This window comes from Zophobas morio, unplaced genomic scaffold, assembly GCF_036711695.1.
Source record: "Zophobas morio isolate AGI-343-1 ecotype UQ-CSIRO unplaced genomic scaffold, CSIRO_AGI_Zmor_V1 ptg000600l, whole genome shotgun sequence".
NCBI lineage: Eukaryota > Metazoa > Arthropoda > Insecta > Coleoptera > Tenebrionidae > Zophobas > Zophobas morio.
In genome coordinates, this window is record NW_026972703.1 from 150,690 (window position 1) to 213,978 (window position 63,289).

Here is a 63,289-nt window from a genome sequence, read left to right on the forward strand (position 1 = left end):
ACACTGTGGTGATGCTACCTAGGACTCCGCCTTCAGTGAACCCCGGTGTATATCACCCAATTAGCGTTGGGCAAAACCGTGGAGGCGGTTCTACTACCCAGGCTGGGAGAGCTTGTAGAAACACCCAAAGGGCTTTTAGAATTCCACTTTGGACTCCGAAGAGGCCACTCGACACACAACAAATTTTGCGCTTTACTGGGTGGTCAACTCGGCATTTCTATTTTTTAAGAAACCCAAGGGCCTCGTATCTTCCACGTTGAAAACGCCTTTGACCGCGTATGACAAGGGGCCCTCCGACGCAGGCTCCTCACATTAGGTTCTCCATTAGCCTTCTACAGCGTATTTGCGTCGTTTTAATGCAGGTCTTTCGAGTGAGAGTTGGGCGGTGCTGTCGCCATATCATCGACTGACAGCTGGTATTCCGCAAGACTCTTTGCTCTCACCCCCGCTGTACATGCAAATACTTCCACTCCCTGCGAACCCTCACAGTCGCGTTGCACTCTATGCCGGTGACACTGCAGTTTACGCGTTCTCAAAGAGCCCCTTATTCTTACGGCCACCTACCGCGTTATTTGGAAACGTTTTCCAAATGGTGTTGACCATGGGGCGTAACCATAAATGGAATGAAGAGCAAAGCAATTCCCATCTTATTAAGACCCAAAATGCTACCCTCGCCTTTAACCCTGGAAGGTGTAAGATCCCATTAGGCTCTTAGGTCAATTACTTGGGGTCGTCATCGATAAGCCACTAACTTGAAGGCAACATGTGGACCTAGGGTCAAAAAAAAAAGCAGCAGATTCACGCACTCTACCGCTGCTGTGTGCTAAAAGCGAAATGTCCCTGCATAACAAAATGCTCCTATATAAAGTATGCATGCGCCCTATTATGGTCTACGCATCTGTTGGTGGACATAAGATAAACCGTCGAGGATTGCACCTATCCAGACGTCGCAGCACAGCAGGCTTCTGCGACTCATGACTAGCGCACCTTATTCCTTGCGGAACGATAGGTTACATGACTACCAGATTTGGAACGACTTAAACTTTTTCCGAAATGCAACTTCAGTTTCTTTTTTAGGCATCCAAACCACTAGTGGAATCAAGAACGTACATACGAACTCTAAAAGGCTCATGCTTCAAAGGCTCCCGCGGTGCGCTTTAAGAGCACATTAACAGTTTTGTTATACCTTTACACACATAAAAAGTTTATTGTGAGATGAGCTGCCGAAATTGAATATGGTCTAAACCTAATATTTTATATTATTTGCGCGATCAAGCAATCCGCTCTCTATATTACCGAGTGTCTGCGCAACTTAAAAAAAAAAAGAGGCCATTTGCTTCTTTTTTATTTAATTTTTTTTTGCTTTGAGAAGCCTAGCTTTAGTTTTTAGTGGTTGATGGAGATATCTCCAGTTTTGGCAAGCTAAATTTCTGGCCTTAACTTCCTAGATGAACTGTGACTGGGTTTACCTGCACAAGGCTGTTTCACCCTGTATGACAATTATCTTAGGAGCTGAAGGCGTATAATCTTATAACCTTGACATGGAGGTCTATTTTCATGTGCCTCGTAAGCACTACGTCTTCTCTTTCTGAAGCATGGGAGTTGTTACTTTGTGAATATGAAAAAGGTCAACTCAAAACCTTTTTTTGCTTGAATAATGGTAACATTACTCGCAACTTCTGAATTCATGTGATTTCAAGATTATATTAGTGTTTAACAGTAATCTAAACTGTAAAATAGTTCTGGCCTTAACATGTTGATTGCCTTCTTGAAAGGACTTGCAGGAGTATATAGCAAAGTTATTGATTAGGTCTCATAACAACACTGCTTTTCAACCCTTTGCGTTCATATCAGAAAAAAAAGGTTAAACTAAAGATGTCTATGAAAGATACAGCTTTGTGGCAAACTTTTGGTCTCATTAGATAAGGACAGGATTCTATTGAACTGCAAGAAATACTTTTTCGATTGCGCCTTTCCTACATCTAAATTGTTTAGAAGGGGTCACATCAATTGTGAAGTGCTTTGTCCTTGTTTTATAAACCTTTTTCATTTCTGCATTTGTAATAATTTTACTAACCCATACTTTATTTTCAACTTGTTAGTCGCACTGCTATTGATATAGAACTATTCTATTGTCGTTGATTTCATGTCTTTTGTTTATTTACATTTTAAACGCGACTGTAGTACCCTTCATAGCAGCGACAGAAAAGATCGTGCTGCAACCTATAAAAGGTATTAAAAATGGAACAAGGTTACAAGCTTTATTTTGCAATGACATTAAGCCAATCTTTTATTCGTTAGTAAACTAATAGAGGATGGGCGGTGTTGGTTACAGCGATAAAACTGATTTCTTAGTTCTACTACGTTTGTTTTCACTCTCCACAGGATAAGCATATCTATAGATTACAATGCCTTGAATAGGGAATGCAATCCCACGGGATCCAGGAGTCAACAAAAATTATTCTTTTTACCAATTTTTTTTGTTACAGCCTGTAACTGACAGGATTAAAAAATTAACTTCTATTTTGGTAAGTTGAAGGTTCTCTTTATATTAGGCGTACCTACAAGAGGAAAATTTAAAAAGGAAACTTTTAGCTGAAAAAATCCTATCCTACTTAGACGCTTCTATTACTTACAAGCCATTTTAAAAATTATTAATAAAAGGATAAAATAAAAAAGAATCGGAAAGTTTAAATTTTTTTTCAATGCTCTAACTAATGATTTCGGATATGGGAATTAATAAAAACTAATGTCTAAGGTGTCCTCATTCATACGACAATAAACGTTTACATTTAAGTAGCGTCGGTTTCTTTTAAAGGTCCAATCGTCTAAAGTTAATGAGATCTACCATAAAAAAATGTTATAAATACAATTTAACTAAAAAAGAGAAAAAATCACTGTGACTTTGGAGATGCAATGCAAAAATTCCTTAATCATTCCATGTTTAACGGATTTGCCATATTTCTTACGATATATCTAACTTAATGGGCTGAAACAGGTAAACTATGCCCGATTTAATGTATAACTTTTTTTAATTCATCCGAAGTGATAAAAGATTAAATGGAAAGCCATCTAATGCAACAATTCGAGATATTATCATATCAGTGCTTTCGTTTTGAAAACAATCCTCCTATTTCCTTTTTTGGTTGAACGCGTGATGTCGGCTCATTAAAGTCGTCATACGAATTTCCAGGTTCGGTCCCTTTTCAATACTACTGGACGGTGGTAATTCCTTTATAATTTCTAACAACCTTACGGGCGGTTTTTTTCAAATGGGTATGTATTCCTTTGGTCTATCTAGCACTCAATTTTACAACTCCGGAACATTCTTTGAACTTTACAGATTTTTTATCCGTACTTTTTAAAAAAAAGTATAGGGGGATGCCGGGCCCGAAACCACTTGTTCAAAGTAACTACTTTCTTTCTTTCACCCATCGTAACAAAAAAAAGAATGAAAAAAGATCCGAATATGGGTTACATGTTTAATTTTAATTCGAGTTTACTTCTCTATTGTTAAAAACACGTGATAGATGATACTGAACAGAACATGTTAGTGTTAAGTGTCATAAGCACGTAATAAGGAAAAAAACATCCCGGATGAAAAAATCTTAAAATTTTTTTAATGATATCTGCAAATATTCATTAATAAGATAATCAAAGATTACAACTTTATTTTTCAATCCCACAAAGCGCGGGGTCCCGTTTGCATACCTAGCCGTGAGCCATCATTAGCACCACGGCTTTAAAATTTGAACTTTTTCCGCTTCCTCCGCCATTACAAGGGGAATCATGGTTATTTGCTTTTCCTACTCTTATTGATATGCCCAAGTGCAGTGGGTAGCCTTACCTAATTTGAAATCATAATAACGTCCTTGTGCTCATAGGAGAAGGGCTTTAAACACTTTCTTTTTTGAATATTAAGTCTCCTTCTTTCTTATTATAACATTTGAGCTTTTTTCCCTTTTATTTTAAGGACTTTAATTGGAAGGAATCTTCACTTTTCCATGTTAGGTTGTGTCTCCTTTCTTTCCCCAATATTTTTTTCGGGTCCCACTCCCTTCGCCTGAATCGTCTTTATTGAATTCCCATTAGCTCTTTTCTTTCAGGCTTTATAAATAACAGGACATCTGGCCAAAAGGCTAAGCTTTCTTTTTTCTTTTTTTATTATTCACGCAATCTACTACTTATAAAGCGAAAATGAAATGCGTTTTCTTTGGTTTTAAGGACAAGTATTCCCCTTTTTTTCTTCTCCTCACGATTGCTTTATTATGGGATTAAAAAAAAACCAGAAAATTCTTCCCGTTCCAACCTTTCTTTAAAAATATACAAGGCCAAGGAGAACCGTGTGCTCCACCTTATTTAAATAAAAACCTTTCTTTTACTTTTTTTTTCCTAAATAGAAAAATATAAATAAGATAAAAAATCTTTCTTCCTATGATTAAGAATAGTTAAGTTTTTTTATATAATTCATAATCAAATCTAGTAAGATAATTGGTGAAGTACAAAATTACAAAAAAGTCAAACATAAGTCCACTAGTGTTTTGGACAAGATGGCATTAGGGGTTAAACGTAGGACATGAAATTATGTGAACAGTGGTTATAAAACCTGGTACTTAATAAAGTATATAAGTAAAGCTCCCGTATTACGAAAACTTTATTGACCCTATTATAAAGCTAGTGAGATGTGACAACGCTGAGATATTTTGGACCATTTTCCCTTATAATAAATATATAAGTAGGTAAGTCACAGTAACTTACACGCTGTTTATAGACTCTACAAAGTTAAGGGGTTTCTGAAAAAAACAATAAGGGGCCCTCCAGTATTTGAATTATTGCCCGAGCAGAGGTTCTGACTTTGGATGTTTCGCGTTCTTGGGAGCAAAGCGTTTTATAGTAATCCTCTTAAATCTGGGCTGGATGAACGATCAAAAAATAGGTTACTCTGTTGGAGTCAACTCGAATCACTTAAAGTCGTATAAGCAGTGAGCAGTGATGGTCTTTTTGTTGTAAGTGTGATTTGTAAAAAACGAATTGATCTTGGAAAGGGCAATAAGGACTCAATATACGTGCCTAACCGAAGTCATACCACAGCTAATATTGGGATAAAATTTACTTGGTGCAACTGCGACAGAACTAAAAACTTGAAAACTGCGATTATACGTGAAATAATTGATGGTATACGCGCCAGGCTAGTGAACATTGAGCTATAGAAACTAAACTTTGTATTTTAAGAATATTGGTACCACATAATTAACTTAAAATTCAACACCTAAAGCGCGCGATATTGCAACGCCAAAACTTTTAAGGAAGCACTAGCAAATACATGTTGGAGCGGTTGCAAGAAATTAACCGGAAATTCTATCAATCCAAAAATTGCACTTGGATCTCCGCCATGTCGCCAAAAGACAGAAAAAAAGTCTTTGAAAGTGGGTCTTTCTAGCTAAAAATGACTTTGACGGCAGTGTTAATAATTTTAAAGCTCAAATTTGTGTTAAAGGTTTTACTCAAGTATATGAAAAGATTGACTGGAAACCGTTAGTTTTGGTGCGCAGTTGAAGAATTTTTTCTGTTTGGCTGCCTCTACGAGAAGGGAGGCGCTGCATTTTAACTTAGACGTTGCACTTAGATTCCTCTTATCGAAAAAAAGGGATATATAAGGATGTCCCACAAAGATCAGAGGTTGGCAAACAGTTTGACTAAGGTAGATTGCTAAATCGATCCCTGAGCTATTTTGAATTAAATTGTAACCACGCAAGATGACTTGGTCCAGTTTTGGCTTTCGACGAATTCACAGCGATTCCTTCTTATCTTCATCGTAACAAAAGGAAACTTATGTTGCTTATATTATATGTTAATAACTGTTTAATTGCCTGCGAGAGCAAAACTTATAGCAAAGATAATATTTTGCGTGAGTTCCAAACACGACATCAACCTCTGGGGAAAAACTCGAGTTTAGGGATGAGCGATGAACAAAATTAAATTAGAGTTAAAATAATTTAAAATATATAACTGTCATAACAAGATTTAAATGAAGGACGCAAAATTATCAAAAATTTTAATCTTAATAGAAATTACCTGTCAAGTGAAGTACCAGTATACGTACTGTACAGGGAGCTCTTTACTCTACTTAGCCATTGTAACTAGGTCTAATTTACCGTTTGCTATTAAAAAAAAATTAGCTTAAAAGGCCAACAGGCCTTTTAAGTTCTAAACTGAAAGGGTAGAGCGCAGTAATATGGTAAATGAAAAGAACAAGGCGCAGAAGCACGAGCTACCTTTTTTTAGCTGATCGACGCGCCGGTTGTTTGTAGTGGAAAGAGCTCATGGCCACCTGTGAAACAACCAAAGAGGTCATATGGCCCAGTACAAGTTTGCGCGTTAAGTATAGCGAGAGCAAATTGTCCCCGCAAGCCAACACGTCTGCAAATGTTACCTGTAAAGTGCTGTAACATTTAGTGAACACTTCTCTCTCTACTGTTCCCCGAAGTCCTCTAACGCTTTCCACGCGGAAACAAGGGTCATATCAAGCCTTTCCAGAAACTTTAGTGTTTATTAAACGACCTTACGCGCGGCTTGTTTAGACAAAGGCTGTCATCAACCAGTCACCGACACTACGTTAACTGGTAGCAAATATCACGAGAGACTTACCTACCATGTTTAAGATAAACAAGGGCCTAGGCTCCATACTTACTGAATTCCAGACCGCAGTAGGAATTACGGCAGCAGCTTAAACATAACTGTATAATTGGCCAAACACAACTCTGCATTGACGCCATACTTAACTTCTGCAGGAAGAAACAAAGCTTATTCTCATTTATGAGGGAAACCAACTTTTCTCAAAATCTCCTTCGACTTTTTTTGCAGGGTACCGAAGCTAAAAGCTTTTTTTTAGCTTAGCCAAGAGGGTCCATTGTTATCACCGCTTATGATTTTCTTTACAAATTTTCTCCTGTAGCACAGCACCTCGACTATTTTAAAAAAATCTATTGCTACAACTCCTAAAATGCAGTATATGAAACTCGAACATCCGCCGCGAAAAAATTAGGCCGGAGAATGCGAGCTGCTTCCCCTTGCCTCTCTGTTATTGACGCATCGGCAAGCTATTTTACCGCACTCTACCTACAATATCATCTAAAACGGGCTACGGAGGGGCAGAGACGACATCGGGTCCTTATAAGTGACCCCTTTTGCCTCTTGTGGGTATTGGACTGCATGCTTGTTGTAAGCACTACAGTTTACAAACTACGCGTATAGAGGACGAAAAATAAGCCATTGTTCTTTATTCCTTTATGTATTTGTTGGTCATTAAAAAAATTAAGTTTGGCCGAATCTCTTTCAGCGTAACAAACTTGGCTAATTCTCGAGATGAAAGCAGCGAAAGTACTTCAGATCTTTTTTACGCAGCATTTCGTCAGTTCAAAAAAAAGTTTGCTAAACAAAAGCTGCAATGTCACATAAAAAAAGTTAATAAAATCTAAAAAAGGGCTAAGAGATGGGATGGAAAGGGAACGATAATATTTTATATAAGATAATAATTTTTTGTTACCAATTAATTTTTAGGTATTTTGCACTATCCAGTGGTGCTTTAGAACGTTTTCAAGGGAAAGTCTTTCGGCAGGATTCTTTTTCAAAAGCTGCAAAAAAAATTAATTTTAACTAAAAATGTCACGTGAAAGAAAAGGAACTTCGAATAGATTTTATACGTAAATTTCCAAGGAAAAATATACTAGGAAATTATTTAAAAATAGTTATATAATATAGTCAATCTTTAATTATTCGAGTATTGTAATTATAAATATTTAATATATAATAAGTGTGTAGTTAAAATAGTTTACTTAAGAAAACTAAAAAATTTATTGCATACGAACAGAAATAAAAGTTAAATATAAACACATAACGGTATAATAGTTAAACTTGACAATATTTAACCCTCGAAGACCATGATGTACGCTATTAATCTTAAATATAATTGGTTTGCTACATCAACTGCTATACTTGGTTATAAAATAGTACAGCATTAAAGCGCGATATGAACAGCCTTTTTACTGTGCGTTCAAAAAAATTTCAGTAAACTTTGAATAAAAGTAAATTGTCAAAATGTTCCAAAAATAATGCTGGCAGAATCGAAATATTGTCGGTAATGAATGGCGAAACCAATCACCTTAGAGATTAAATCTTGGGCGAGCTCGGAGACGCTCGGCGGGAACTGCAAGTCTACTTGGCTGATTCTTTTGTAGGTAGCTCTCGAGTCCTGGAAAGGAAGGTATAAGAGACGAGCAAAGATACTATCGAAGAGGCCCACCTCCGTCTCAAAGGGTGGAACGCCCACCAGAAATTCGTAGCACAACACACCCAAACTCCACAAGTCCACCTTTTTTATGAGGTCAATTTGTAAATAGTCTCATGATTTTTAGCCATGACAATGCCTTGTCGTCATGTGCTTTGCCTTCTATCATTTCGGGAGGAAGATAGTCGAGAGTGCCGCACAGCGTTGTTCTTCTGTCGAGATGCAAAAAAAAGTAAAACGATGGTCGCTGGAGAAAACACCTATACTACTGCCCTTTCTATTCTTAATGATGTTTATTTCCTTTTTTTAAGTACTAAAAAACATTATAAAGCTGCTACCTCGAGGAAGGGGCGTGCACGGACCAACCAAAATCGGCAATTTTCAAGTCGCCGTTGATCCCCAGTAATAAGTTTTCTGGTTTAATATCTCGATGAATCACTTTCTCCTTGTGCAAGAAGATGAGCGCTTCGGCCAATTGTCGAATATACTGAAGTATTTTATAGTCAATTAATAGTAGTAAATGAAAAAAGCTATTAAGTTTCGCACGTTTAAGTAAAGTTTTTAAACTTTTGTACACTTTTATAGTGCTTAAAATGGTTCTAGACTTTATAATGCCGTAAAAACCATTCACAAAACATTATAAATTCTTATGAAGTATAAAATCAACTTCAACGGCGTTACTGTTTATTAATATGATAAATAATCAATCCGGTAACACCAGCCTGTTTTGCGTAATAATAATAAAACTACTTTTGCTGCTCTGTTTTCGGGAAACTTTCCGTAAAGTTGCAACTCTTTATAAAGTTCGCCGCGTGGAGCATATTCAAGGATCAAGTAAATCTTACGGTCGTCATAAAACCAGCCGAGTAGATTCAAAATATGAGGATGCCTCGGTGGAACAACAATGTCATAATTAATAAAATATAGAGAAAAAAGTTATATATAGCCAAAATTTTTATCACTTTTGCTCTAAACCTCATAATAATTAAAGCAATAAAACTTTATAAAAAGTGAAATCGATATCAGCTTAAGTACGAGTTTTAAAATGATCAACTATAAGATATTACGTTATACACAAAAAATTAAAAAAAATAAAATGTATATATCGTATTTCCAAAAATAATATTTATATAAGAAAAGTCTGCATGTGCGATTGATAGAACAAAACTTTGCGCAAAAGCAAAAAAATTAGTAAATATATAAAAATTAAGAAAATATTCGACGGCAATTCGTCTTTAAAATAAGTTACTGTAAGCGAGACTGAATTTCAATTTCTCTACGCAGCTGGTGCTCTACATCGGCCTTCTGCAGTTGGGATTTAAACAAAACCTAAAAGTAATGTTTATATATAGTTATAAAAGCGCAAATAAAATTCTAGTTAGTTTATAATATGGCATTACCTACTACAAGAAACAAGCAATAAAGGTTTTTTAGTAAATTTTAAAGTTTATTTACTATAAAAAATATCAGACTAACTGAAAAAACTTCAAGTGTTACGAAATACTAAAATAATCAAGAAAAAGTTTTTTGTTTAAACTTCAACCAGTAAATTTTGTTAAAGTAAACTAAACATATAAAACTTTTGAGGTTGCAAGACAAAAATTTACACCAAAAACTTATTAAATTATGGCAGAATCTAAATTTTAAACAAACATATTTTTTATACATCTCTTAAGACAAAAAAAAAAAATGGAACTAATTGTTAAAAGTTACTTTTGAATTGATGTTAAACCATTCAGGGTAACATAGGATGTTGACTACAAGATAAAAAGTTTAAAGTAAAAAGAAAAAAGATTATTGTTGCTAGTACTTATAGATGCCCTCTTTTATTAAAAAAGTCGATAAGCAATCTTTTGAGATTATCATACAATTGACTCTGTTAACAATTTTAAATAAAATTTTAAAGGATTGAAGTTTAGATGAATCTTTATAATTTATTATTAAAACAAAAACTTAATTATTTAACTTTTAAGGACTAAAAATGAGTAAATTATTATGAATATTTAACAAATTAATTATTGTTGTTTGTAAAAGTTAAAAACTATTCACAAATGTATTAAACAAAAAGACAGAAAATTTTCAATTTATTACAGAGGAAATATTCTTATGGTATACTTCATTTTGATGTTGTAAATATTTATAACCTCTTACGAGCCTAAATTTTTTATACCACTAATTACCATTTTAACCAATGGTTATTTTAAGTTTTTATAAGAAATAAATTCCATAAGCTTAAAAAACAGTTTCATTAGAATAGTAAATATATAATATTAAATGAACTATACAAAGGTTGTAAAGCAGTATATAGGTACAGAAAGATAAAAAGCAAAGTTGCCCAATAAACTTAAAAAAGAATAAGTAAACTGGAATAAGAAATAAAGGAAAAAATTAGGAAATAACCTTTAAAGCAACTATATACTTTGTTCGTCTTTCTCTGGCAAGGAAAACGTTGCCAAACTTCCCTCTTCCTAAAGGTCTGCCAATTTCAAAGTCGTTAAAACACCAATTAGACTTCGGAAGCCCGTTTATTTTTCTATGGAGAGTTAAAAAAATATTTTTAATGTGAACATATTTATATATTATAAAGCAATAAGAGCAAGTAACTAGTTGATTTTTTACTTTGGCGAGGGGCTACTTTCATTAAGCATTTAAAAAACTATTTCTATATATATTTTAATAATAGTATGTTCTTTTGTAAGTAAAGTTGTTATTTAATATTTTAGTTGTTTGTAAATAAGTATTAGCAAGCCCACTCTATGTATTTTAAGCATAACTCTCAACAGTTCAAGTACTAATAAATAACACTTGGCTGATAAAATTGGTTTTTCGGGGGTTTTGTACAAAAGTGGGAATTTTCAAGAAACTTGCAGGTTTCGGCCAGCTTTTAGTTTGTAATAAAAAGATGAATATTATTAAATATTACTACGTATTTATAGTAAGGAAGCAATGCTTCAGGAGGAGGGCTATTCTTATGATCTGACAGTTATATGAATATATATGTTTGATGGTTTATCATAGCTATTTATAAAGATTCTATTTGATATTCTTTCAAAAAAATTATATGAAACCTTGTTTTTAAAAAACTTTACTTTATGTTTATTAGTTCCAGGATTTCACCGGAACATATGAAGAGGTATTTCCCAGCTTAAACCAATCTTCAGGTAGGATTTTTCTTTGAAAACTTTGGTAATTAAGTTTAACAGCAATAACTTTTTTTATATTTCAGTAATCTTAATTAAAAAATATTTAATCTGTAGACTTTAAAGGGAACTTAACACCAGGTCCCACTAGGAATGCTATAAATTACTCTGAGACTTATGAACCTCCACTTCTTGAAGGTATCGAGTAAAAAGTTATTCTTAATTTAATTTTTTGTAAACAAAAGTACTAATTCAAATTTTACTATCATACTATTTAGAGCTGGAAATATATCCTGATCAAATAAAACGAAAAGTATTATTAAATAAACTGATTACCCTTTTTGTTAGTTGGTTGTGTTATACTAACACAATTTTTAAGGAGTAAACAGTTATTGCTTAAAGCTTCTATTCTTTATTATAACTTATCCCACGAGCTTTCCTTTCTTATTAAATCTTATTCGTACTAGTTTAATATTTTTATTATTAAATTTACGCAGTACATTTATTTAGAAAAGAATTTAACTTTGCTTGTTGCTTCACTCGACAATATTTTTTATTATCTCTTTTGAACGACTTAAAATGTATTATTATTTGTAGTTGTTAGTTAAGTTTATTTATATTTCCGTTAATTTCGCTTACATCCTTTCTGTGGTACAAGTTATCTATATTTTTTTTAATAGTCAATTAGAACTTATTATCTGCTTTACTACTTTCGTTCTAGATTCAGTTATTTTTCCGAAAGTATATTTTAATTTTATAATATTTTTCAGGCTTTAGTAGTAATTAATCCTTTTGTGACGGTGGACGCTCACCTGATGGACACCGCCGATGTCGCTGGACCTTTGTTCTTTATTTTGGCTTACGGAGCCTTCCTGCTCCTCGTATAGTTCGTATATTGATGATAGTCATATTAGTACCGTATCATATAAATCTACTATATATTATATATAAGTTTGTAGTCTGTTAATTGTGGTTTCCATATATATTGCCAGTTATAGAAAATCAAATTTAAAATTAAAATTGATTTCATATAAAGCGTTTTTTACTAACTTTTTCTTTTTTCTTATATTGTATATCTTTACACTCTTCTGGATAAAGTAAATCCACTTTGATAACTTTTAGTGTTACTATGTATTGTGCAAAAGAAAAAATTTAATTAAAAAAAGTATAACAAAGGAGCATAATAATTTGATTACCAAAAATAATTTATTTTTCTTAAAACTGTGGATCGTTTTTACAGCTATAATACTAATATAAACTATAAAATTATTAGAGCGGGAAGTTGCACTTTGGTTATATCTACGGCGTTGGCGTGATCGGTTCATTTTGCACGTGGGCACTTCTAAACTTAATGAGCCTTAACGGAATCTCAATTTGGGTTTTCTTGATTTTTATAAATATAAAAAAAGTTTTTGTACTACATAACCTTCATAATTTAGGATTTTACTAAAGGTTATAAAATTTGGCTTTTATTCATTTTTCTTTATTATCGCGAATTAAATTGAGAATTAATATTATATAACTTTTTCGTTACTATCAATATTCGATGCTCTGTTGGAATATAACTTTTTCTCTTTTAGTTGTTTTCCTGTACTCTATAGCATATTAAAGAAATTTCTTCGTTACACAATTTTTTGCGTTAGTTTATTTTAACTCTACTGAAACTCTTTTACTAATTCTTTTTATATATCTCCCTTATTAGTGTACCTGTAGCGTGCTGGGCTACTCCCTACTGCCAATGGTCCTCTTATCATCTTTTTCAATCTTCTGGAGTTTAAAGTAAAATATTTATAATATTTTATATTATACTTCTACAACTTTATAGTTTTATGATATACAAAAATTATGCTAACTAATTTGTAAAAAAAATCCATATATTTTCAATTATATTATAGATATAAACTTCTAGTCAGCAGTTATTAATTACATTTATGACCAACTATACGAAAGCGCAAAAGTTAAAAATGTTATTAAACTATTAATTCATAATTATTAAAAAAGCACACTTATTAGTAGCGAAGTTGTTAGCCGCTTTAAGTAAAGGAACGTTTTATAAACAGTGTGCAAGCAAGCGCCTTTTTATAAGTAATTTCTTCTCAACAATATCGCAACTTTCCTTCTAAGTCTCTTTCTTAAACATTTTCAAAACCTTTCAAAAAGTAATAAATTCCTGCTGCGGTTTCAAATTGTATATATATATTACTGACCTGAACTTTAAGAATTTACTTCAGGAGAGTAGAATTTTAAATTCTATTAATAGAAAAAAATTGTCCATTTTTAGTTTCTATTTGACTTTATAAAAATATTTTGCTCCTTTTACCTCCGTCTGAGTGGAAATCGCACATACGTATATATATGGAACGTAAGTTACAGAACCATTAATGAGTAAAAAAGCAAAATCTTAATAATTTTAACTTTTTTATGTTGTACTATCGTCATGGAAAAAGCTAGAGTTTAGGTATTGCTTATAAAAACTCGCTGAAAAGTGGATTTAAAGTAAAGCTTCTGTTATAATATTAACTGTATTGTCTAATAATTATATTAATTATTATTTTTATGTATAGCCTTATTTCTTTTAAGCTACAGATCCAAATCATAATCGCACAATTCTTTACTATGATCAGCTTAATAGGTTGCTTTTAAGCAATAATAATGCTCCGTTCTTTGCAGGGGCGTGTTTGGACTAACTTTAGCGGGACTCTCGATTCTTTGGTGCGCCATTTCTGCGTCGAGAATATTCGTTCAGATTCTTTCCCTACAAGAACAGAGATTGCTGATCGCTTATCCGTGCGTTTTGGTGTATGCCGTGTTCGCCTTGATGACTATTTATTAAAAAAAAATTTTTTTTGTATGGAACTTGTGAAAAATTTTAGATACTGGCAGAACTTGGCTTTTCTACGAAAGTAATATAAGACAAAAACTAAACAATTGTGTTATTTGTCGTCAACTATCAAAGCTTAAGCAGTTAACTATCGATAATATTTTACATCTTATTGCTCTTATCAGGTTTCTGGCTTGCAACTTGTATAGTTCTCTACTAGATCACAAAATATATTTCCAAAAACCTTTAAATAAACTTCGGGCTTCATAATTATAAAATAGATTAAGCACAAAAGATCATATCGTTAAGAAAATCACACAGAAGTTCTTAGATGTTGCTATTTATCTTATATAGAAAGTATATTTTTCTATAAAAAGTAATTGTAGGCACATTTAAATAGTTATAAAGACTTAAAATATGCGAGGAAACTACAATCTTTAATAATATAAAGTATATATATTTTAAATTATAAAAAGATTGAACTGTTTATGTTATAAACAATTTCAATATCTAAGATTTGTTAAAGGTATGAACTTCATACTATAAAAAAGTCTCAAAAGCCTCAGAAGAAAATTTTTTTAAATAACACATGATACTCTTTAAATTATCACGTGGGCTATAACCTTTTGCGGAGCAGACATGTGCCGTGCAAGAAAGGACTAAATGTGGCAATAACTTATAAAAAATCAATAGATCTACAGACTGTAAACAAACTCGTCGAAAGCCCTCTAGAGGTTGCAGGAAAGTACATATTAAAGTTGGAACAAGTAGTATAACCCGTTCAAAGTTGTATTGAGCGTCGACAGAAAACTTAAAGACCAAAAGGATGCAAAATTAAGCGTGTTATTTTGTAATTAACTCGTAAGAAATAATTATATTTTCTAAAATAAGTGGCAAAACTGCATAAGCGTTCAAAAAACTTCCTAAAAAATCTTTGCTTACAAAGTTTATAAGTTGATACTAACAACACTACTGAAAGTTATAGTCTTCAAAAGATGCACAATCAGATAATTTATTTATAAAATGAAATATTTCTATTAATATAATAATCATACAGGCAAAACTTACTAGCTATCTAACAAAATATATATAGGCGGTTTCTTAACTGATGGTAGTTAACTCCGAATTACCTTCATTATTAAGTGAAAGTGAAAGCATCCACACTCGAGCTAAATTTTAATAAAAGTTATATACTAATAGTTAGATAAAATACGAAAAATAAAAGGATGTGTTTATAGCAAAAAATAAGTTAATATAACTGATTGAAAAGAGAAAAAAATCCTAAGCATCGCTAAATACCCTGATATATTAACTTGCAATTTTTTTGTTAAATTATTATATTTCTACAAGATTCACTTAATAATAGCTAACAATGCAAGTGAAAAAAAGTACACCTAAAAGAAGTTGTATAATCGCTGTTAAAATGACGTAATAAAGACAAATATCCGACGTCAAATATTAAGTTAAAGCAAACCAACAAACCCGTGAATTAAATTTAAACGGCTTTTAGGCAGTTTTCCGAGATCAGCTGCAACGTCTTTTGGTCTCGTAAAAATGTGTTCGCTTACAAGTTTATTAGCTCGTTTTCTAATATACTCAGACTTTTGTTCGTCACTGAGAATAAAAAGAGGGTAGATATGGGGCAGAGGTGGGACTTTATGCTTTTTCTTTCTCTATATATAAGTAAATGTAGTGTCTCTGCTAACATATTAAATTAAAATAACATTAAAATCCAGTATTTCAGATATAAAAGTCAAATATGCAAAAATAATGGTCAACTTTTAAAGTAGGATACCTTTGATGTTTTAAAATTGCAATTCTTATTATTGTTAAATTTATTGGTGGGTTTTCTAAGTAAAGACAATATAGTAGTAGTTCGTGAGTGATAAAGGAAAAAAAAGTTAATTTTTTCATTGCAAACAATTTAGTAGTTAACTTACCTATGATCAGCCGAATGATAACTCGTGAGAATAGATTTTCCGCAGTTATCTACAATAGAACGGTTGTAACTGCCCTGAATTACTTTGCAGCTTTCTTTTATAACAAGTTCAAAGTAGTCTGATAGCTTAACTTTACTAATAGGATTGTTTAATTTTTTGTCTACGTGTGTTTTACTACCTATTCGACAAATATGGCTAACAATATTACTTTCTTTTAAACTATTTTCAACAGTGTCCAAATAGTTTACCGTAAAATCTCCCTCAAGTGGGGATATTTTAGTCGCCTTTTTTTCTTCAATAAATTCTTTCAGTTCCCTACCGTTTAAATTGCCAAATGTTTGAACAAATGTACTGTTGTTGAAATAACATAACTCAAAGTGCAAGGCCTGCTGAGTAGGACAATCAGGAAGTTTAGTTTGACAAAAAGCACAAGAAGTTAAATAATTTTTTTCTTTTCTCACAGAATTGTAGTTTCTTAAAGTTTCAACGTTTTCTTGTAGGGCATCAGAACAACTAATAGGCAAAATTTTGTAACTCTTAATATCACTGATGAGTGACATAACGGTTTTTGTCTTAGAAGATAAAGATTTTGAAGCAAAAGCTTTCATAAGGCAAGGATTGTCCTGATATGGTTCTTCTATAGTATATTTATCAAGACAAAAATTCATATGCTTCTGACGACTTTCGAAATCGTAGAGCCCCAACTCCAATCCGCAAACTAAACAGAGCAAAGATCCTCCTCGTTCTAAATACAGTATATTATAATTATTTTGAACAGTAAAGTTAACTTGCAAAACACAATAAGTTTACTTTTAAAACTCTTAGGTTAATATACTTAATATAGCTTTGTAGCGAATCCTTTTAAAGTTTACCTGTTTCCTTTATAAGACACTCGTTTACATGTTGTTCAAAAAAATTTACAGTTAACCATAATGTTTTCTGACAAAATGAGCAAGTAAAGAAATCCTTTTTAGTGTCCTTAAAGTTTATTTGGGACGCAGACAGCAAGTCTTGCTCTCCACAGATCAAATCTTTTTGCATATGTACCATATTACTAAAAAAACTAATATATACAGCCTCGTTAAATAACTATCTATAATACTATAAAAATTATCCTAAATACCCCCATAGTGTATCGCTCCTTTGTAACCATACACATCATTAGGTTAATCTTTAATTGAACTAAGCTCCCGGAGACAAGTAATTCTCCATAGTTGTAGTCACATGTAGTCCAACTTGTTTCTAACCAGTAGTATACGCTAGTTTGTGGAGAAACCTCTTTCTTCTAAAATGAACATTTTAAATAGGAACGGCCTCAACAAAATACTCTATCATTCAAAATTGTTTCTATGCTTTAAATTTTTTTGTAAAAATTCTATAACGCTTTAATTAATAATTCGTTAAAGTGATCCCTTATAGATATATAAGTTCAGATTGAGATTTATTTAATTAGAGGAATTGCTTTCTTACTTAAGTCTATCGCATTTTAAAGTTTAAGTGTCGATTGAAACGATTTTGCACGTGACCCTCCTTCGTGCAAAATTTTCAATCTTTAGCACGAAATTTTCATAATTACTCCGTCATATGGGGTTTTTTTTTAAAGCGTTTGAGGGACTATAAAAGACAGCTTATTGAGAGAACTTAATTTAATAATGCGTAATCTTTTTTTCAATCGATAAAGAAAATGATACAAAATGTCGTAGATCAAGGCATGCCTTCCATTACCTAGCTAGTGAATGTGGGTGTCAATAAGGCCACAATATCCCGGATCAAATCTCAATATGTTCCAAATCGTCCTTGCAATGAACCTGGGCATCCTAAGAGCTTGAAAAACCGAGATGTAGCTCGACTTGTACGACAAGTGACATTGGGCGCAATTGAATCTGCACAGAAAGCTTCAAAAACCATAGATACAACATTAGATGGACCAGTTTTAAGATCGACCGTATCGAGAGCATTGCATTCTGCTGGTCTCCATGCGAAAAAAAAAGTTAATTAAACCCCTTTGACAAACCGTCCCAAGCGACTAAGATTTCGTATTTGCGAAGTACGAAAATTGGTCCATTTTTGACTGGGAAAAAGTAATTTTTCGGACGAGACCAAGATCAATCGACATGGTTCAGATGGAATACAAGTGATAATGTACAGTCTACATCCTGAGATCAGGTCAAGAATTGAAGAGTTACATGTGACCGCTCCAGAACAAGTGATTCAAAACGTTAAAAAAGCATTTGGAAGGGCACTCGTAACCTTCACGAGCAAAATTCATGAAAAATGTGTCATGCAAGTCAGAGAGATACGAGTCCATACAACACTTCGCCAACCGTTTAATCCACATTTCAAGTCAAATAGAAGAGCAGTGCACAGTCAAGAGAGTGTTACCTCATATTGGTGAAATTACGAACACATAAAATCATAGCCTTTACTCACAGGGTTGAAGAAGATTTTAAATACGATGTAATATCACTAGAACAATATTACAGTATTAAACCAGAAAACTTGGATTACCGTTTTGCAATTAATGCCTTTTTACAAATGGAAAACAGGCATGAAGTTGAAAACAAATTGAACGCCTTATTTCTAAATGCATTCTGTAATTAACAAACTTACATGGGAAAAAAAAGACTTCCAAATTTTTTAAAGACCGAGCGCCCTTCTGCAAAGTCTGTCAGGACAACGTACCAATGTTTAAGTTCTCAATTCCATACATTAAACAAAAATGCCATTTTTGTAAAAAATTAGCACATAGAAAGGCTGCCTTAACAAGAAAATCATGGCACAACTTAAATTATAACTTTCCGAAATTACCCAGGGATAAAAATGGTTGTTGAGACTAGGCCCATCCTTATTTTATTAAAGATTGATGCCTAAACACGATATTAATACATGGTAGCCCTGTGACTTACCAAACCGGTTTTTGAAATTTTTAGATCGTGGTAAAGCTATTTATGACAAAATTTTCAAGGACAACCTGATCTCTGTAGGTAAATTAAATGAAAAAGGATATGATTTCTATTTTAAAAATAATAGTTTTTATTAAGAAAGACAAGGTTATTGTTCAAGGTAGAGAAGAGAATGAACTATTTCTTGTAAATGGACATCAGCACGATAATACAGCAATGGCCACGACGTTTAGTACTACGAAGTCTAAGTCCATCATCCCTAGAGACACTTTAAATATGGGTATAAGAGCTAGTATAAGGGCTATGGTTTTGTGTTCGTAATTTCACCAATATGAGGTAACACTCTCTTGACTGTGCACTGTTCTTCTATTTGACTTGAAATGTGGATTAAACGCTAGGCGAAGTGTTGTATGGACTCGTATCTCTCTTACATGCATGACATATATTTCAGTATTTTGCTCGTGAAGGTTACTAGTGAGTTCCTTCCAAACACTTTTTTAGCGTTTTGAATCACTTTTTCTGGAGCGGTCACTCGTAACTCCAATTCTTGACTTAATCCCAGGACGTAGACTGTACATTATCACTTGTATTCCAACATCCGCTTTTTTAATTTTTTCTGAAGAAATGAGTTCAGGTTCTCCATTTTTTAATTAGGGAAGAATATTTCATGAACCTCTTGAGTAGTTAATGCTAACTTTATGTCTATTAACCATTGACATAATGGTGAAACATACCGCAGAATGTCCACCCCATGTTGCAGTAGAAAAGAATTGAGTTGGTATTGCATAATTATAAATATACTATATAGTGTCAGCGAGTAATAAAAGGAGGTTAAGTTAGCGGTAAAAAATATAAAGAAAAATAATTCGGGAAAAATTATCTATATATGAAAAAGAGAAATAATTAAGAAGATTTATATGCCAATATAATATATATAGTCAAAAATTGAAAGGAAAGATAAAAAAGATTCGTATAAACGTAGCTGAAGATCCTTAGCTTTGTGGCGGCTAGGCGCTGATAACGTAATGGAATGAAACAATAAAACAAAGGATAGGGGATCAAACTCTTATATTGGTGAAGAATTGAAGCATATTTAAAAGTTCCTAAGGGAATTTACATTGACCAAAGTGTTAAATATTGGTGGTGCTTCCAGTTGTTTTTTGCGATATAAAACGAAATTTTTTAATCTTGGCTAAAATATAAGGTTTAGATATGAATTTTTTAATTAAAATTAGCTGATAGACAATGTAAGAGGTTTTTTAACCTCAATTTTTAATTGTATAATAGATTTCTGATTAGAAAAAAGAAATTTGAGGTTGTTATAGTACTGTTTTCTGGATATGCGCAATTTGCTTTGGGAATGAGATAGTCTGTTTTTATAATAGGATTGACGGAAGGGCTTGTTTTATATGTTCCATAATTTGTATTCCTTGTGTGTTTTTTCTTATTAGTCTGATTGTTGGCATTTTTGTTTTTTACTACCAATATTGTAGAACCTTATTTATGAGTTTGATATTAGCCTCAAAATCGTTTAAGCTCTCCTGGTAGTTGTACTGCCAATCTGCGAGGTAAATTTATTTGGTTCAAAGTTGTCATGTACGGGATGTCTGTTTTTGTAAGGATATGTATTTTCTTAACAATAATATTTCTCGATCCAAGTATTTTATTTAAACTGCAATCTAATATAGGGCCTTAATACCCTCGTGCAAACTATTGGTTCAGAGAGTAGGACTCACTCGTTGCCCAATATTGTTCTTGCTTTCTACTTCAAATTATATAAATAAATACACTTTGAAACTTAAGAGCTAATATTTCAAAATTCTGGTATTGTCAAGGCCATTACATTCGGTAGGTCTTTACAGTGTTATTATATTTAATATTTGATCCCTGAGAGTTTACTCCAATGTTGAGGTAAACATGAATGCTTTGAAACGCATTTAGTTATATTTGCACGAGTTATGTTCACTTAGCTTCTAAAAATTTTATTCTTATGAACAGTAGAAAAGATATTATTATACTTTAAATAACTAAACTACATAGTGTGTTAATTTGCAACGTTTACATCTCATTTAAATTGTTACTAATTTTTTGGGTTCCATTAATCAATAGTGGTTGTGTTGAGCATGTCCTCTTTACTACTGTTACTTGCGTAGCTAAAAGTTAATTGGTATATAAATAATACCGTTATTATAATCAGATAAGATTGCAAATTTTGTGTATTTTTAAGTCTAAAGGACTACTTACAAATAATATTTAACTGGTAATTTTGTTAAACAAACTATGAAAGGATTGTGAGGTGAAGCAATCCTCAAATACCAAAAAAATTATTAGTAATACGACGCGAAGTACTTTATCCTATTCGACCTACTTTCTTGACGGCTCTTGGTTTGTATTCTCTTTGATTAGGCTATTAACCGATAATATGACAAAATTTCCTCTTTTTAATAGAAGTGTTACTTCTTTACGAAATATTTTTTTCAGTAAAGCATATGAGTTATAACACTAACGCATATATAGCTGTTAACCATAATATTTTTAAGTTAATTGACAAATTAATTGCCATCAACGCTCCTTTTACTTATTTAGGAACAAAAAAATTACTAACAAGTCTTTTACCACTGTGATTATCGTCTACATATGTTTCTGCAAGGTTAAAAAGTATGTTACGCATTTCAAGCACGTCGACCTCTACTCCTATAATAAGCGCATTTTCTGCGCTTATCAGCTAGCTTTAGGGAAATGTGGTGGTCATGTGCTAACAGGAATTAATACTCCTACAAAGAGGCTTATTATTAGAAAAGTATCTTTGTAGTCCCACTGCATTTGCAAGCGGTTAGGTTTTGGGTCACGAACCTTTTGAACCAACGTACTGATCTTAGCCACGGTGGTACTTTTTGGCTTCGATTATTGAGCTTTCTATGATAAACTTAGAAAATTCTTTTTGCACAAATCTATTAATTTTGTATGGCTCGCAAACTGGGACTGCTCGAGAGGTTGCCTACGAGATTGGTAGATTTGGGAAGCGAAATTCGTATGATGTTTGTATTTATGGTTTGCACGAGTTCAGTGTCGTAAGTATAATAATTTTTTTTTGAAATCTTTTATTTTATAAGCACTTAAAAAAACTTTTAAGGAAAAACTTTTACGGGTAAAGTTGGCCCTTTTTGTGGTTTCAACCGCAGGTCAAGGCCAAGAACCTCGCAATATGACCGTAACCATATTATCTTTAAAATAAAATAAAAAAAGAAATCTAAATTTTCTTTCATACATAGAAGTTTTGGAAATATTTACTTCGAGCAAACTTATCCAAAGATTACCTTAGTACTCTTCACTTTTCGGTCTTTGGGCTTGGAGATTCCTCTTATAAGTGGTATTAGCTTTGTATTTTCTCTTCCTTAAATTTTTTATATTGTAACTAACATACATATATTAGTTTTTACAGCTCTAAATAACCTTTTTTGTTAAAGATTTAATTCAGATAAAAACTTTTTCTATTTATTGAATTTTTCCATAAAGTTATAATTATGTTGCTAAACGTTTAAGAAACCGGCTTCTACAGTTGGGAGCTCACGAAATTTATTCAAAGGGGCCTTGGTGATGATCAAAATTATAACGGGTCACTTTCATTAATGTTTTTGTTATAATATTTTTATTTCTTTTACTTTTTTATTTACTTTATTAAATTTTACTTTAAATTTATAAATTATAACAACTTTGTATGTGTTTCTTTGGTTATACTAACTTACAAACTTTCACTTATTACTATATAAAATAATTATTGTATTTGTTATAATCAAATTATACTAAATAGTTTAGTTATACTCTTCTCTATTATTTTTATTAATTTTTTTTGTTTGAAATTTTTGGTATTTTTTAACTCTATATGCTATAAAGTTTTTATGGTGCTTTGATGCCTTGGATGGACGGAGTTTTGAAAGCCCTCCACCTGTCGTTTCCGCCACCACACGGCTCACAACCAATGGAGCCTGATATTTTGTACTTTACACATAATTTATTAAAGGATTTGTTAGAACTCTAGTGGGCTTTTAATTTATTTTAGGTTAAAAGATAATTTTTTTTTGGAGTTTTTGTTGCTTTTTTTTTCTTTTTTGCATTTCGACGGTCTTATACATGTTTTGTCGTTTAATATCGTTGGGCTTTTATTATAGGATGGAGCCATTTACGAAATTAACAGCGTTAACTGAAGATGTCGAGTTACCCAATAACTTTTCAGTATTGGAATTTATTTTTTAATTTAAATTTTATGTCCTTTTACTGGTCTTTGAAGTGACGTCTTTTTTTTGAATTTTTTTTGTTAAATAGAGATTCGCCATTGTTCTCTTATTATTCGTTGCATTTCTTTTAGCTTTCTATTACTGTTTGCGCTAATGTAGGCATTTTTTGCTTATATATATTTTAAATTATCTATAACAGAATTTATTTCTTAAAAGTGAAAATTTTGTTAACGGTAATGTTTAATTATTATTATTATTATTGTTGTTACCGTTATTATTGTTATTATTATTATTAATGGTACGAAGCGCAAGCTACTTTTTCGGTTAACGTTGTATCAAACGAAAGGACAACGAAAGAACACCACTTCCAAGAGGTTTCCTTATTATTTCTCTCTGCGAATTTTTTTAATAAATAATAATGAAAGGTTCGTAAAATAGTATTCAGTATTCCAGAGACTTTAAGCTATACTCCTGGCGATCTGCTATTGGTTCAACCAGAAAATTCTATGGAGAGTGTTGATTATCTTATCGACTTTTTGGGTTTATTATTATTATTATTATTATTATTAGTATTATTATTATTATTATTAATTATTAAACGTTATTATATAGGGATCAATGCAAATAACAGAGTAACTTTTTCTTCTCCAAGGAAAAGTCCTACGTTATGCACTATTAGGGATCTTTTTACAAAATATTTGGATTTCAAGTTTTGTTATCTTTTATAACAATAATAATTACATAATAATACTGACGAAGCGGGAGGCCCACTCGATATTTTTTTGAACTTCTTTCTCACTTTGCCACGGCGTCACACGAACGCGAAAAGCTTTTGGAACTTTCGCTTCCTGCAAACCTCGTGAGCGGCTTTATCATTATACGATATTTGTTTTACTTTCTATAACGTATATTACCTTTTATATGTGACTACCAAGAGTTTTTTACTAATATATGAAAATGACGGTTATACATAATTTATTATAAGAATATTAATTGCTCGTCAATTAAACGTAATCTGTACGAATCTATGTTATCTTATATATTACGATAGCCCCTTTTTTCTATTTTATTGTTATGAACTTAAATGTATAAGGCAGAGTTATAGGCGTATGTAGCCATCGGAAAATATAACAGTATTTCACAAGGATATTACGCGAAAGGCATAGAGAAACTAATATCATTTTAAAATTTTTTTGTTTTTTATTACGGCCAGCGAAACAGTTAGATAAGTAAATAGTAGCTGAATGCACGTTGGGGGGTTTACCATAAACCTAAACAATTACTATGATTAATGAGTGAAAAACGTTGTAAATGTCGTGGTGTTATCCTTAAATACTGGAAAAAGTGTAGCCATTTTAATAAAGTTATAATGGATAGGAAGATCTCTATGCGTATGCTCATCGTCCCCGAAGAACAAAGTTAGAAGTCCTTCGCGACTTCCCCACACTTCGCCGCAGAATACCGCTGGAATACGTTATTGATGTTTTCGGATGGATGGAGCCGCGTGCATTCTCCATTTGTTCTTCTATGAAGAAGCATGTGGGTGAACTTCACGTGTGCTATGCAGTTGTGCGTTATAAAACGAGTCTTTTGTTGCCAAGAATGGGTGTCTGCACCAATTGGATGAAGTCTTTAGAAAGCGGTATATATTAAGCGAATATTTTTTTTATCAGTCTCTATTGGTCGTAGGGTTTAAGGTTGAGTGCTGTTGGGTCGAACCTGGCACGCTTCGACTACCCGAAGATAACTCTACAACACTTCTAATGATTGGCCCTGGTATTCCTCTGGTCAATAACCTTTTAGAATGTGGCTGTTACTCATGAATACAGGAACGGGAGTAGCTCCTTTTAGAGCCTTTATAGAGGAACGGTCTTTTGAGTTTAATAAAAGTTGTTTATTACTAGAATTATTGTCATTATTATTATTACTACTATCATGTTTAGCTGGTTGTCTGGTATTTGGAAACCGATACAAAGCACAGGACTACCTTTTTGGGGAGGAGTGGGAAGAATATATTAATAATGGTCAACTGCACGTGATAACTGCTTTTTCACGCGATCAGGTATATATTTCATTACTACTATAAAATATAGATATTTACTTACATGATTTTTTCTATAAAGTCGTTTATTAGCATTACAAGTTTTACAATTAACATTAACCTTTTATTAAATATTAAAATAGGAATTAAAAGTTTACGTTCAGCACAAAATTCGTGAAAACGGTCGATATATATGGAACTTGATAAACAGAGGCGCTTATGTATACATATGCGGGTTGTTATATTAGTACTATTATTATTATTATTATTAAAATTACTATCGTATACTTCAGGAATGCTCGAAGAATGCCGGAAGACGTTATGAACGCCTTAATGGAAGTAATTCAGCTCTTTGGTCCAATGACACTTAAGAGCGCCGAAGAATACGTGAGTCGCATGAGAAAAGAAAGAAGATTGCATACAGAAACCTGGTAAAGTAACATATCGTTTTGTATTTAAAAAAGTTATTTGTATTAATAAAAACTATAAAATAAACCTATTGTTTATGTAAAGTATAAAAGTAAAGTCTACAGTATTAAACAGAAAAGTTTGTTATATTCCAAAGTTAAGCTAATAAGTAAAACTGTTGTCCTCGTGAGCAGTCGCATTGTTCATCGCTTAAGCATACTTTGCAGTCCTCCCTTGCTTTTAACTTGCTTAGCAGTAAGGAAGCTTCGACTACTTTGGAACCGCCTTTGGAATTCTCTACTAATATAATAATTGCTCAGTAATAAAAATGTATTTAATGCTTCCGGTTGACCGTTCGGGAATATTCCAAAAACTTATTAACTGAGTAGCATATTGTTTTTTTACACAATATAGGCTTTATAGGTACAGATTTTCCTACTGTAATACATTTTTCTATTATCTTGTTATTTGTAATAACCCTATACGTCAGTTTATGATTTCCTTAGCTGTAATGACCTCAACTTTTGTGAAAATCTCAGAAAGACACGTCATTTTTTGAGAAGTGGTTATTTCTTAAGATAACGCTACGGGTTACTTTTTCTTATACGTAACGATACCCTATTTACTTTTATTATTAAAGCGCTGATACGCTGTGTAGTCTACTATTTAACAATTAACTGTGACCATAAAAATTGGAACCAGCGTACTAACAAAAAAGTATATTCACTCAAAGGCCTTTAAAAAGATCCTACTTTTACGGATTCTGCATTCTTGCCGATCTAAGTAGATTCAACTAAAAACCGGTAAACATATATAATATTCGCCGTAAATTACTAAGGAGGCAGTGGAGCAAAAGAGAAAGTGATGCTGGCGGGAAAATTTATTGATTACTACTAACCAAAGGAAAATATTAATATTTATTGCTGCTGCGTCATCATATAACCTTTTAGAGCATCTTGCATTTCAGTGTAAACTTGAGCGCTTAAATCAAGAGCTTTCTCGTACATCTGCATGAATAATATTATAATTATTGTACCTCTATATAAATTAGAGTGAGGACAATTCTCATGGATACACAAAGACAATTAAGCAAAAATTGTTAGACGATTTTTTTTTATTAATTAACTTATAAAAGTAACAATCAGAATAACTTTTTATATTATAACTATATTTAAATATAACATCCGTTCTACATACTCGAGTGTTTTAACTTATTCAATAGCATATAAAAATAATTAACTTTAGGAATATTTTTTTACTTTACTATTAAATAAACTACTAACTTTTCTCACTCAACTTTTATGACATTCTCTACAGAAAACTATAAAAACAGTACTGAAAAGTTTTTACTTTAATAAAAAAAGATGTTCCTATAGGCGCGCTCTTCTTTACTTTTGTGGGTTTACATAAAAAAGTTGGCATTCTACTTGGTTAACAAGTATTTAAATTTTTCAGTTCAATATTTCTTTACTTTTTAACAATTAGTTTATTATAACTTTTTTTGGTTATTTTATTACTTTCCTTCCTTTCCGGTTTAACGTTTTACAAAAAAAATATTTTTCTTATTTTTTTTATATACTTTTCTTTATATCTTTACCGTTAGTCTACTTTTTCCTACACTCTATTCATATTTTCATAAACAACTTATATTTTTCATAATAAAATCTTAAACTATAAATACTACTATTATAATTTATTTTTGTAAATATACCAGCAAAAAGTTTCCTGGGAAAGACATCCCGTTTGAAGGAGGGTAGCAACTTTATTAACGTTTGGCATAACAGCGATCATGAGGGCCCCATCCTGCCGCTCTTCTTCCTTTTTGTCGCAATCAACATAGATGCTGCCTGTTTTATAATTATTAAAAGTATTTGATACAAAAAGATAAAATAAGAAAACTCAAAAAGACCGGATATTAACGAGACCGAACTCGCAGAAATTAAATCGTACATCTGAATTCCCGCTTGGCCCAGTGCAACAGACGCACTGGATTTTATTATATAAATTACTAACAGTAATTAAATAATTGTGTATATATTTTAAAAATCACTTAATTATTTAAATTTTTTACATGACAATTAATAAATAATAATATATATGATCATTAGTGTATTTGTTAAACCTTGTTAAAGCAGTCGATATAAAAGAGCCATCGTCATATATAAAGTTTATTTTAACTTCAATCACTGATTTTGGAAACAAATGCAATTGAACACTCAAAGATAATGCATTTTCAAAAAGATCTCCGAGCTCTTTTTCTTCTTCCGTCTAGCAAAAGTTATTAGTTACTATACAAAATTTTTAATGAAGACGTCAGAGAAATCAAAATCTTAGCCAAAAAAAATTAAAAACAAAAATTCCCATGTTATAATAATAAGATATAATTTCTTGCATTACTTTAAATATAGACTTCTGTTGCGGACGGCAAGAACTTGCAAAGTATACTTCGCAGGAAAGTTTCCCAACATCACTGTAAGATTCGTTCTTAGTTAACTCGCGCGGGCCAAAACTTTTCATAAAAATTTTTTATAAAAAAAAAGAAAAGATTAATTATAATAAACACTCGCTCATTATAAAGTTTAAAAGCAAATTATATTGATTATAATTATTGGTAGATATAGACGTTTTAATTATATATAAAAAATATTAAAAATATAATAAATTACATATAAAGATGTTTAGTAATATATAACAATAAAAATGGAGAATGAAAGAAGAGTGTATCTTTTTTAAATTAAAAAATAAAGATATCAACTCGTTTCAATTAACCAATTGTTCTGACAAAAACAATACATTACAAGTAATTATTTACAAAAAAAAGCTTTCAAAAAAAAAGTTAGAAAAGAACAGAGGAATTATTTAGTTGATAAGGCTTGAATAAAATAAAAAGTGTAAAGGATTAAAAAAGAATTTTTAATGAAGCAAAATAATAAAATCGTCTAACACATGTTGCAAGGAGAGCTAATAATATAAATAACGTAGCAAAACTTGTTAAAGAAACAAAAATATAACTTACACTGCACAAATAACTTTTGTTTGTCCCATTTCTGCATAACAAGAACCTTTTGCTTCATTAATGACCCCAATTTTTAAATCTATTTTTTTAAATTAAGATAAACACGCTATCAAGGTCAAAAAGGAACAATAAACTCTTTTTTATGAGACATAGTTTACGTAATTTTCGAGCTTGCTCTTGATGGCGACCATTACTGCGTAGAAAGACATTATCAGGTCCATCCTTATGAAACCTTATAGGTGATCAAGGCTCTCAATAGCTTGCAAAAAGGAGTTACTTTTTCGTTCTCTGTGTATATTATAGGATCGACTACACCCACCGGATCCGGTAAACGAAGAGAGGAAATCATAAATAATATTTTTTAAACTCTATACATATAATAATATATTTAACAAAAAACTGCTATAAACTAATAGTTTCCACTGTACAAATAATAATATAAGGAAATTATCGTATACTAAAAATTTCTATTAGCTTTATTGTATAACCCCTGAATGCACTGTTGATCCGCTGGTATGCGCAAAAAAATACGCTCGCATTTCCAAGTTAAGCGTTCAGGTTTTGCAAGTAAATCTATTCGTTGGCTAAAGTCATCATCAAATAAAGCTTGCCAGCTTAAGAAGAGGCGCCACCCAATCTACGGTCGTGCAAGACAAGTTGCGTTGGTGCAATGAAGACCGTGTGCCTTACAAGGCTCCTAAGTCAGTAATTCACCTTGTGACTGTGCAAACTACACCCAGCACCAGCATATCTAGGCCCTATACCAAATGCATAAAGTAAAGACACTTGTATCGCTATGACAACGTTGCTAAGACAAAGAAATACTTGTAAATTAGTTAATTTATTATTAGCTACCCAAATAACGAAGGTAAATGAAATGTAACAAAATAAGTAAACGAAAAAATCCTCAGCCGGGAGTAAGTTATAATCCAGATTATACTAATCAAAACATTTACGCGTAAACACAATCTCGCGGTTTCAGTCTCACACTTTTTCGGTCTTAATGGTTTTACGTACTCAGAAACCAATTAAAAGTAAAGAGTAAATAAGCAACCCGCGAAATCTTCGAAAATTATCTAAAGGTCATCTTACTAACTACATACACTATATATATACCCTCTTCAGGAGCAAAAATAATCCATTTTCCGTTGCGATAAAAAACAGCGACTGTAATAATGCTAGTAAACACACGATGTCTAGGTGACCTTAAACTGCTCCTCGTCAAAATCGCTCGCCATATGTTCCAAAATCTGTACAACTTTCCACTTACGCTTCCCAAACGGAGTAAGTGGCGGGGATAACTATTAATAACGCTAGTAAAAGCAAAGCCTACCTTACCGCGAAGGACGTGCTTGATAGCCACTACCACGAACCTTTGAGGGCTGTACCGCATGGTATCTCATGGCAAAAGAAATCGCTATAACCAGCAAGCTGCGACACGTGGAGAGTATTGTATTAAACTACAAGGTTGTGACTCGAGCATTGTACCTTTGCACCAAGAACAAGCTCTCATTGCGAGAAATGAGGGGCTAATGCGTGGTGTATCTAGCCTATTATGACGCATCCTTCGACTCTCTAGTCCACACCTTTTCAGTAAGAGCATTCTCGCTTCATTTACTAATCTGTTGCGCGCTATGATGGGTACACTTAAATTTGTGCGGTGCACAGCTTTACGTCAAGACCTCTAACCCGCTGGACATCGTGCACGACGCAATGGTATCTCCCCTTACAAACATCAAACCAAACCCGCTAACCAATTACTTGGCAGGAGAGCTCACTTACAAGACATGCAGTGGTGCACATAGAGTTTTTGGTTTTAGTCAAGATGGGGGTTAAGTTTAAAGGATGCAAGAAGTCGATAAAGACTAGCCAAAATTTTATTTTTACGCTGTTAACTTGTTAATGTTCAAGAACTCAAAATTCGATGTTTATTGACACGATAAAGTATAAAATTATACTACTAACAAAGTATATAAAAAATTCACTTTTTAACTTCTATGGTAAGCGAGTAAGCCGATGATTCTACCTTAATAGAGTTATCTTTATATTTTTAATTGTTTACTGAGGTGCAGTTTATACGCTTCCTTCTTGCCTTCATTTTTTAAATTTACTAAAGGAAGCAAAGGTCTATTGTAGTCACTCTAAGATATTAAATTCTCACTTTTAACCGGCGCCCCCTCTCATTTCTTTATTGAACTTTCCTTAATTTATTTTTTCGTTTCCATTTTTTTTAAAATAATATATTTATGTTTTTGCTATTACCAAAGTTAAAAAGAATCATAAAAAAATTTTGTCTGTTACGACTTAGGTGGTACTAATGTAGGTAATTAAAAGTAGCATTTCAACATAGGGACAAATATTTAATTGTTTAAATATATATTATTAATAGTCAACAGTTAGGCTGTCCCTTTACACCGCTAGAATCCATATTAAAGAGCAAAAAGTATTTGTGGAGGGTGCTATAGCTTAAAAATCATGAGAATATGCTTATTTTAGTTATTCCTATGGTCAACTATCGTACGAAAGTATGTACTTTTTAACCCTTTTAAAAAATGTTTATAGTATGAAGGTAGCGTTCAAGGTAAGTGCACGTATGATTACATTAGTTTGGCGCGCGCACACGCAAAGATTTTTTCCTTTTTCTTTGTTGCGCGGTTGGGTTTGCTGCGTCTGGGAGCCTATAATAACCAAATAAATTTATAGAGCTTTCTAGTACTTCGACTTGTTTGTACTATATTACTTTATTGCGTATAATATACTTACATCTATATTATATTACTTTGCTGTCTATAATATATAAGTCCTCGAAGACGTACTCTCTGTGAAATAACAAAAACCAAAACAAAATTAAAGCGAAAAAATATACTTATTTGGTTAATTGCTCTTAATTCTTTTCTCCCTGCCATGATAAAACTATAATATTAGTACACATTACTAAGGTTATTAGGCCAGTATATTATTTAACGGATTTTATGGGTTTTTTGTGGATTTAAGAAAAAAAAAGAACTTTACGCGACTGTAATTTTGCATTTAATAATGTTTTAACCCACGGAGGACCAAGCTACTTGTCGTTCCTTTGTTGAGCTCGGGCGGTACAAATTGGGTACAAATTACCTACAAGTCCATTTTTTAATATTGGGGAAAGGTGCAAACCCATTAGGGGGACCGCCCGAGGTGTTATCAGTAACTTAGGTGGGCCTGGCAACTCTTGCATTAACAAAGCTTTAGTTTTTTTTTTTATTCAATTTTGGCGAAAAATCATAATAATAAATCATTAGCTCATAAGAACAACAATTATAACATTCCAGTTTTGAAGTGTCCGTGTCTTACTAAATTTTTTAGTTAAACACTAATTTATAACACCAACGCATTTGACTATCCACATGCCAGTAGATACTATGAAAAATAAAGCAAAGCTTATAAAAACTTCTCATTTTCTATCGAAACTTAAATTTTTCATAATTATGTAATAAACATAGAATTATAAGAAATTTTTTATGCCATATGACAGCGAAGATAAGTAAAGAAAAGCAGGAAAAAAAGGAAGGGAAAAGAAAAAAGGAAGAGCACAGTACGTGTGTTCCCGCGTGGTCACCCACCGCAGTACTAACCACGCTCGTGGCGATTTGACTTCTCAGATCGGACGGGATGAGGTACTTTTCGCCAGATATGACCGTGCTCACTTGGGCTACAAGTCTGCTTCTAATAAAGCCTAATGTACTATACAAATTTCAATAAATCCGTGGATCGTGGAACTTTTATAAAAACTTTCTGGCCGTGAGAAGTTCAAGGCACAATTGATATCTACCGTTCTTTCTTTCTAACGCTAGTTTTATAAATTTTATTCATAAGTTAAAGGAAAAAAAACTTTTTCACATCTTTACTAAATACCAAAGCTATTCATTTCTGGCATCTTTCACGGTTTGCTTTTAACACCAACCTAAGAGCTAGGTACTAAAACTTACCTAATTATCAACTGGAGTACAACATACTAAAAAATGGTTATCATGTTACTAGGAGAACACATATTAAAGACGGCAGAATATAAATTAATATAGTGAACCTCTATGATTTATCACCTGTTCTAATTTCTTTTTTTCTAATTGAAATCACTCTTGATGTTTATGTCTCCATTTTTGAATCTTATCATTTATAAGTACCACCGTAGCACTTCGGCAAACTGTTTATACGTTTGGTAAGGTTCTCTTCAGCAGGTAAGCATATATCAAATCGGCAATAAAGTTGTTTTTTCCTGAAAATATTCCAAAATCCAGTAAATATTAATGTTTAACACGGTTAAATTTTTTTCCTGCCACCATAATAGCCTCATGTTCGTTCCGAAAGATATGAAGGAGGTTCTCATGTTCAGTTCAATCACTATTGACCTGCTATTAAGTTTAATGTAGTCCCCTAAGTTTGTTTGTGCACCACGCTACTGCTAAAGTCTCTCCCTCGGTGACATTATACTTTTCCTGTGCATCGATACACTTAGAACTGACAAACTCTTTGTAATGCAATCGTCCATTAACCCTTGAAACAAAACTTTCCCCATACCGACATCGCTTGCATTCGTTTGAAAAATTAACGTGCAATTATTGTTTACATCCTCCACGCACAAACTTCTATTTAAAAGCCGTAATATGGTATTTTTGCAGCCTCTTTCTCGCTGTTCCATTTAAATTTAACCTTTCTCCATAATTTTTTAAGGGATTCCTGAGGATGGCATGGTTGAGAATATAATGATTCCTAAAATTCAGTGCATATATAAAACTTTTTAACTTCTTATTTTTCGGTCTCGGTATATATTTAAACGTCTGTCTTTATCTTTATCATATATTCTTACACCTACATTTGTGAGCTCTCTTCTTAACTTTTTAACTGAAGTTCTGGCAAAACAACACCTTTCAAGTCTAATATTAACCTTAAATTATTCATTATCTTTTAGTTAGGTCACTCAACCTTCCTTATTGTTCACTTTAAGTTCCTAGACACTAAACAACCGTTAACGAAAAAACCAGCCGTTATAAAAATCCATACTTCTATGGTTTTCGAAAGGTGCATTAACAAAACCAAAAGGTAACACAGTCCCCCTAAGTGTTAAAAGCAAACTGTGAAAAATTCCCTAAATATTAAAATTTTTAAAAATTTTCTCCTTGTCATTAAATTAATTTATTATTGCACTTTAATGAGTGTTCTCTTAGTAACATGCTATATCCAGCTTTTTTGGAAAACTTGTATGTCTTCTGATCATTATACAGTGTAATTACTTATTTTTTAGGTTCGTGTTAAAATGCAAATAACAAACCGTAAAGATTTCTAATTCAGAAATGATTGGTTTTGAGTAAAAGAAAAAAAAAGTTGTCTCAGACGCATGTAGATTTTCTTAACTTTATTGCTTTCAATAATTAACTGGGTTTAAATTTAATAAAACCAGCTTTTAAATAAAAGACTGGTAGATACTAATTCTGCCTTAAATTTTCACTGCCAAAAAGTACATAAAATCGGACACTTCACTATTGGTAGACATATTTATTTCTCGTATTTGCTAATAAGTTAATATTACGAATTATCGCCTAAAGTTGAATAAAAAAGAAATAGAGACCATATAGGTTAAGTTATAAATGGAGCCATAACTCTCACTAAAAATATACAGCACAGTTTAATCACTCTGCATCAAGTTCCACAATTATTATCACAGTCCTGAGCTCGTCCACTCTTACGAACAACAGAGTGGTTGTGGATGTGCGGTTATGGTTAAAAACCAGACTTTAAGCTAATGACACTCTCAATGGTTCCACGTAAATAGGACCGTCACTGCTACATATAAATAACTTTAAGAACGAGTTTGTATTGCCTTGCCCGGTATGGAGAGCGTATAAAATTGTAGAGGTTATAGTAGGGAAAGTGTTTAAACTATCGCGTCTGCAAAATATCCTTGTATGTTACTTACCGTAGTCCGCCTATAATGAGCCACGGTCTTGTGAATTTATATATTGTTTGCCAATTTGGGATGCACTCAAAATACGTTGTAAAAGCACCATCCTTAAGATGATACAAGCCGTTGACCTAATCCTTACAAGATTACTCTACTTGGAGCATATCGCCATAAATATTTATAATATGGAGAACAATATACTGAAAAAAAAATAGGACTTAGCATGTTACTAAGAGAACACACACAAATTTTGAGGAGAAACTATAAACCTTTTGTAAAGTTTATGAGGAAAAAAATTACTCTAAGGTGTAAAAAGTAATCTTACCTTACTATCTTCAACACTGCATCTGCCAAGGTGTACGATATATATTTCTAATATGTTACTATCCCGAAACCCCAAATGTAATATAGTGGCTAAAGGAAGTGCTACGGTGGTACTTATAAATGATAAGATTCAAAAATGGAGACATAAACATCAAGAGTGATTTCAATTAGAAAAAAAGAAATTAGAACAGGTGATAAATCATAGAGGTTCACTATATTAATTTATATTCTGCCGTCTTTAATATGTGTTCTCCTAGTAACATGATAACCATTTTTTAGTATGTTGTACTCCAGTTGATAATTAGGTAAGTTTTAGTACCTAGCTCTTAGGTTGGTGTTAAAGCAAACCGTGAAAGATGCCAGAAATGAATAGCTTTGGTATTTAGTAAAGATGTGAAAAAGTTTTTTTTCCTTTAACTTATGAATAAAATTTATAAAACTAGCGTTAGAAAGAAAGAACGGTAGATATCAATTGTGCCTTGAACTTCTCACGGCCAGAAAGTTTTTATAAAAGTTCCACGATCCACGGATTTATTGAAATTTGTATAGTACATTAGGCTTTATTAGAAGCAGACTTGTAGCCCAAGTGAGCACGGTCATATCTGGCGAAAAGTACCTCATCCCGTCCGATCTGAGAAGTCAAATCGCCACGAGCGTGGTTAGTACTGCGGTGGGTGACCACGCGGGAACACCGCGTACTGTGCTCTTCCTTTTTTCTTTTCCCTTCCTTTTTTTTCCTGCTTTTCTTTACTTATCTTCGCTGTCATATGGCATAAAAAATTTCTTATAATTCTATGTTTATTACATAATTATGAAAAATTTAAGTTTCGATAGAAAATGAGAAGTTTTTATAAGCTTTGCTTTGTTTTGCATAAACCTTAAGTCAGGTAAATTTTTTGTAAGCTATAACCGCTTTGTTTACCTACACTCACTTCCGTGCTTAAAGGTTAGTAAACCTTTGAGTTTATTATAGTCGGTTGGAGATAGAATTTGGTTTATAAACAGTTAAGGAGCTTCTTTGAGTAATATAAATCAGAAGGCGTTTTTTTTACAGTACTATTGAAAGAAATTTTATTCTTAAAAAAATAATGTGTAATATTAAAACTCTTACTTAGAGAACCGACATTTTTTATACAGGCTTTGAAGTGACAGGACTTTTATAAATTTTTCTAGTAAATGTTAACATTGGCCTTTATTTCAAAGTTGTTAACTGCGTTGATATTATCTTCTCATGCTAAAATTTTGTTCGCCTAAAATAATTACTATGCACATAAATTTTTAGTTTACTTTCCCACTTTCATAAATAATACAACTTGGGCCTCTTATAGCGCAGAACAGTGTTAAATCGTTAACCTTAGGGTGTTTTTTTATATAGTTACTACTAACCAAGGTTGATAAAATAATTTTGCTTAACTTAGTGCAACTTATGTACTACTATCTTGCTCTATTAAAACTTACAATCTAAATTTACGACAGGACAAATACCTCTCTTTTTCACGCCCCCAGTGCACTAAAACTGGTAAACTAAGATTTTCATAAAGCAGAGCAGATCACAATTCAACCTTTGCCAATCTCTCTTCTTTTTTACTATAGCTTGAAATAATTTTATCATATAAACTGAGGTGATAGAGGTTACCTAAACCAGAACCGTTGCTTAGAGGGTACTAATGCATCACTTCATCTATTACTTCGTTCAAATCATAGACAAGTACTAAGACTAACCTTTAAATTTTCCTTTTTATCGAACTCGATTTTAAAGAGTTTAGTACTGGAGGCTGCATGAAGAGAGTTCGCCGAGCACTCCTCTTTACAAACTATATTTGGGGTTAGGTAAAACCCGTGTTTTTCTACCCAAAATGTTAAAAAGAGTTCTTTTGTAAATCACTTCAGAGTATTTTTTTTATATTACTGTTGTTGAAACTCGATACTTAGTTGTTGATCGGAAACACGTTATCATTACAACAAATGAGGGCACTGAGGTCTACCAAGACGGTTTTTTAAATTTTTAGGATCTTGGTAAAGCTATTTATGACAAAAATTTAGACATAACTTGGTCTTAATGGGTATATTACAGGAAAAATATATATATAATACCCGTTATTAATATAACAATGATAAACTTGTCCAAGGACTACAAAATGTAGGCGTTAAATTATTATCAGTACCTAGGTTACACGCAATCATTGGGGAGAGGAGCATGCAAACAGTGACATATACTAAAACATACTAAATTAGCGAAACCCCTCTTTTACCTGACTCGATTTATATATTAAACATTGTTCAAAGAAGAATGAAGGACCATCGCTAATAAAGATTTTTGGATCAAGTTCAAAAAACTGAGTTTCTTTAAACCTCTAGATGTTTAAAAACCTTTTTTATAATTCTGAAATTTAAAAGAAATCTCAAGTTCGAGCACTTAAAACAATCTTTTCTATACTAACATATTCTACTAAGGATAAATACACTATACTTAAATTAACTACGGAAAAAACCGTAAGATCTAGAGACAGAGTATGAATTGAAGTCATCTTTCCATTTGATATTGCTATATACCCCCTTCAACCTCTTTTAAAGTATCACGGAAATTTCTTTCAAGGACAACTACTTTCCGGTGCTACTATTGTTTCCAGGATGCAACATGAAACAAACATTACAGCTAGGGAAGATTTAAAGTCCCAAGAACGAGCAACTTGCTATAAAGATATTAAAAAACAATATTAATCAGACAACTCGATATTTCGGTTCTAGCTGCAATAGCATAAAAAAAGTGTTAATAACATCGGTTATAACAAAAACTATAATAGTAATAATAATGCTAATATTTAAAATTAGTAGCTGTAATGAAAGTAATAATAATAAAAATTTGAACGATAGATAATACTCTATTCGTACCAATGTAACGCAGACAACTAAGGATATAATCAAAAAGCCAAGAAGAATTCCTTAAAAATAGTTACCAGGTTTTACGGCTGAGTATATACGATTACAATAATAAAACCAAAAATAATCTAAAACATAAGATGAAAAGATATAACCCCTATGGAATGGATACCTCTAAAACTAAAACACAGTGTTTAAATTACAAACAGACAAGCCCTGAAGAAATTTAAACTGAAGGACATTAAATTTTACAAATCTGGAAGATTAGCTCTATTCTAAAGAAGAAATAGAGAATACATCAAATAAAAAAGCTATTGAGATTATTGAAAATCAAACTAAGAAACAAAAAACTAGTATTGACCTTTTAAACAAAAAAATTTTTTGTAACACACAAGGAAGCCACGCTATCGGAAAGCAGAAATAATTATAAGGAAGCAGCTAAAATTGGACTTGAATTTTTGCGTACCCATGTAGGATTTGATGTTGATATAAACAGCTTAAACATTGATAAGATTATTACAACTACATGGAGGTTTGATGTTAAGTTAAACATCCACTTTAAAGCGAAACTGGCTGTGAAGTTGACTATAAAGTATTATTTCCCTTGTCCTTCATTTTGATTACTTATACATGGCTAAAATTCTACGAAAACCTATATGTACAATTGCAGTCCCTTCTAACATGGTTAATTACGAAAACCAGTCTATTTACACGTATCTCAAGGTCTTTAATCTGATATTAAGTAAAATAAATTGTTAGCAAAAAAACCTCAACGAGAACGTTACAACAAAAAGGAAGAAGCGCGTTGAGGATTACTGTTGATTTGTTTCTAAAATCTGATTATGCAGACTAGAAAGACATGGATATTATCAAAATAAAACTGATGTATGAAACTTCTACTCTAACAGTTATGATACAATTATAGGTATTTATGTTCATGACTTCAAAATAGTTTAGAGGTTATAAAAATTTTTGTTTTTTGAAAAGGAAAAAATTACAGAATATGCAGCAATATTATAAGTATTCTGGGGATTAACATAATAGGTAAAGGAGATTGTAATTTATTAATCAAACGTAAAACACTGAACACTTACACCTAAATATTCTACTAACACAAAATCCAAATGCGGAACCACCTTGCCAACCTCCACAAAATTGAACCCCGCCATTGTTGAAAGCAACACTGGTTATCAGTCTGGATGGATCATTACGCAATATGCCAATAGACTAGGCCTGATATCTCTTATGCGACATTAATTTTTTTAAAGATTCTCCACTGCAACAAGAAAGAACATATAAAATTGGCACTTAAAATTCTTAATTACCTAGAACAAAATAACAGTTTCTTTACTGAGATGCTATTGTGATTACACTTGGACCGAGAACTACGATTATAAAACCACCCTGGAATATATATACTATTTTAGTAAACGGATCTCCAGGGCAATGGCCTCCTAATATAGATAAAACAAATAGATAAATCTTCATGTGAGGCCTACGTTGCCCTTAGCAAAGCGTTATCATATTCAATGTCTTAATATACTTACAACCAAACTATGGGGTTAAACGTGAAATTTTAAACTGACAACGAAACAGTAAAAGATATAGCAAAAGGTGATACATGGAATATGTGGGTAAGACATATTGATGTAGCTTATTACCGCATTAAAAATGAACTTCGAAAAGAAATACTTACAATGGACATATACTCTCAAGATTAAAGCTGGCAGACATCCATACAACCACCCTCATTTCAGAAACATAATTTTTCTTGTTAACCGCTTTTTGATAACTATTATATTTTTTAATGGAGTTATAATTGACTTAAAGCTACCAAAATCTTCAAATTAAATTGGTATAGCGTAAGCGGGAAGTGAAAGGTTGAGCTAACGGTAAAAATAAAAAAAAACGATAAAGAAATTAGTTAAAATAATTATCCCATAAAAAAGAGAAATTATTAAAAAATTTTATATGCTACTATAATATATATTTATAGTCGAAAAAAACGGGTAAGATAGTAAAAAAATTCGTATGAACGTAGCTGAAGACCCTCAGCCTTTCGATGGCCAGGCACTGATAACGTAACAGAATGAATAAAGGGATGAAAAGAAGGGTTATCTTTGTGTCAAATTCGTATCGCTTTTATACACTATAATTTCAAGAAATTTAAGAGGCTGGGTAGTTGGTATTTGCTCGTCAGACACCGGCTGCGTTGTATAGCTTACAACAATCGAAGTTTCTCATAGTGTTAGAAAAACCTAAGGGCCACATCGCTAAAATTAATAAGAGGAGAGACAATACATCGAAGCTAATGGCATTTTCTTCAGCATCTCATTAGTTATGCCATCGAAGTCAGGCTAGCCTTAAGTTTTGGGTAGCGCTTCGACAATTTGCTTGATTCTCGTCTGCATTAACTAGCTCACGTGGTTCGTGTGAAAGCTCAGTCACAGAAGCGCATCATTGGCATATGAGAGAGAAAGCAGCACATTCTAAGCAATGAGAAGATTAGGGAAAACGTAGCCCTGTCTTCACCACTTTGGGTCACAATATTGTCTTCGCGAAAGGGCGGTATAGCGCACGTCCACTTGTCTTGACCCGTTTAACAAATTTTTTAAGAGACCGCTATAACCAATCCCTGTTATTTAGCTCAACCTGACCTCCTGTGTACTATTAAAATGCTCCATAAGCTTCAAGTGCACCGGCGCAACCGATTTAACGCTGTTTGTCTCTAGTGTTCTGAAGAGCATGGCTTCTATAAGACGTTGATGTTGGCAAATAAGTGCCTTCATTTCGTCAGACAGGCGATCGAAGCAATTCCTTACTTTACGTGTTGTATCGGCGATAGTGTAAGCCATGGTAAAGCACGCAACAGTATCATCCAGCATTGCGGGGCAGTCAGGTTGAGTGATGGGTCTTTGACGTATCCTTTTCATCGCCTAATTCGAGAATAAATGGAAGCTGGTCGAGCGGCAGTTCGTTGAGCGCTTCATTTGCCGTAGAGAGACGTAAATCTTTTAATAAAGGGACGGCCGATGCGTCCATTGCGCCTGCGATCGTCAAGTAGTCGAGCACTGTTGGTCGAGGATGTACAGCCAGCACCCATCAGCGTAGGCCTTAAGATTGTGGCCACTCGGGTTATCGACATGGCTGTCTTACTAAGTGTACTTGTAGTTGAGAGCTATACACAGATTAGCTAAGGTGTAATTGCAAAAATAGCGTCAAGACCGGAGGAGAGCCCTAGTAACTTCCTCAGGGAGATATAGGCAGCGAACACAAAAACTGGCCCCTGGGCGGACCAGCATAAGGAGACACTGCAGAGCTGGCAGAGACATCGATTAATGTTAAATGCTTTGTAACCGAAACAGCCATGCCAACATGTGCCCCAACCATCTTTGCGATACCTTGCACTAAATCCTGAAACTCGTATTTCTTGTTCTGAAAACCGTTAGCACACCAGAACCCAAATCGAAAGTGGCGTGTCTTTGGTCTAAAATCCATTGCAAACAAATTCTAATTCTTTTACAGTGCTGAGCATGTATATCTGTCGTTAAACTAGTAAACTCGACTCTGGACGTTTTTGCTGTTGTCGCTGATCAATTTTTCGTTAGGAGTGAGGCGGGTAACTTTACGAGCTATAAAAATTTTTGGTGAATCTGGTTGAGGTTTTACCTCACACGGGTTGCGTAAGAGGGTCTCGGGCACCAGTATTGCGGAGATAATGGGCGGTAACCATGTTATCTGTGTTAAAAAAAAATTAATGACCGTCGCAGGCTTCCGCGAATTGGGTTCTCATGTGGCCCTCGCCATAGTTGATGTTAAAAATGGATCTCCCATAAAGAAAAGAATGGATAAAAATTTATTTATGATAATAAATAATAAGAAAAGCGAACAAAAAGCAGTAGCCAATCAACTGAAATGGTGTAGGCGCACTCCGTGGTTCCGACTTGTAAACAGCCGTTCATATTCCAACTTATAAATAATCATTTCTCGAAAATAAAAGTAATTTCCGAAAAATGCAAATAGTAGTCTTGACCAACCGGATTTGAAAGATGTGCGTTTGTTTAAAATCCAGTTCCATCAGTGTAAATAGTGTTACTTAACATCTTGCGAGTGGGTAGTGATTACGTTTTACTTTCACAGTTGAAACATCTTGGACACAGAGCAAATTTTGCATTGTGCCCAAAGATCTAACAGCGGTGGCGCAGTCTGACGTGGTTAACTCTTATGTAGTTTTTCATTCTAATTTGAAGATGGATTACCCTCTCTGATCCCAACGGCTTTAAATGAAAGGCCTTTTATTATACACATGAGCATCCCATGAGGATGAGGCCCTTTCCTTATATGGTAATCCTTAAATGTTAAAAACTCAATTATAATTATGGACAATTTAGAAGTTGCATTGGTCGCAATTAACATTAATCTGGCCTAACAAAATAAAGCAGGGGGCGCATGCGAAAGCATAGAAACATTTATCATTATTTATTATGGATCATCTATCATTATAAAAAATGTAAAGTAATACTAAATAATAAATAACAGATAATTTGGGTGGTAAATTAAAGCTTAAATGTGAGCTTCTTTCATACTTATTGTACTAGTGGATTAGGATGTTCATTGTACTTTTCATAGATTTACTCGCTAGCGTATGAAAGCGCTAGTTCTATAAGGGCGTTAAGGGAGGTTAGCTCAGAATTATGATGCAAAACTAAACGATTCAAGCTGTTAAATAACAAAACTTGTAAATGTCTTTGCAGAATCTTTAAAAACATCAATCTTCATCATCTAACCCACAAAAAAAGTTTTCGCTGTGTACAAGTAAAGTTGAAATTTTTTATGGTCAGAGCCGTCAACTTGGAGCTGCACAATATGTTTTGAACATTTTGAGCTAGTGATACGGTAGTTGATTTGGGCATGCCTGAATATAAATGGCGAATAGTAGCCGTGATTAAAGTGGTCCTTGAGATTGTTAATTATATGATCCAATTAAAGTTCGCAGTTAAAATAAGGATAGATTCCACACCACGAGGGTATGCTCTTTGCATTTATATTAATTATAACTGGTAGGTTTAATTTACTAAGATTATTTTAAAATTGTGTATATATTTAATTCAACAAAAACATGACCCGATCTTCCGTTAGTGGCATTTTTTCAGTCTATGGGGCTGTAAAGAAGTTTTAGCTTTATTATCTAAAGGGCAAGTTAGATATATTGTTTTGGTCTATAGGGTCGAACAAAGCGTTGTTGGTAACTGTCTACGGGACAGCTTATTAGGAGCTTAAGTCTAGAGGGCCTGTGTATTTTAAAGGAGCCTAAAAGCTTAAAAAAAGATTTGAACAGGGACTCCAAACTTTAAATCTTTAACGGGTAAACCCTGAGGCTTAGGATAGATTTGTGCCTTTCTGCAAAATCAATTTCCGTGTTGAAACTATACTTTAAAGGCCAATATTTGTCTTCAAATTTTGATTCTATACCTCCCAATTAATATTTTAAAGTAAAACCATAAAAATTGTTTACTTACCTATCCAACCAAAAATAACCTTTCATCCAGAATAAACACTTTTTTGTCCAATAAAAATATTACGAAAACACATGCTTAGCTTAACGTTCACTGGTAACTAAACTTATCAATTTTTTAGTCTTTGTCGGTTACTGTCTAATTCTTTAGGACATGGTACCCAAACTTACCAAAGGTCGCTTCAGAGACCAAGTCTGTCGTTTAGGGTCAATTCCCATAGACCTACTCTTTTAAACTGAACCTAGGCGGTAAGTGGTAAACATAGCAACCAGTAACCTATAAGGGGTTGTATCTGTCATTTATATTAATTTTTTCCATGTGGACTGTGAGTTTTTTCTTTCATAAAAATTTCTAATTACCTGGATTGGGGACATGAAAGTGTGAAACTTGGCCATCTTGCGTACAAATTCGTTACACCAAACTTATTAAAGACTTTCTTAAAATCTGGAAAGCAAATTAATAATTTGAGATAAATGGTTTTTAAAAATTGCAGGTCATGGTAGAAAATTTCTATTTAAAATATTTGAAATCTAAATTTTATGATTTAAAATTTTTTAAATAAAGTAAATTAAGATTGTAATAGTGAAAAAGACCAGAGAATATTAAATATTGAAGATGTATGAGTGAGGATGAAGCAATAAATACATCTCCTTGCACATTTTTGGGGCAGTGTATTCCCCTCCGAAGGAGTAGAATGACTGCCCAGAAAGGCTAAGAAACAGTAATAAAATACCGGTCCAGCCTGCACTAGTCACTAATAAAAAATATAAAAAAAAGTAAGGAACACCTCCTTTTTCTTCTTATTTCCCTCTTGTCTTGTTACCTTTTAAACATACTAACATTAATTTAAAAAAAAGAGAGTACTAGAATATTGTACTAAGCCGAAATGCACATTAATTGAAAAATGCTTAACAGAGAACTTTATGCATAAATATCATATAGTCATATAGTTTGGCGGGAAGGTAACCGCGGGGAACAAACTAGGGTTAAATATACCGATACAAGGTAGAGAGAATCCAGAAACTTTTTTTTATAAGGTATATAAAATACTACCTTCTAAAAGGCGCCTGCTCTCCTCTAACTAAGCTTTTATGTTTAGGTTAAAATTCAAATTAGCTAAATATTATCTTTCTACATCATTAAGTATTTTAACGGGAGATGGGTATGTATTCCGACAGGCTAGAACTGGCGCGCTCAATCCCTTAGATGCAGCTCCCTTTTTCTGGTCAAAGTGGTTGGTATGTCTTTTTTAAAAACAAATTCTAATATTTTTATAATAAACTTGGTTATTTTAACGTAAACATCTCCACTTTTTTTATAGTCAGTTATGTTTCTATACCTTTTTCTAAACCCTAACCTTAACCTGAAGGGAGAAAGAAAACATGACACCTACACTATACTTTTCACAAAAGTCTAGTATGGATATACACTATCGTGCAAAATTGTTTCAATGTTTCGCATTTTTCCCTTTAATATAGAATAAATTTTCAATAACTTTTCAATAACGTAATGGATTACTTTAAAATTTATACACAGTAAGCTTCCATGTCCTAGCTACATTTTGTTAATACGATCTTAAATTGGTTTAATATTCGAAAAGATCTGAGCTTGTAAAGTTTAAAGATTATAGAAATAATTTTGCACGTAGAAGAAATTTAATTTAGTGAACGAGGTCTTAACAAATGGTAAAGCCCCCTTTTGCCAGAATCATTGCATGTATCCTCTTTGACTTAAGATAATATTTATTATTCATTTTAACTATCTAAGTAGTCTTGAGCTTAAACTCAGTTATTTAAATTTCATCTTCTTTGAAAGCGATAAACCTTGATTAGGTATTTCCTATTTGATTTGTTCAATAGTTAGATACTCTAGATACTTATAACTTTTAAGCAGAGTCTAGAATCTATAAGCGGCGCGGTTATATATATAGTACTAGTACTATAGTATAACTATAGTACTAGTAACAGACACTAGTCTGTTCAGTGCAGCTAAACCAGTCACCGCAATTCGCAGTAACGAGCCGCGACACGGATAACAGTGTATGTTACCAGTACCATAGCACAGGCTTAACCGATAAGGTAAGATTAAGCATGCGTCCTTCGGAACAAAGGATTATACTATAGAACCATTACTCATCATAGAGCTCTTGCTCGAGCGGCTTTCGTCAATGGTACTCACCGTCAACTAGAGTAGTGTGCTCTACAACCTAGCAGCTTTCGTTAACTATTTATCTAGTATTCAAGTTAACTACAACGGATAAGCCTAAGCAAATTAGATTTAAAACTTGCTTCAGCTGGCAATGCCAGTACTCAACGTTAAAAGGTCAAACAAGTAAACAGTAGTTATCTGTTTGTGTGGTATGGCTTGATATCTTTATAAAGTCATTAAACTTGCGAGCACTTTGGCATACTGGGATCTGATTGTGGCATTGATCCGGTGTTATATTTTTCCATTCTGATTGAACGAGTCCAAAGCTCGTCCAAGTTAGCAGGAGCTAATTCATTTGATCCCAGTATTCTCTTTAAGGCTCTCCATGCATGTTCAAGGGGTTGAGATCAGGAGATTACGGAGGCTTGACTAATCTCCTTCAACTGTTCTGGTTGACTCTCAGTAGTTTTCCTATTTGTTCTTATATTTTTGTTTTAATACAATTACTCTTTTCATATTTTCTGCTTATCTTTAATTTATTTTAGTTTGCTTTGTTATTTTTATCAAGTTTCTGACTTCCTATTGCTCTTATTGCTGCTATTTTCGCGCTCTTTTTCTGGGTAGAGCGTTATAATTTTTACTTTGATTATAACACCTTGAGTGTGCGCTTCAATCCTCTTACGCCCTGAGCTATGATGACAACTCTCAACCCTAGTAAATAAAAAATTTATTTGTAAAATCTGTTACTATTAGCCGTATACTGTCTTCTTAAAAAGGTCCTTGCAGGTCCTGCGTAAATTATAAATTTTAACTGCTTTTTGGAGCCCACCGCCTTAAAACCTCTTATTTTTAGCATTTTTATTTATAATAATGCAGTATTTAAAAGGCTTTTTATTATGCTAGTAGGTGAGCAACTATGTCACTGAAAGTGTTAGAATGGTGTACGCTTTATAACGTATTATTCGAACCCAAGAAGTTCGCTTTAGAAGTTGGGGTTTATCTTAACGTTAAAGTACTTTACGAGATCTACTCTTCACATTATTCAATTCGTAAAACTACAGAAGGCCATTTGCCAGCGTATGTGTTAATTTGATCTTATATAAGGGGGTAACTCAAGAAGCAACAAATTACTAGACTATAATAAAACCATAAATAAGTTATCTCTTAATATACTTTAAATTATAACGCTCTCTTAGTTATTAGAGAGATGGTGATAGGATTACTAGAGCCCTTCTAAGTAAAACAAGTTTTAAAACAGATTTGTTAGCCAGTTTGTTGACCTTTTTAAGTTACCTTTCGTTTTGCTTTTGTAATACTTAAACTTTTGCTCTTTACCTATATATAACAATATATTATTTATCTGTATCTATTTTCACTAATTTTGTTCCCATCCTTTTTTAAACAACTACTTAGTATTGATTCTATTTTATGACTTTAATAGTAAAATTTATAAACTTTATAGACATTTTTAAAAGGGATTTGAAGATAAGTTTGAAAGGCAGAGAGATATTTAACTTGAACGAAACCAGGAGTTAACCAAAGAATATAAACAAATTGGAAGAATAACTGTTAATTTTCGATTAAACGCTTTACATATTTAAGTGGTAGCTCCCGAAGCTTGATAGAGTCAATAAACACCGATTTACGAGCTACTCTCGACAGGTGAAAGCCTATATTAAATTTCCTACCACGTCAAGAGGTGGATGTCCATTGAGAAAGATCTAATGTCTCAAGTTCTAGAAGCCTAATAAGGTGAATCAAAAATCCTGACTACTATTATAGCGAAAGTGAACTTTTCTGCCAGTAATCGATTAAAGTGATTATGAAACCTTTCGTAAATGGCAACGGTATTACTTTTAAATACAGCAGTCAAGCCCGCAAATGACGTTCTTACTGTAAAGCTATGTTTCAGTAAACTATGGCGCTCCCCTCATAAAGCGTAGAACCTTGTCTTATCTTAATAGAAGAGAGGATGCTATTGCGGTGAGACCCCTTCCAATCAACTGAGTTTATTCATATTAGAGAACACTATATTTAGTATTAGAAATAAAGATCTACTTTCTCAGAAAACTTACATTAATTAAGCTTGAAAGTAAATCAAAAAGAACTTTATTACTAGTAATAAAAATTACTGAAGTCCTTGTTTCAACTTCAAGTAATTCTTCACTTTTCTGCGTTAGAGAGAGTTGAAATTTCTGTTTTGAATAATATAATATAACGGGAAATACTGGGAGGATTATATCATCCAAGTAGCGGACCACCAGTCATTCGCTACCCGCATAAAAACATCACTCTGTAGAGCCGATTAAAAACCTTGAAACAATCCTTTGTGCGCCTTCTATAACCGCGAATCTGTTATTAAACAAAAGCAACTTTGAGAGTGCAATTATTACACGTTATATTATTACTTTTTTAATACCTCCCCGAAACTTATAAGCTGCAACAGTTACTTTGAGTCAAGTTGTAAGTTTCCTCTGTTTTCAGCTTTTGGTAAATTCATAAACTCTTCGGCACTTGAGAGGAAATTCCACGACTATTTCCTGGTAGTATTGACTATAAGCAAGTGGCGCTCATAAAGGTTAAAAAATGGCCTTAAACTACAGCCCCTTCAACAACAGAAGTCTTTTTTAAATCTATGCTCACTAAAAGGCAGTCTTAGGGATTTTAAGGGGTGCACGAACGCACGTATAAACAAAAAATAGATGAGTTCTTTAAAATATAAATATCTACTTAAGGAAAAAAAAGATAAATGTTAACTCCAACTATCATAAAAGCAAAAGCAAATTTTGTTTTATGTCAAACAGGAGTTCTATATCTAGCAAGTATACAAAGAAGGAAGTCTCAAGTTTATGAAATAAACAAGGACTGCTGGAATCTTGCTAAAAACTTATTAAACAAATTAAGTTTATACAAATAAAATAACACCTAAAAACCATTACCTTGCTTTGAGACAAATAGCCTTTATAAGAAGATCGATAGTTTGTAGTTGAAGGTATAGGCAGACCTAATGACTTAATATATTTATAGTCCGTTAACACATTACCAATAAGAATCGTCGGGGTCCGTAAGTGAAAGAGCAAACAAAGCAGCGTGAGCTTTAATGTATAGCCCTAAATAAATTAACATATCACGAGTGCCTTTAGAGTGGAGACAGCTGCAAATTGAGGGCAACAATTTAGTCTTGAGTAGGAGGATCCAATACTAGGCTGGCAAAAGTGTGCTATTTGTTTTATTTAGTAGCCTATTAAAGTTCCCTCGCCATGTTTGTAACGCCCAATTATCTCCATCTTTGTCAGGTGTAACTGCAAAGCAATAGCCTTACCTTTTACCAAAACTATTATTTTAAGCGTTCCAGTTCGGAGTACATGTTTCGAAGCCGGTCCGCCAGGCGTACATCTATCAGGTAATTTTATATTTAGCCAAATGAAATTTAAAACTTTGAAAAGTAAACTTCTTGACATATCAATTTTAATTCTATGTTTTTATGCCTACCTAATACTTTTTGCGCGGGAATATTATTTAAATTAAGGCCATAAGTCTTTCTTTAAAAGTTTTAATTTATCTTGGCGGCACAATATGTCGCAGGTTTTTGGTTGAATTTGCAGATTTTCTGCCTTATACTTTTAAAGTCGGCCTAGCTATGTTAAGTTAAAAGCTTTTAAGCTTTTATTAACATCTTACAATGCTATAATTATCACGATTACGTTTTAAATAATTTTTATAATACTTTAGTTAATGTTACCATGGTATACAGCGTCTCAAAACTTATTCTGCTTCATGTGAAAATTTCGTTTGCCCTGTAAATTTAACTCTTTGTTTGTTAAATTAACCTATGATTAACTGATATGATAAGTTGGCCTTTTAGCTTTAGCTTTAAGTATTTAATATAATAGGTAAAAGTCTAGTCTGTAATTTTTTCCAACATCATTTGAGTTATATTTACCGAAAAGTAAAATGTGCACTTTTTTTTTAATTTTACTGACTTATTAAAATTATGTAATCTAGTAGGTGGTAGCTATTTGCTAGCCCTTTTTACTTTCGTATGTTTTGCCTACTATTCACTCGCTTTCTGTTCTAAGATAAGAATTTCAGTCATGATTAAGAGTAGAAACACTAACTTTAAAGAGATTTAGTGTATGAGCTTTTACACAACTTAAAAAATAAGTTTATAATAACATTTATAACTTAGTGTATGCTGCTTTATTTAAGAATTAGACAAAGTAAACCAGGTTAAATTTTACAAGCAATTATTAAGCGTAAAGAAATCCTGCTGTACGTAGGACCGAAACTCCTCTCTCTATGTTTGCCATAATATATATAACGATTTATTGTAATGTTAGCGCAAGTAGAGAAATTAAGTTGTGAGCTTAAGATTAGCTTAATTGTAAAATATATGCTATTGTTAGCTTAATAAAAAATTTTACGCCCTAATTGACAAGTAACAGAAGAACAGTTGAAAAACTCTTGTAAAGGTGCCCGCACAGCACCTATATAACAGACTCTCCAATATATTCATTTATTTAATAATAATACTAACAGTAGACAGAAATACATATTAAAGCCCCATTCCGCCTTATCGAGTATATACAACCGCATTCGGACACGCCGAGGTACGAAGTACTCAATCAGAATTTATGGTGAAGAGTCCAAAGATCAAAAAAGAGGGTTGCATTTGGTAGCCAGCGATTTTATAACGACTGCTCTCAGCCCCGGTATGATGATTTCCCCTGTTAATGAGGAACACCTCAGCACAGTATTGTATACTAAATATGACCTACCCGCCATTAGTTCAAATTGCGGCTAGACATACAGCCAAGCCCACCGACACTATTTAGTAGAGAAACTAAATTTTATCGGGTCAGCGACGCAAGTAAGACCAAAACCCCTTAAGCTGTCTCGCTGGCTAGCTAAAATACTAAATTATATGTTATTTACTAGCTACTTCCACTCCACTTAGCTGCGAAGCAACAGTAAATAATCTACACCACTCTCGTAGCTTTTTTTTCAAGGCTATCTTAAAATCTACTTCTTCTAAAAGGCCTACTGGCTGCTAATAATGTTTATTAAATATCCGCTTTGGGTACCTTTTAGTCTTTATATCGCCTTTTAACCCTCTATTATTGTTAAAAAGTGAAAAACGCGCTTGGCACAATAACTATGGGCAGAGAAGACTGTTAAGCAGCATCTCGTAATTGTTCTTTAATGTGACACGTGTTGTTTAAAAATGTATAGGGACATGTTAACACAAGTGGTTTATTAATAAAGTTAACATACCTTTCGAACTGTCCTGAGCAATTTATTATGTATAATTAATTTATTAAATGGATAAACAGGTCATTTCATTTAAACACATAACCCAAACCAACTGAGCTAGTATTCACTTCGTCACAATGGCTATAGTAGCAATATAAATTAAGTTTGGACTTTGCGATGCTCAGGGTTATTGTTACTTAGACAAGGGCTGATTATTGTACAGGAAACATCAGTAAACTTTTTTAATAAAGAGCTTAGCCAAGTAGTCCCTTTTGTTATTTCACCAATGATCATCAGTTAGCTTTCATCGTCTATAATGTGGTATCTTTAGTGAAAAAAATTTTGACTTAAAGGTAAACTTTAGAAATTTGGTGCTATTAAATTAAGCTACCTAATAAACTTCATTTAACAAAAGTTAAAATGCTCATAAATATACTTCATGAATCCGTGCTATAGGGAGATTTAAAATTTAAAGAGTAGACATTTGTTTCTAACAGTTGTTTTCTGTTAACTTTGCGTGTTTTATACCAGTGCATCAATTACTTGATGTTAAAAAAATTTATAGCTTCAAAAATTTATGCAATTTTTTTTCCAAAAACTATTACGTCGTGCTTCGATTTTATAATTTATGTATAACCTCTTTGTTGCATACCTTATTGTTACAACTTAAAAACATTCATATCCAATACAAGGTGAGAAAGCTCACTTTTCTTCTCACCGTCTACAAATACGTGTCTTTATAACTCTGAAAACCAACCTGTCTTGTTGCCTTGTAAAGTAAGGTTTCAACTAAAATCTGAATAACTTAGCTAAACTATTTTAAGTGAGCCATCCTTAAAAAACTTTTTTTGCCAAAGAGAAATAGTAAAAGCGTTGTTGATATTATATCTGGCGAAACGTTTTCATATATAGCTCTATCAAGATATATGCGAATGTTTTAGCCTTTGTTAAAGGGCGAAAAGTCACTAAATAATCTTCTCAACACCTAGTAAAGCCTCTTTCGAAAATTGCAATCTTAAAGCTTCCAACAAGTTTATCTATATGACTTTACTTTTAAAATAACTCGCAGGTAATTCTGTAACTGGTTGCAATGGACAAAGCAGGTTTTCCCTGTTTAATATATCTAAAAACTATTAACGTAGTGCATACTTAGGAGTCCTCTATCGACTTTAAAATTTGGTCTTTGTTTTATCCCTTTAGGCTAAATTATCACCTTTACAAAATTGCTGGCCCTCTAGACCAATGTAAAACTACAACAACAACGAAGCGTAAACACCGAAAAAGAAAGAATACCACATATATAATACAATTAATTAAAAAGAAACTCAATAGACGATAAATAATTACCCTTAATTACCCTTAATTACTCAAATTATAATTTCCATTTCTTCATCTCTCTTTTTTTCTAAGTCGTTTACCCGTCGTGTGCGAATTGAGCGTTTCCTGTGAGTAGTAGTATACCAAAATAATTTAATAACCGATATATATATGTGTACGTTAGTCTTAAATAATTATTTATACGCTTAGCAGTCACTCGTTATCTAGTGTTAATTCGAAGGCCTAACTAAAAAGTCAAAAGCCCTGTCCAGTCACCTGCATGAGCCAAAGTTTCCGATAATCCCCGGCTAAAAAATTGAAAAAATAACTTGCAAACTTTTTATTAAACAAAGCACAAGCAAAAATCCCAACTCTTATTTGCGATGCGATGAGCCTGGCCCCAATCTTAAAAACTAAATTACTTTGCTTTACTTATACTCGGGTAGCCTTATTGGACGGAAATCCGCCAAATACTATATAGAGCACGATACTCGAAACCGCTGTTCTACAAGAGCGTTACATATTTATATTTATGGCTACAATATTTAATAAATATGTTATATATTGTCCCCATTCTATATTTCGAAACATGGATCTCTATACTTGCTTTTTAAGGCTCCTTGATATTTGTAAAAGGAATATAACCTCCTTGCCTTCGCATTAAGAGCATGAAACAAAAACTGTATTATATTCTCCTTCTTGCATAACTTAGAGTCCACATGGACATCACCAAAGTTTCTTGTTCTCTTTCTAATGTTTTCGCATGTAATCATTTTACTGAAAGTCATAAAGTTTTCTTAGAGTGTAATACTTAAATTGACAACTTACTCGAGTTCTCGTACGAACAATAAAATTCTCGAAATATACCAGCAGCAGCCGGTGTAATAAAAACAGCTATTTTTTTTTTCTTGGTTTAGTGTTGTTCTTTGTTTTTACCTTTGACCTGTACAATTAACTTTAAGAAATACATTTTTTTAATTAAAAATTTTTATAATATTAAAACTATTTTAATAAATATCTACTTCAAACTATATTTGAGATTAAATACTTAAGAAATGGGGGTTGACTGGATACGAACGCGTTTGAGTTTCCGCCCTGCAATTTTTCTACTCGCCTATAAACTAATACTCTTAATTTTGTTCCTACAAGTTTCAACTTTTCGTGACCTTCATTTAACCCCGTTTCCATAGTCTCTCTCTGGTTGTACTACCGTAATAGGTTAATACCCTGAACTTTTATTGTTATAGTTAGTCCTCTACGATTAAATACGCATGGAAAGCGTAGAACCAGAGTGTACAAGCTTAAAAGTAAAATATGACGAATGGTACCTGAAGTTATATATATATAGAAATATAGAAAGTTAAAGTTAATGTTTGCATAAAAAGCTTTAAAAATTGGTATACCACTAAATTTTTAGCTGGAGAAGCCTACGGTGAATGCGAGTGCGACGAGCTCTTCAAAGAGTATCAAAGTTGTGTGCTGGTATGAAATCTTCTTTTTTTTTGTATAACCTTCTTGCTTAACTTTTTGATATTTTAGAATGCTATAAAAACTAAAAAGATATTTGAAGACTTTGATCTTTCGTTGTTCGAAAAAAAGTTTAAAGAAAGTGTTAATAAATAAAATCTCTAAAATATTTATTGATTAGAAAGAATCATATTTAAATTTTAATATATAAGCGGCCTCAACCATTTTATACTGTAATTTTTTATGTCGTCCTTTATATTTTACTTTATTTTTTAGGTTTAAACTCCTGCTTTTTAAATGATATATTTTTTCATCTCGTTGGTGATTACTTATTTTTTATTGTTTTCTTATTATAGTAGCAGTTTGATTTTTCGTTGTGGTTTTTAGACAATCAATTTCCTACGTAATTTCTGCGTTTTTTTGTATTGTACTGAGAGTTATCTGGTCTAATGGTCTATTGAACTCTGTTAAACCCATAAATTAACTGCATAAATTTGGTATTTTATTTCATTTAATTATTTAAATGTGAACACGAAAGTTAAAAAAAAATACGCAGTTGAAAATACTGCCTTTAGTTTCTGACAAGAATAAGTTTCGAGCAGAAAAAGAACCCTACCATGTTAATTCACTGAGGTCCTTTGTCACATAGAGAGAGAAAATGCATTAAACAATGGATATCGTGGCTTTGTAAATTTGTAGCAAATAGTTTATAACCGCTGGGAAATATAACAAAAAATAAAACTTCTTTCCTCAAAACAACTGAATTAAGTGAAAACAATCATCCTGCTTATTTGTTAACACTTAATATTTAAGAAAGCAAGTAGCTTAAAAAGTTCCCAAGACTATTATCATTATGTCTAGATAGCTTTCCCTAAGAGGCCCGTGATGTGGCAGTGAGGAAAGCAAGCAATAGGAATCTTAGAATTAAATATGCAGCTAATAGTTCAAAGTAAATATACGTTTTTTTTTAACCTGAGACTTTTTGATTACCATCTTTAAGGTTAAAAGTACTTAAAAATTAAGTTGGAAATAGTTAAGGAGTTAAAGATTTTTATTAGAGTTTTTAATGTTATAAATTTGAGGAAAAGCTTTGAACTTCACCAAAGTATCCTTCTTACTATATGGCATTTGTAGACTTAAGCTCTCCCCTTTAATTTTTACTGTATTTAAATTCTGTCTGTAAAGTTGCCATAACCTTAATTCCCTAAGAAAAAACGAGAATTTTGTGGTTTAATAACGAAAATACCACGTTCTACAATATTTCATCGCATCTCAATTGCAAGTCCTTAGTTAAACTCAAGCGTTATAACAATCACACCAAAACTATCGTGTTTTTAAAAAGATATAAATTATTTTAAAGCCACTAACTTTAACAGATAAGACAATTTTATCGGAGTACTTGCCTCCTAACAGCTTTACTGACATCTAAAAGTTCATTACGCCTCTCATACTGGTGTGGATGACTTTTTTTAGAAATCGAGAGGGCCCACAAACCAATACTTCGAGCTCCTTTCTAAAGAGTACACAAAATCATATCCTCTTATGAAAGAGTAGAAACTCTGTTCGCCTATTTTAGGTCGAATAATAATAATTATAATAGAGTTAGGTGAGATGGTGAGGGTTAGAGGTAGAGTTAAGATAGGTTATTTTAGAAAGTTGGAATATACAATTGCTTTCGATAAATGCAATGCGAGATTTTCTTTATAAAAAAAATTAGATCTGTCAATACAGAACGTATTTTCCAAAGTTATGCTTTACGAAAAAAACCTTTTATTACTGGCCTTCGCAAAAATAGCCAGTAACGAGTAAAAAGTATTAAGTGCAAATCAATGTTCTTAGAATACAAACCAATTACTCTCGTTTACTTAGGGTAAAATTAATGTATAAATCTTTATTAGACAATATATACACGATATACACTGTAACTAGGTTGACCCTTTGTATCACAACACGTTTAACCTAGGATACAAAATAGGAAAAAAATTAGGTATCTTTTGCACGATCTTGTCTCTATGTACACTTAATTAGTAAATGCTCGTGGCAACGTCTCCTTAAATATATGAAATTACAATATATTAGAATTTATGAGGGCGAGATTAAATACGAGACCATGAAAGAGCGAAAAGAGAGTTGGCGTCGGTGGGAATGGAACCCACGACCTTGAATATGCTCGTCAGTACACCTAACCGCTGAGCTACGACGGCAACTCTCCTACCCGCATGATGGTTTTACGTATTTAACCTGTTACAATAGTCCACAATCTTTCCCATTTAGCTAAATAAAAGTGTGTTAGAATATTCAAACTTTAAAATACTGGTCTTTAAACCTTCAAGTTTTTTAAGCACACGGGTAGGAACAACTAAAACGCTAACAAAAATTGAGATGACTTTTTTTGATAATATTAAAAAAATGGTTGAAATACTCTAAGGGTAAACATAAACGTTGCCTAAGGGCAATATGCGTTTATTACTATGAAGCTGAATTCTATCTCAGTATAATTAATATATTATTCTAAAAATCTTATAATATATATTTCCAAATTTTTATAAAATTTAGTTACTATGTTGAAATAACCAACTTATAACGACACTCAAATAAGGAGTTTCTCCTGTGAGTCAAATCTTAATATTACTATTTTTGAGTTAAAAATTGAATGCTGCTAGTGAGAGCTTTACTTCCGGACGAAAGGACATTATTTTAGCATTGTTGTTCTCCTTCGTGTAATGATAAGTTGTTGTTGCACGCTCCTGACTCCCTTTCTTTCTATGCTCTTCTACTTAGCTTCTATTTCTTTGGTTTTAGTTCCTTTATAATTTTTAAGAAACGATCAAGTTTCTCGTTCGCTATTTATTACTTATTACAACAATTATTCTTTCTGCCTTCAGTAAGCCTAAGAGAGTTTAAATAGAGCTAAAGACGGCATGCTAATAAAAAAATAAAAAAAAGTAAATATACGCAGAATAGAGAAGTCTGTGAGGGTTTCCTTTTACAATGAAAAAAAGGAACACCAGAGTACTTTGCTCTATGGAGCGCTATAACTCGGTGTGGGGGCACTATATAAATAGCGAAAAACTGCTAAAAACCACCGTTTTTTTTGAATAGATGCCAAACCATCTTGTCTGTTTTAAATATTTTAGCTACTAATATAATAGCACTTCCATCCCCCAAAAATTATGAAAAGCTAAAATTAAGTTACTGATTTACATGCTCTAAAGTTGTATGGGCTGCAAGTTAAAACATTTCAGCTTTCAACTAGTGACACTCTTGTTAACCAATATATAATTATTCAAATATAATAACCGCTGAAGTGGGAAAAATTAATGGTGGTCAACTTAAGTACGTGAGGTGTAAGGTTTTCTAACAAACTTGTAATGACTAGAGCTAAAAAACACAAAAAATCAATAAATGATGTGTATCCTTAGCTTATTAAATAAAAGTGAAATTAAGAAACGCAGCCCAACTTAGGGCCCCGTAACTAACTTTCTATTTGTCAGGTGTACTTTACTTTAGCGACATGCTTTTAAAGTTGTTTCAAACTTTAGTTTTACTTCGAAGCGTTTTTGAAACCCTTTTTACGCAAAAAGTTTTGTTAATTTATATAATAGTTTATTTATACCTCAGCAATTTTTATCTATAATATACTTGTAGCATACTGTGTGTAGTTTACTACTTTATACATGCTATAATAGACACAGGACAGCTTAGTGTATGTTTTATCTAAGCACTCTTTTCTTCTGAAAAAGATTTCCCGATTCTAGTCCCAAACAATGAACTTAAAAAATATTAGCGTGCTAGAAACTTTCCTGATTACTGATGAGTTATAACATGCTAAGAAGAATAATAAAAGTTTTTAAGAGGCTGCTAGTTCTTGCTTTTGACCTGCCACCCAAATACCGTTGGTTAAAAATAGCCATGTGGAGGTATATAACTTGTACGTGTATATTCTCGCGGAACTTGCCCTTTTACTTTTTTTCTCACGGGGGCGTGCACTGAGTTAGTACTTCTATAATAAAAACGTTTAAAAAGGAGTAAACAAATTAAATGACTTTAATTATTGCTAATAGATATAATAAATTAAAATAATTTTGAAAAAATTTTTTTATTACAATCGTATTCTTAGCTTATTAACTGTGCTTTGAAGTTTAAGTCTTTTAAATTTATTTGCTTTAATTTTATTATTTGAAAACCTATAGCTTTTGTCTATAAGTTTATTATTTATTAACTCTTATAATTACTTTTTTAATAGTTTCCTTTTTCACCGTATGGTTTTTAATCTGTGTAAACTACGCTAACACATATATATACTATAAAATATTTATGGTATCGTTGATATAAATATTAATAATATTAGCTGTTTCAGGCGTTTATTTTCTTTTTAATACTTTTTTAAACTTTTAATTAATTTTTTTTCTAAGCAATTTTTTTACCTGAAAGAATGGGGCGCTCTGTATATTCAGCTAAACCAACCACCGAGAAATGTAAAATACTTACGATTTTTTATTAATAGTTATAGCTGTTTATTGGCCTTAATTTTTTTACTCGTATATACATTTTATTATAAAATTTATAAATTAAATTTTTTATTATATGTATATAATAGTTGCTTGTGGCCGCGGTTCCGATTTGCGGGTTCATTTCAAGAACACACGAGAAGTAGCCCGCGCGATAAGAGGAATGTACTTAAAAAAGGCGAAGAAGTATCTTTATCAAGTTGCTAAGAAGCAAAGAATAATTCCTTTCACTCGTTTTAAGGGTGACGTTGGACGTCACGCTCAGTGTAAAGAGTTTAAAGTATCCACACAAGGTTATTTTTTTTTTTAAAAAAAAATTTCCTTTTTCTTTTTACCTATGTAGGACGTTGGCCTTTGAAGTCTGTCAAATTTGTAAATGCTCTTTTGCAAAATGTGGAAGCTAATGCGCAGAGAAAAAATCTTAATATTAAGAGATTAAAAATAACACATATCCAAGTTAATGCCGCTGCGAAAATGAGAAGACGCACATATCGTGCGCACGGACGCATCAACCCTTACATGTCCTCGCCTTGTCATATAGAGATTATTGCAGAGGAAGCCCAGGAAGACGTCCCGCGACCACCCAAAGCAAAAAATATGGGACTCGTGAAAAAGACTGCGGAAAAATAATTTGGGTTGTATAAAAAACGTAGACATTAAATTGAATTCTATTTAAAACTTATTTATAATGTTGGCGTTTGATTTTGTAATTAAATTTAGTTTTATTTTCGATATTGAAATTTTTATTAAAAATTATTAGTTCGATGTTTTTTACATTTAATCATTTTTTTGGTAGTTTTACTTTTGTTAATTTAAATTTACTCCAATAAGTTGACTTTACCCAATAATTTTTTTTACATAAGAAACTTTTATTAATTGTTTGCAAAACTTTTTGATAAAAAGCAAAAAAAATAAAGGCAACTTGAGAGTTTAAATTAGAAAGTGAATTAAATAAATTTAAATTTTTTACGGCTTTATTTTTATTTTATTTTATTATATAACCTATAAAGCTTATAATCTATAACTCTTGATCGATATCTTCTATGATATGGGCGTCGTCTTCGTAATTTTTATCCGTTTCCAACGTTTTTAGAAAGATTTCCTTACCTAAATTTTTATAAATTAAAAACATAGTTAACTAAATTATACAGCACACAAACTAATTAGTATAAAGCTGCACACAAGGGTTTTTTTACTGCATTATTTATAAATAAAATTTTATAGTTAAGTAAAAATATATTAAAGGTTAATAAGAACGAATTTTTAAATTTTTTGGGGGTAGTGTTAGTAGGATATATATATAGAAAGGGTGAACCACGCAGATCTCTAGGGAGCCAAACAACCACGCACTTCATATCATATTAACAGGCCAATTAAAGTTTTTTTAGAACAATTTTTAAAAATACATAATGTCTGTTAAAGTGTAAATATATAACGCTAAACAATGGGCAAGTTTTAGCAATAAAGTAGAAGCGTGCGAGCTAACAACGCGTAAGCCAATTTAAAACAAACCTCAATTAAATACACTTGAACTAATTTTTAGCGTTCAGAACCCCGAAAGAAATACTAAATCCAGAATAACTATAACATTTATATAAACAACCCTTTCTTTTTCTAAATAGGACACTCGCGTTACTTAACTTTGACAACGATGTCGACTACAGTGGACTATAACGTTTTGTAATCCAATGTCGCTAAAAAAGGCCTTAACCATAGTTACAGGCGCTAATGGGTGGATAATAATAAAAAGTAGCAAATAGTTGTGGTTGTTACGGATATAAAGTGCGCCAAAGTCTTCTTATATAAACAGAAGGCACGAATAAATGGAACGTGTACCGGTTAGCGTGTTTTTACCATCCCGTTTCTTCATTTTAACACTTTCTGATTCTTCATCTCTGCTTTCCGCCTCAAACTTGTCTCGCCAAAGTAAGAAATTTTCTTTCGTCACTATAGTTCCGTGTTTTCTCTTAGATTCCTTATAAAATTTGTTGAAACCTTATATTAATTTAGTGCAAACCATAATTTTCTACACCGAGTTAATAAACAAAAGAAATAATAAAAGTAGCGAAAAAATTCTTCTATAAAAAAGGGGTAAATCCTAATGGTAACTTTTTACTTTACTCTTCAACGACTTAATTCGAATTAAGTTGAGAATTTGTAGAATTTGAATTTAATATAAAATGAAGTGAATTAATAGTGAACAAAAAAATTAAACAACTTAACAATAGAAATAAATAAAAAAGTGGATTTCCTTTCTGTAACTTAAAATTTAAGCGCAAGACTTAATAATAAAGAGTAATTTAATAAGCCAAGCAAACAAGATTGATAGCTAATATCTCAAAGAGTTTTATATACTAAAACTTAAAGAAGTGGTGAACGCTTTGTATTGATAGAGTAAATAGACAGCAGACAACTATAATAAAGTGGAAAACAAATAAAAACGTTATTTTTATTTTAGGGAAAGATAATAAAAATAATTACTAAAATTGAAACTAAAAGACTGATTACCGAATAATTAGTTAAAAAACCTAAACCGACTAAAATTTTCTATAATTAAACGTGTCAGGGATAATTTTAAATAGTATTTTACCCGTGTAAACTTTTGTTATATTATATTTAAGTAGAACTGATTATAAAAGTTTGGAAAGCACCTTTTGGGATTCTTATATTTATGTCATCAATAAAAAGGAGTAAACAAACTTTGAGCAACTTTATTTTTAACACCATTTAATCGAAAACCAAGATTATTTTATAAGTAAAAGAGATTTCATCCTAGACTTTCTTTAATATGTAAACTGGAATTGGGTATTTAATATTGTAAAAAAACTTTATAATAAAAAGTAATCTTTATAACTTTCCGCGTCATATAATTTATATTATAAATTACAATATTTCTTTAAAAGTATCTAAGTATTAAGTAAAAATTAACCGATTTATATCTAAATTACTTTTATAAAATAGTAACCATTTTAAGGTATTTAAATTTTATCGTCATCCCATTCTCTATAACATTAAAATTCGAAAAAGATAAAAGGGAGACACGTGCGAAAAAAAAAAAAGAAAACTTCCTTGACACTTCCTATCAACTTATGAAAAGCTACATACTAAAAACGCAAGTGATAATATAAAATATAAAAAAATAATTTACTAAACTAATCTTTTAGCTTTTTTTATTCATACTACTAAAAAAAATTTATGAAAACAGAATACAATTATAAAAAGTATATAACATAATATAAAAGAACAAACAAACTTCGTCCTCCCTTTTTTTCCTAGAAAATTCAAGTTCAGTGGCTTTTAGCTCAGCCAAATAATTTGAGGCAAAATTCTTGGCTTCCGTGTAAATTTGATAGATCATGGTTGAGCCAAGATTTTCGTTCGCCTTGCGTAAAAAATTAGATAAACAAATTAACTTTACAATTATAATTTCCGTACAAATATACACTACAAAATTATATAAAAATTAAATATATTCATAAATTTAGTTTAAAAATTTTTGCAAGCTACTCCAATGGAATGAAAATTTCAAGTTAATTATAAAAATAACTTAAATAAATTAATTATAACATTTTACTATTCAGATATAATTACTACTAAAAGCAAAAAAGCTAAAGTAAATGAATTAAAGAGTCGAGCAAATGTGCTTTGTAGAAGTCAGTTTTGCTATGAAAATTGCTACTGGCCCCAGTACAAAACAAAGTTTTTGCGGGTACCGAGCTTTTAAAAGTGTAAAATATTCTTGCCAAGTTTGCAATAATATATATTTATCTATTTAATTTTTAAAAAGTAGCCTAAAAAAATAGGATATTGAAAATTATTAAGTAAGACTTGTCTATAAATATAAAGTTTATGATATTAAAAATAGCAAATATAAAGTAAATAAGAAAAGTATAAAAAAAGCAGTCTTTTATTAATAAGATAAGCTAAAATCATTCTAATTTAATGTGATATAAAATGGAAAAGTAAATAATATATTTACAATTAGATTATTTAAATAGTTAATAAAACTGCCTTACAAATATTGTAAAAAGATTAAACAGTTTAATAATCATTTATATAGTATACAAAAATAAATAAAACAACTTGCCATATTGTTAAAAAAAGTTAAAATTTTTTAAATACAAATTAAAGCTTAAAACTTCAATCCTGATAACAAACAAATGAAAGTTATTTGGTTACAACTCGCTTAATTAAAAACTATATGACCATGCAAACGCAAACAGAATGATATTTAAATTAAAATTAATCTTATAATTAAGTTTTATAAATTATAAAAACTAATTTTGCCAAATAAAAGTTAACCAATTAAGTTAAGTATAACTGAAACAAAAAAATATTAAATAACTTTGAGAAAAAAAAGAGAGCTTTGAAGTATAAAACACTATTTTATAAACGAAGTAGAAGTATAAAATTTTATCGTAGTCAAAATAATGTATTACCATAACTATTTCCTTTTTTAATTTAAATAAACATTACTGTTACACTTGATAAAAAATACACCTGATAGATAAAATCAAGGAATATATTTACAAAAAAAAGCTCAATAAAACAACTTTTACAATTCCTTAAAATTTTCAAAGATTGTTATAGTTTAATCATAATAAAGGCTTACAAAACTTTCTAAATTGGATTGAATAAGAGAGGAAAGTACATCTGAAATTTTAAACTGTTACCATATGAAAAATAAAAATAAGGCATGATAAGAATAAATTCAGAACAAAAGAAATATATCACACTAGTAACAGTTATTGTTGGAGGTTTATTTGGGTATTCATCGGAAAGAGTAAATTCTAAAGTAAATAAAGAGTTTGAAGAATCTTCTAATTCGGTTTCAAACGAATTTAAAGTGAAACTGACGGTAAACTTCACTGGAGACTCTCTTGAAATAACTAACTTAAAAACAATTGAAATACCAAAGTATGTATAATACAGTAATACAAGAAAATTGGGATGACCTGTCAGTTCTTCAGAAAAGATGGCTTCCAAAACTTCAAGCTCTTCGAGCTGCTCACTTAACGCTAAATAAAAAGAAAAGATAGGACACTAAATGATAAGGTAAATAAAATTTAATTCGGGTTTTTATTTAAAACTAGTCTTATAAGAAGAGTGAAAAACAAACTCATTGGCTAAAGGTTCGGTGCTTCTTC

The 63,289-nt window shown here is 32.0% G+C and overlaps 4 protein-coding genes, 3 long non-coding RNA genes and 2 other non-coding genes across 10 annotated transcripts; 4 read left to right on the forward strand and 5 right to left on the reverse strand.

Annotated features, from left to right (window-relative positions):
• Window positions 1-7,274: 7,274 nt before the first annotated feature.
• On the reverse strand, window positions 7,275-8,373 carry LOC135121509 (uncharacterized). Its single transcript, XR_010279019.1, has 4 exons — window positions 8,303-8,373; window positions 8,162-8,251; window positions 7,547-7,634; window positions 7,275-7,442 (listed from the first exon to the last, which is right to left on the reverse strand). It is a non-coding gene; the product is annotated as an uncharacterized LOC135121509 (long non-coding RNA).
• An 11-nt stretch (window positions 8,374-8,384) lies between these two features.
• On the reverse strand, window positions 8,385-10,971 carry LOC135121525 (aurora kinase A-B-like). Its single transcript, XM_064045831.1, has 6 exons — window positions 10,907-10,971; window positions 10,688-10,820; window positions 9,537-9,616; window positions 9,038-9,176; window positions 8,626-8,774; window positions 8,385-8,499 (listed from the first exon to the last, which is right to left on the reverse strand). Exons 1-6 carry the CDS (start codon window positions 10,933-10,935, stop codon window positions 8,385-8,387), a joined length of 645 nt encoding a protein of 214 aa, XP_063901901.1. The 5' UTR covers window positions 10,936-10,971.
• A 151-nt stretch (window positions 10,972-11,122) lies between these two features.
• LOC135121526 (protein YIPF5-like) lies at window positions 11,123-14,260 on the forward strand. The gene is made up of 9 exons (XM_064045832.1): window positions 11,123-11,157; window positions 11,224-11,269; window positions 11,391-11,448; window positions 11,545-11,625; window positions 11,706-11,740; window positions 12,198-12,308; window positions 12,701-12,805; window positions 13,130-13,206; window positions 14,098-14,260. The coding sequence occupies exons 2-9, from the start codon at window positions 11,234-11,236 to the stop codon at window positions 14,258-14,260; spliced, it is 666 nt and encodes a 221-aa protein (XP_063901902.1). The 5' UTR covers window positions 11,123-11,157; window positions 11,224-11,233.
• Window positions 14,261-21,928: 7,668 nt separating this feature from the next.
• Window positions 21,929-26,752, forward strand: LOC135121508 (NADPH-dependent diflavin oxidoreductase 1-like). 2 transcript variants are annotated; one of them, XM_064045811.1, is made up of 20 exons: window positions 21,929-21,975; window positions 22,023-22,162; window positions 22,225-22,302; window positions 22,364-22,461; window positions 22,635-22,707; window positions 22,986-23,087; window positions 23,261-23,324; window positions 23,526-23,559; window positions 23,633-23,700; window positions 23,752-23,866; window positions 23,939-24,035; window positions 24,086-24,185; window positions 24,704-24,968; window positions 25,016-25,102; window positions 25,156-25,215; window positions 25,270-25,388; window positions 25,511-25,602; window positions 25,661-25,798; window positions 26,029-26,198; window positions 26,266-26,752. In XM_064045811.1, exons 6-19 carry the CDS (start codon window positions 23,002-23,004, stop codon window positions 26,096-26,098), a joined length of 1,395 nt encoding a protein of 464 aa, XP_063901881.1. In that variant the 5' UTR covers window positions 21,929-21,975; window positions 22,023-22,162; window positions 22,225-22,302; window positions 22,364-22,461; window positions 22,635-22,707; window positions 22,986-23,001; the 3' UTR covers window positions 26,099-26,198; window positions 26,266-26,752. The 2 variants fall into 2 exon arrangements, with proteins under 2 accessions (XP_063901881.1, XP_063901882.1); XM_064045812.1 differs by having other exon boundaries at window positions 21,945-22,162; window positions 26,032-26,198.
• Window positions 26,753-27,461: 709 nt separating this feature from the next.
• LOC135121527 (uncharacterized) lies at window positions 27,462-29,337 on the reverse strand. Its single transcript, XM_064045833.1, has 8 exons — window positions 29,280-29,337; window positions 29,069-29,159; window positions 28,950-29,013; window positions 28,792-28,870; window positions 28,173-28,284; window positions 27,898-28,043; window positions 27,685-27,761; window positions 27,462-27,622 (listed from the first exon to the last, which is right to left on the reverse strand). Exons 2-8 carry the CDS (start codon window positions 29,138-29,140, stop codon window positions 27,462-27,464), a joined length of 711 nt encoding a protein of 236 aa, XP_063901903.1. The 5' UTR covers window positions 29,141-29,159; window positions 29,280-29,337.
• A 3,017-nt stretch (window positions 29,338-32,354) lies between these two features.
• LOC135121533 (5S ribosomal RNA) lies at window positions 32,355-32,472 on the reverse strand. Its single transcript, XR_010279029.1, has one exon. It is a non-coding gene; the product is annotated as a 5S ribosomal RNA (ribosomal RNA).
• Window positions 32,473-35,638: 3,166 nt separating this feature from the next.
• LOC135121532 (5S ribosomal RNA) lies at window positions 35,639-35,757 on the forward strand. The gene has a single exon (XR_010279028.1). It is a non-coding gene; the product is annotated as a 5S ribosomal RNA (ribosomal RNA).
• Window positions 35,758-47,781: 12,024 nt separating this feature from the next.
• LOC135121506 (uncharacterized) lies at window positions 47,782-48,624 on the reverse strand. The gene is made up of 3 exons (XR_010279012.1): window positions 48,534-48,624; window positions 48,014-48,134; window positions 47,782-47,946 (listed from the first exon to the last, which is right to left on the reverse strand). It is a non-coding gene; the product is annotated as an uncharacterized LOC135121506 (long non-coding RNA).
• Window positions 48,625-57,581: 8,957 nt separating this feature from the next.
• LOC135121513 (uncharacterized) lies at window positions 57,582-58,814 on the forward strand. Its single transcript, XR_010279026.1, has 4 exons — window positions 57,582-57,624; window positions 58,047-58,109; window positions 58,232-58,435; window positions 58,486-58,814. It is a non-coding gene; the product is annotated as an uncharacterized LOC135121513 (long non-coding RNA).
• The last annotated feature ends 4,475 nt before the right edge of the window (window positions 58,815-63,289 follow it).

What these genes read in the sequence shown, in the direction of transcription:
- LOC135121525 (XM_064045831.1), bottom strand. Translation starts at nt 10,935, where the DNA reads ATGCTTAATGAAAGTAGCCCCTCGCCAAA. An exon ending in GAAAGTAGCCCCTCGCCAAA is followed by an intron (nt 10,821 to 10,906) that starts GTAAAAAATCAA and finishes AACTCTCCATAG; the next exon opens with AAAAATAAACGGGCTTCCGA. An exon ending in AGTATATAGTTGCTTTAAAG is followed by an intron (nt 9,617 to 10,687) that starts GTTATTTCCTAA and finishes CATTACTTTTAG; the next exon opens with GTTTTGTTTAAATCCCAACT.
- LOC135121527 (XM_064045833.1), bottom strand. Translation starts at nt 29,140, where the DNA reads ATGATTTCCTCTCTTCGTTTACCGGATCCGGTGGGTGTAGTCGATCCT. An exon ending in TATACACAGAGAACGAAAAA is followed by an intron (nt 29,014 to 29,068) that starts GTAACTCCTTTT and finishes AGGTTTCATAAG; the next exon opens with GATGGACCTGATAATGTCTT. An exon ending in TTCGGTCTCGTTAATATCCG is followed by an intron (nt 27,623 to 27,684) that starts GTCTTTTTGAGT and finishes ATTATAAAACAG; the next exon opens with GCAGCATCTATGTTGATTGC.
- LOC135121526 (XM_064045832.1), top strand. Translation starts at nt 11,234, where the DNA reads ATGCTTCAGGAGGAGGGCTATTCTTATGATCTGACA. An exon ending in TGAACCTCCACTTCTTGAAG is followed by an intron (nt 11,626 to 11,705) that starts GTATCGAGTAAA and finishes CATACTATTTAG; the next exon opens with AGCTGGAAATATATCCTGAT. An exon ending in TCAATCTTCTGGAGTTTAAA is followed by an intron (nt 13,207 to 14,097) that starts GTAAAATATTTA and finishes CGTTCTTTGCAG; the next exon opens with GGGCGTGTTTGGACTAACTT.
- LOC135121508 (XM_064045811.1), top strand. Translation starts at nt 23,002, where the DNA reads ATGCCTTGGATGGACGGAGTTTTGAAAGCCCTCCACCTGTCGTTTCCG. An exon ending in CTGCTTTTTCACGCGATCAG is followed by an intron (nt 25,389 to 25,510) that starts GTATATATTTCA and finishes ATATTAAAATAG; the next exon opens with GAATTAAAAGTTTACGTTCA. An exon ending in GCTTATGTATACATATGCGG is followed by an intron (nt 25,603 to 25,660) that starts GTTGTTATATTA and finishes CGTATACTTCAG; the next exon opens with GAATGCTCGAAGAATGCCGG.